This window comes from Orcinus orca, chromosome 6 (assembly GCF_937001465.1).
Source record: "Orcinus orca chromosome 6, mOrcOrc1.1, whole genome shotgun sequence".
NCBI lineage: Eukaryota > Metazoa > Chordata > Mammalia > Artiodactyla > Delphinidae > Orcinus > Orcinus orca.
The window spans coordinates 12177416-12232533 of NC_064564.1; the positions used below are offsets into that span (position 1 = coordinate 12177416).

A 55118-nucleotide genomic window follows, 5' to 3' on the forward strand; every position below is an offset into this window, starting at 1 on the left:
CAGAAGTCCAGGACCATGCACCCCAATATTCACAGCAACACTATTTACAATAGCCAGGACATGGAAGCAACCTAAATGTCCATCGACAGATGAATGGATAAAGAAGATGTGGTACATATATACACAATGGAACACTACTCAGCTATAAAAAAGAATGAAATAATGCCATCTGCAGCTACGTGTCTGGAACTAGAGATTACCATACTAAGTGAAGTCAGAAAGAGAAAGACAAATACCATATTATATCACTTACATGTGGAATCTAAAATGACACAAATGAACTTATTGCAGCTACAAACTACTATATATTAAATAGACAGGGTCCTACTGTATAGCTCAATATATATATATCCAATATCCTGTAATAACCCATAATGAAAAAAAATTTTTTTAATGTATGCATAACTGATTCACTTTGCTGTACACCAGAAACGAACACAACATTGTAAATCAACTATACTTCAATTAAAAAAAAAAAGTCAGGGACCATATGTATAACAAGTGATGTTAGAGTAGTTAATGTCCATATAGAAAAACAAAATATAAGAAAATTAGAATTCCACCTAAGTCATACATAAAATTAATTCCTGGTAGGTTAAAGACTAAAATTTGAGAGACAAAAAAAGACTAAATCTTGGGAGTTTTTTTATTAAAAAAAAAAAAGTGTGTGTGGGGGGAAAATATCTGATCAGTCTTGGAGAAGGGAAGCATTTCTTGAAAAAGATGAAAAAGATAAAGTAAAAAGTATAGATGTATAAATTAGACTACATTAAATTAATGCATGTTCAACTAAAGACACCATAAAATTAAAAGGTTAGTCACGTGGGAAGCTGCCACATAGCACAGAGACATCAACTCAGTGCTTTGTGACCACTAGAGGGGTGGGATATGGAGGGTGGGAGGGAGACCAAGAGGGAGGGGATATGGGGATATATGTATACGTACAGCTGATTCACTTTGTTATACAGCAGCAACTAACACACCATTGTAAAGCAATTATACTCCAATAAAGAAGTTTAAAAAAAAAAAAGCTTACTCACAAAGTAGGACAAAATGTTTGCAAGAATTATGTTATTATTGAGACTACATAGAGCATTCACATACATCAATAAAAAAGACACACAGTCTAATAGAAAATCATCTCCAAGTTTTGGACAGAAATATGCAGAAAGAAAATTCTCATACACTATTCTGAAAGTTTGAACTGATACAACTATTTTGTAGAGTTATTTAGCAATAGCTACTAAAAGTAATGGTTTGCATTCACTTTGGTCTGGCCATTTAAAGTATGTATAGTACATCCGATAAATTGTTGCACATGTGCATATAAAAAAAGAGTATTTATTACAGAATGTTTTAAAAAATTGGAAACGTTTTTAACTGTCCATTACCTGGAAGGGAATATACAACATTTTTGAATACTTATATAATGAAACTTTGGTAAATAAATTAGAGGTGCATGTAGCAGTAAGGTTAAATGTCTGAAATTACAGCATTGTATGGAAACACAAGTTGCCAATAGTTTGTACAGTATTTTGTCATCTATACACAATTTGAAATACACAAAACAAGTCTATACTGTTTCTAAATACATACCAGTGTACCATGGAATAATATGACTCTAAGTCACTATCAAATTCTTAATATTAGTTACTTCTGAAAAGGCAGAACACAGTGTGATGCAGTGAAGTAAGGGAGTGTCAGGGTATAGTACTCTGGAAATTCAACCATCTCTTATATTTGTTTTTAAAAACATGAAGCAATGTGATAAAATGTAGAAACTTCATGGAAATATAGGAGATGCATGTTTTATATACAATCTCTACATTTTCTGATAAATTAAAATAATTTCATCACTTTTTAAAGAAAGTATTCTACTGAGATTTCAAGTAATTATTTGACTCGGGTCAGAAGGAACATAAAATTGTGTTACTGAAAACAACTACAAAAGAAGTAATTATAATTTGGGGTGATATTAAAACAATTTATTTGCATCAGTCCAGCTTCAGTTGTGAAATAGAAAAACTTCTCTACTACATTAAAAGGGAATATTTAATACTAGGAATTGGTTGATTACAAAATTCACAGTAAGGGCTAGAGAAAGAGAGTCTAAGCTTGAGTCTGAAGTGACTCACGGACCATAATCATGAAACCAGGTGTAATAGGCAAGGTCTTTTTGAGAAACAGAACCACGAGGAGATACAAATATGAGTGAACCAGAAAAGAAATTAACATACTCTAGAGCTAGAGAAAATAACAAATGGAATACCTAAACTTTCCGGTTTTTTTGAGGTAGGCCTACCTTTCACAGTGGACGCGAAACAGCCGCTCTCCTCAGAACTCAGCCCACAGGTTTCCCACCGGAAATTACACTTCCCGCTCTCGAGTTCTCGCGCTCCTTCACGGCAGAGCTTGCGGGATTGGTTACGTTCAGTACGGAGAGCGAGAGGTCCCAAAATCTGCAGTTGGCAAACTGGAAAACCGAAGAATGAGCGGGAGAGCCTTGGCTGTGGTAACTTCCGGTTGGGAACTCAGCCTGCTTGAGAACAGAGAAGAGCTGGTGTTTGTTCCACGACGAAGGTAGGACAGCCTCAAAAATAAAAATCAAATATCCGGTCTGCCATTGTTTCTACCTCTGAGTAATGGTTGTTCCTTTTCCGAGTCACTCATAATCTCACCTTGACAACCTGTGTTCTCAGCACCAGATTATAAAGTTCACCACGGCCAATTCGCCGTATCTCAAAGTAGGAGAGAAGAGAAAGGAGGAAAAAAGGAGAATGCTGCTTAATTTATAATATATACAAGGATACCTAACACGGGGAAATATGTATGTGTATCAGGCTGAAAGAAGTTCCTTACGTTTCCATTTCTTGTTCTGCGTTCTCCTTGCCCTCAGCCTACGTCTCTGTTGGCTGGGACCTCTACGTCATGGGGTAACTCACTCAGAATTTTTTAAAAAGCCAGTTTTTGCATGATGAAACAGTAGAATTTATGAATTTTACTGCATATTTATTCTTGAGTACACATCTTTTTATTATTTGGGGTGATAAAATGGGAGGATCATGTAAAGCATTTCTGCTGAACACTGAGGTATGATGGTTATCTTAAACAAACAAAGCACTCGTGTGATTGAATTGCAAGCTGAACTAGCTACTTTTTACAGAATTCAGTTTTTACTCGGAAGAACAACAGACAAACAATCGTTATTCAGTCCCAGTTATCTGGCGGGTATTTTCTTTTTAAAATGAGCAAAGCCTATCACTTCAATGACGGCAACTGACAGTAATTTTTGCTAATGATAACATTTGAGCTTTCAAATAAATATTAAAAGTTGGGAAAATTTGGAACGACCCCATCTTCTAACACAATGGCTTCCCTGATGAGATTAGTTGTGAAATTAAAAAATGATTTTTTTCTCATTTTATTGAAATGTATCAAATATGGAAGTTCGTTACTTAGTGGAATATTTTCCAAAGTGGTAAAATATCCATCCAAAATGTAAGATATGCCAATAAATTTTAATATAACAGGATAAAATGGTTATTGATATGCTTTCAGTTTCATTGACTGCAACTAACATTTAAGAAACTACCACTCGTTGAGTTTTGAAATAGTACTGGAGAAAAATATAATTATCCAAAAATATTAAGATACTCCTCTCTTTTCCAAATGCATATTTCTGTGAGGCTAGATTTTGTTCATATACTTTAACCAATAAATCATATGGCAATAAATTAAATTCAACAGCAGATGCAAGAATCCATCCAGTGTCTCCTCTATTAAGCCAGACATTAAAAATGTTACTTTTCTCATTTCATTTTTGCTTTGGAAAATATAATTGTTCTTCATGAAGTATATTAACATGTAATGGGTTTATTATTGTCATTTAAAATTAGCTAATACATATTTTTAATTCCTTAGTTTTAATTTTAATACAGTAAAGATATATATCTATGTAGCCCAGTGTTCTCAAATACATTAATTTTATATTATTTTTCAATATAACCTAAGAAATCTATCAGTAAGGATTAAATTCAGCTATTATAATAATAGAGAGCTGAAAACAGTGGCTAAAACAAGATATAAGTTAAATTTCTCTTTCATGAAATATTGGGGATGTAAGCAATAGAGAGTTAGTATAGAGGACCCACAGTAGTTTAAGACCGTCCATACCAGGTCAAGCTTATGGTATAGAACTTACTATCATTATGATCCAATATGGAGTTCCAGCTATTAATTTCTATTCCAAGCATCACCTTGAAAAAATGGGGAGAAAAACAGCAAACACATACCAGCTGTCTTTTTTTGTGGTACGCGGGCCTCTCACTGCTGTGGCCTCTCCCGTTGCGGAGCACAGGCTCCGGACGCGCAGGCTCAGTGGCCATGGCTCACGGGCCCAGCCGCTCCGCGGCATGTGGGATCTTCGCGGACCGGGGAACGAACCCGTGCCCCCTGCATAGGCAGGCGGACTGTCAACCACTGCGCCACCAGGGAAGCCCCCAGCTACCTTTTAAGAAAGTCAACCAAAAGCTATCACAGGTCACTTCCTCTTTGGTTTCATTGCCAGGATCTAGTTACACGGCCAGCCATAGGTGACTGCTTGGAGGCTGGAGAACGTAGAGTTCATTCTGGAAAGCCATATGTATACAACCTAGACATTCTGGGGATTAGTAATGGTGTAAAAGAAAAGGATTCAAACTGCAGGTTAAAACCCTGTTCTTTCCCTAATTTGCTACATGACCTTTTTTCTATTACTTAAACTTTCTGAAGCCCCTCCCCTCAGGCCCTCCTCCCAGGCTAATAATAGTACCTACCTACTGGTATTATCAGTATGACAATACCTGTAAACAGCTTAGAAAATTGTATAGCACGTTATATTCACTATTCAAGTATTGTTATACTTGAATATATGCAAGTTTTGTTATTACATACAAATAACATGTTTTAAAATTTTTAAATAGGATAATGTTCTGGGAGTACTGCAGGATAACCTAGATGACTGAATAGGGCATCAGCATCCTACATCTGGGAGTTCGACCTTCTTAAACTCTTAATCTATAACCTATGTTTGAGCTAAGAGAGGAAACATGAGGGATTTAGAGATGCCAGAGTACTGCAGGTTGAGAGCATCTGCAGATCTATCATTAAGTTTTTTACACAGATTATCAGGCATATAGAGCTTAAATTTGTAAGGTTAAACATAATGAAGTGAATAAGTTACTTTTGTTAAATTTCAGTCAGAAAACATCTTTTGGAATGAGGTCACCAACATAAGCTTCGTGAAGAAAATTTTTTTCCAGCTTTATTGAGGTATAATTGATAAATAGAAATTGTATATGTTTAAGGTGTACAATGTGATGATTTGATATATATACGTTGTGAAATGATTAACACAGTCAAGTTAATCAACACATCCATCACCTCACATAGTTATCTTTATGTGTGTTTGTGTGTGTGTGTGTGTGTGTGTGTGTGTGTGTAGAGAACATTTAAAACCTACTCTCAGTGACTTTCAAGTATACAATACATTATTATGAACTAAAGTCACCAAGTCACCATGCTGTACATTAGATCACCAGAGTTTGTTCATCTTATAACTGAAAGTTTATACCATTTGACCAATAACTCCCATTTCTCCTCACCCTGAAGCCCTGGGTAACCACGATTCTGCTTCTGTGAGTTCAGTTTTTTTAGGAACCAGGCTGTGGTTCTTTCTGTGTCTGGCTTATTTCACTTACCATAATGTCCTCCAGTCCATCCATGTTATTGCAAACGACAGGATTTATTAATTCTGAATAATATTCCATTGTGTGTGTGTATAATCACATCATCTTTATCAATTCATCTGTCTGATTATAGTAGTACATTATGAGTAGGATTTAGATAAAAAGAGGAAAAAATTTCATCCCAGAAAATAAATATTATCAAAATCGTAAGAGTAGACAATGTGTAGAATTTGTCTGCAAAGAAAATTTGAGTTGTAGAATAATTTGAAGTGACAAGGTATACAGTTGGGCTTTCAAATCTTGTATGACAAACTAGTGAGTTACGTGTGCCAGTTACAGGCATCAGAATACTGTTAGAATTACTGAATATATGAGCAAGCAAGTTGCATGATGTAAGCCATGTTTTCAGTGTATCATTCTAAAGCAATATGAAGCAGGAAATGGAGAATTTTTTTTTAAAAAGGCTATAAGGACACAGAATAACAAAGTATGATGTGGACATGATCAGAAGTTAAGGGAATATTAATTTCAGGGTAACTGCTACTGTCAGAAAATTCTGGAGACTATCCCTCAGGAGTAACAAAGTTTCCCCTGTCGTTTCAATGTTCTAACAGTGTAGTAGAGAGAATATATCACTAGTTTTAAAACCACTCATAGGGTAAAATTATTTCTTTCTGTATTTATTTTTTAACACAGGTTGTCAGCCTATTCCCTTGGACCACTAAATCCACAATGGAGATCAGAAATCTGTGTTAAATCCTCAGACAATGTTGGGGGTGGAGGGAGGGTTTGTTGTTGTTGTGTCATTTTGTTTGTTTTTTAAACTTAGCCATGTAAGAAATTGGCCTGATTAAATCATCCTTAAGTGTTCTTGCAACTTTTTTTTTTTTTAACATCTTTATTGGGGTATAATTGCTTTACAATGGTGTGTTAGTTTCTGCTTTATAACAAAGTGAATATTATACATATACATATGTTCCCATATCTCTTTCCTCTTGCATCTTCCTCCCTCCCACCCTCCCTATCCCAACCCTCCAGGTGGTCACAAAGCACCGAGCTGATCTCCCTGTGCCATGCGGCTGCTTCCCACTAGCTATCTACCTTACGTTTGGTAGTGTATATATGTCCGTGCCTCTCTCTCGCTTTGTCACAGCTCACCCTTACCCCTCCCCGTATCCTCAAGTCCATTCGCCAGTAGGTCTGTGTCTTTATTCCTGTCTTACCCCTAGGTTCTTCATGACTTTTTTTTTCTTAAATTCCATATATATGTGTTAGCATACGGTATTTGTCTTTCTCTTTCTGACTTACTTCACTCTGTATGACAGACTCTAGGTCTATCCACCTCATTACAAATAGCTCAATTTCGTTTCTTTTTATGGCTGAGTAATATTCCATTGTATATATGTGCCACATCTTCTTTATCCATTCATCCCATGATGGGCACTTAGGTTGTTTCCATCTCCGGGCTATTGTAAATAGAGCTGCAATGGACATTTTGGTACATGACTCTTTTTGAATTATGGTTTTCTCAGGGTATATGCCCAGTAATGGGATTGCTGGGTCATATGGTAGTTCTATTTGTAGTTTTTTAAGGAACCTCCATACTGTTCTCCATAGTGGCTGAACCAATTCACATTCCCACCAGCAGTGCAGGAGTGTTCCCTTTTCTCCACACCCTCTCCAGCATTTATTGTTTCTAGATTTTTTGATGATGGCCATTCTGACTGGTGTGAGATGATATCTCATTGTAGTTTTGATTTGCATTTCCCTAATGATTAATGATGTTGAGCATTCTTTCATGTGTTTGTTGGCAGTCTGTATATCTTCTTTGGAGAAATGTCTATTTCGGTCTTCTGCCCATTTTTGGATTGGGTTGTTTGGTTTTTTTGTTATTGAGCTGCATGAGCTGCTTGTAAATTTTGGAAATTAATCCTTTGTCAGTTGCTTCATTTGCAAATATTTTCTCCCATTCTGAGGGTTGTCTTTTGGTCTTGATTTTAGTAAAAATATAAAGGCACTCTAAAAAATTATCAATTGAAAAATACACTATTTTTCAATTTATTTCCAAGCATGCACTTGTTATCTCCTAAAGCATAAATCACTAGTATCAAAATGTCAATCTTTGTAACTGGGCTCATGGATGTATAAATCAGTGATTAATTATGAATTTGGTTGAAATATCATAACATAAAGTCAATTTGTACACATGTCCTAGGGGTACATCAAATCCTTTGCCAATCGGCTACGATTCATCCATAAGAAATTATGTAACTTGAAGGTTTTTCCCACACTATGTGTATTTAAATAACATATTTTGATTTGAGATTTAGCTTCTACTAAGAGAGCTAATATTATTTATTTCTTCACCTCAGAATCTGTTCTATTTATTGTTAAAAACCACCTGAAACATATTATCGATGTGGTGTCTTAATCTTGTCATGTTCCATACTTAAGTTATAATTAGTTTAAAAATGGACTTTAGTAAATGTAAAGTATTTTTATCTGACCAGCCTTGTTAATTTTGTCTATCCTTAGGTCATCTTGGAGTCTATTATAATTCATTTTTGTATAGGCTCAGTTCAACAAAGTAAATATACCGTTCATAGTTTCAAATAATTTAATATTCAACAATGTGCAAATAGGTTAAACTGCATATAAATAAGGGACAAGATCACTTTTTAAACTGAAACTTGAAAAAAATCTGAAATGAGAATATCACCATCAGTGCAATATGAATAAACATGTTTCATTCACTATTATGACTTCGTTCAATTAACATTTGTTTATTAGAGCCCAGGGTACCAGACAGTGAGTTGTGGTTCAACAACAGACCACAAGAGAAATTAGAATAGAGAAGTTTATTACTCACAGGTCCTGAAGGAGGTACAAGGCACTCCCCAAGAAGCCACCTCCATGGGGAGGTCAGGACAGAGAGCCAGACAGGACCTGGGGCATGTCCTAAGCGGAGCCTAAGGGGAGCACAAAGGGGTGAGGCTGTTGGGGAAGTCCTATTAAGAACTTATATTTGCTTGTGACTCTTCAGGCTGTTATCTGTGGTGTGGGCTTGCATGCACTTGTCAGTTTAAGGCCCCCTCAGACCACGTGGCCAAACAAAATGGATGCTGAGGTGGCAATATTATGGAGTAGCTTAGCTAGACTCTCGACATTCACTAACTACAGTTATTAGACTTCAGTGTGGAGACAGCCGAGCAGCAAGTTCATGAGATCATTTTAACATCTTGTTCAGACGATGTTATGAACATATAGAAGGTAAGAAAATGTTAGATCAGTGGATTCGTTGGCTTATTTTTGTTGACGTCCTTTGTATACATGGCTACAAAGAGTGTGCCAATGAGTTATCTTTGAACATAAAATCTGATATTGGTAGTAGCAGAGACTAAACGTAAAGTTCTTTATGCAGATTGAAATATTATAACTGATAGAAAATATAAACTTCTAATTTTTTATTAAATATCAACCAATTTAATTTAATTTCCTTAAGAGTCAGCAATGTCAAAGATTACAGACACTAAATACTTTACATTCTGTAATAAAATTTTCAATTTTCCCTTGATTCACTCCACCTACAAAGGTAGTTTTCCATGTTCTAACCTTAGTTTGAACAAAACAATTCAGGCTATAAATGATGCCAAGCGAAGGAAAAGTAGTCAAAACGAATCCCTAAGTGTTTAATTAGCATGCTGGCTTACTAACTCAGTAACACACCAAATAACCTATTGGACTTTATTATACAAAGAACTCATTGAAGGAATCACTTCTGTAAGCTACCTGCAGAAGCTTATCCTAATTTTATGTCTGCATACATTGGTGATTGAAGAATAAGTCCTAAATAGCTTCAGATAGTAACTATTAATAGTATTATCAGTCCCCATAAGGGGTGGGGAGGGGTGCTCATAATATTCAGATAACTGGGATCCTATTTCCCAGAGGTTTTCCCTCTAGAGTAATGAACAAATTTCACACAGCTCACACAGCTTACAGCACAAACTGCTTAGCTCAAACAACTTAGCAAGCCAACCTGAGCCAGTATTAAGAAGACAGCTTGGTCCCAGAGGAGCCAGGTCAAAGGCTTGCTTTTAGCCAGTCTCGAGAGGACAGCCCTGCCAAAGGGAAGGCCAAAGGCTGAAAAATTGGCAGCTTGATTTGAAGCAACCCCTTCCTGAAAAAATTGGGTCAAAGGCATTTTCAGCCAGCTTCAGTTGAAACAGTCTAATCTCAAGGTCAGACCCAAGTGCCAAACGAGGACTTGCATACAGAACAAGGCCTTAACCAGACAAACCTGTAAATGGAATCCGAATAAAGGCTGAGAGCTTTAAAAGCAAAGAAGGTGTGAGCTCTCAGACCCAGGAGAAAGATACACCTTCAAACTCCAGGATGGCAGGAAAAGCAGTGAGCAACAGTGGGCTCAAGTTGGGGTAGCACACCTGTTTGTTCACTGTTGGGAGCCTTCTCTGGTTCCCATAAGAGCCACCAGAATGTTTACCTGAAACAAATAAGAGTGCCAGATCTTTCCCCAGCAAACTTGGTTATACTGGGGATCAGCAGAGACTTGCAATTTGGGGTCTACAACCATGGTGTCCCCACATGGAAGTCCCCACACAGCAAGGGAAGGAGAGCACTTTTATAGAAAGGAAAAGGCAGTTGGGAGAGCTATAGTTAACAAAGAGCCCACAGCTTTTTGGTCAGTCTTTGCCAGGAAAGGAGAGAAGTCTGTCTTCTTTCACTTGGGCTTGGGCTATGTTGCAGGGCATGAGAGCTCCCCCTTCTGGTCTCTCAACTCTATTTAATTGAGGTTTCTGTTTATTAATTTTTTTATAGGTCTTTAATTCCAGAATTTTAAAAGTGCATATGCAATAGGTTATTAGACATGTTGCTGGCCAGAAGTAAGGAGATCTTATCTATAAGCCCAGCTATACATAGTCTCTCACAGTGCAGCGTAGGACAAGCCTTCTACTGCTCTGATCTTTCATGCTTTCTACAATAAAATAGAGTTAATGATCTTTACGACACTGTCTTGTTCTTCTTCAGAATGATATAATATGTAATGGGATATGGTAAGTAGGTGTGCCCAATTGTTGTAAAATGGCTGAAAAGGAACAAGTTAGGGAAAAAATAATCTTTAAAGTTTTTAACTATGGTCCCCAAATTGTACTGAATATACTATGAGGTTCTATCAAGATTCTTTCCTCATCAAGAGGCCACACTTTGCCCCACATGGTCCTGCTATCTGGCCATGGGTAACTGGATCAAAATCCAAGGTAAACTCAAATAAAGTGAATCCTCTGAATGTGAAACATATGGAGATTTTTGTAGACAATAAAGAAGCACAGAAGTAGACAGGCACGGAAATTGGAAATAGTAAACAGAGCTGGTAACATTTCAACAAAGAGTCAGTAGTAAAATAAGGTGAATTCTATGATATCAGAGGCTAGACTGGGTTTCAATTCAAATTTTAGGATTCAAAAGGCAACTAAGTGAAATAAAATGGGTTCATTTCAAAAGAAACTTTTTGATTGCCACTGTACTCCAGAGATTAGCGCTCTCATCTTTAGTCACAATGGGTTCATCAGAGTAGCAGAGATTAATCCCTTTTCTATAACAGTGTTTTAGTGCTGGACTGAAAATTCACAAGTATACTCAAATTATGCATTTTCACCAAAACAAGTCAGTAGAAATAGTTTCAAATTAATTATTTAATTGTAATTATTTCTGCCCCCAGTGTTTCCCATTCCTGCAAACATGGGGAACCCATGCAATGGGAGACCTTATCAATTGACCTGGGATACTAAATGAGGACACATTTCTCAGAAATTCAGTTTTAATAACTTGTAAATCAATAAAATAGATTCCAAGTTTCTCTTGACACCAGAAAAAATAATTTAAGAATATAGGCTCATGGTGTGCTTGTAATTTTAAACTAGTTTCTTTCCCAGAGCTAACTCTTAAGAAATAATTACATTCGGTAGCATTTTGTTTTCTTTTTTTGACAAAAGCTGTTGTCAAGGACACTGGCAGCTACTGAAGATCTTATTGTTTACAAACAGCTGGTGGTGCTTAAGTACCTCCGTTGCATAAATATGAAACTGTCTTAACACGCTCGTACTGGAAGAGCACAGACATTTCTCAGTCTTTAAGTCCTCTCCTTCCCTACAATCTGTCTGAAGGAGCTGACTTTCAGTGCAAGAATTCACAGTCTAATCAAAATAATTGGGCTTCTGTTGCAGATGGGTAATTCTGCCTAGTAAAGAGTACACAAAGCAAAAGGCATTACTGAATGTAACACACCCCAAAGATCACAATAAGGAAGAAATAATTGTGATAAAATCATTTTTAAAGTACAATTAACCACATAAACTCAAACTTAGAAATGCTCTGGTTTGTGACGACAAAAAGAAGCCCCCAAATCAAATATTACTCCTGTATGTCCCTGTATATCAAGGATTTCTCATCATTATCAAACATAAAAATTTTCTGTTCTTATTTGCCATCCAGGAAATGTAAGTATGTAGGTAACTTAGAAGCATTTATAAAATACAGAAATATGGAAAGTGTCTTGCCACAGTGTATTTCTTTTGAATAAAGCATGACTTCTATAATAAAATAGTATTGTTTAATCCCTGATAACTTCCTACCTTTATATCATTCTCAATATTTACAAAATCTGGAAAGATGAAGAACAGCTATAAAATACCTCTGCCCCACTAGTGTAATAGATCCAAGGTGGAATTTCCCTCCTAATCAAATCAGAGCACAAATTTTTAATATAATCAACAGGTTTTCTTTTTTCTTCATATTTTTACTACAGATTTGCATTTTGTGAGTCCTTTCCCACTTTATGATTTTTGCCTAAATTTTTAAAATTTATGTATTTATTTTAAAGAAACTAATGCTCTGTTGAAGTAAAAGTTGGTTGGATCTTTTATTCATATAACTAATTGTTAAGCATATGAAGTTATACAATTCTTGTACATCTCTCCTAGAACAGAAATAGTAAGCTACTTCAAAATCTCCATTTCTAATGAGATTCTCACTTTCATGCTGAATACCTTAGGCCTTTTGACGTTTCACTATAAACTTACAAATTAAAATAACAAACAAATAGTCCACAATGGGACTTATATGTAATTTTGTGTTCATACACACGTTTACATCCTTCTAGCGATGACTATTCAATGAATACATGAATGAACAAACTAGATGAATACAAGTTTCCCAATGCCGTATGCTATGTGATGTTCTAGACACAGTAAAGAAAGTTTTCACCCAAAGAGTCTCTGAATTTGAATTTTGCTGTTTTCAGTTTTGGAGATAAGTTCTTTGCCATTCTTGTTTAAACATAGCTTTGACTTTCTAAAAGTATACAAAATATTTCAGAAATAAACTACATTTACTCGTAGCTGTTTCATGCTACAAGAATAGCTCTAATTATTTCTTCTCTGGTAGTTAAAAATCCTTTCAACAGCTGGCTGAGAAAAATAAAGTGCGTCTTGATTTCAATTTTTCACCTTGGTATCCATTTAAGGATTACATTTCAAAAGAATGTGCTTATAATGAAGAAAAACCATGCCAGTGTCAAGATTTATTCTTTCAGCTGATAGTTAATTAAATAAAACAAAGTCAACATTCATGTATTTTCATCAGTGAGGAAGAAAAAACAATTAGAAAGCAGCCCCAGAGGAGAAGGCATGATCCTGTATACATCAGTGTCAGCTCTGCAATACTTAGTTGTTTAACGTCTGGTGAACATACACTTCTTCTGAACTTTAGTTCATCTGTAAAGAAAGTCAGGATGGACTGTATCTTCTCAAAAAACCCTACTGGTTTAATACCGTGTATGTTAAGTCAGAAAATTGAAGAGCATAAACCCAATTTGAACACTCTGAAAACATGTCATATAAAATGAGCCTGAACACCCAATCCACTGCAGATGATTCAATTTACATAATGTGGCAGGGAAACTTCTCCGTAACTCTGCAGGCATGGTCACGCATTGTTTGTTTACACATAGATCAAGGGTTTCCTGCTGCACTTGAAAGAAATGGGAAGAGGCAAGATTGCTGGTTATGAAATTTTGTAAGAACCTTCTATAAACCTTTCCTGATTCAACATGCAGTGTTATACATAGCTAATGTAAAATCTATTTATGAAGTGTATGTTTAGCAATGTCCGGACAGGTAACTTAGGTGTCTGGGCTACAAGAATACATGCCTAACTTAATGTCTTTCTGCTGACTTCTTGATCTCAGAGAAAAGATTTGACTTTCAATGTGTTTTTAAATTGTAGGTCTCTGAGACAGAGACCTCCTTCTCATACTTTGATCTTCCTCCAAGACTTTAGAATGTCAACCTGAAACAAATCATTCTGAGTTTTTAGAGTCAGTTAGCTGTCCACTAAAAATCCCCATGCTCCTTCTGCAGTGTAGAGCTGTGTCTGCAAAATGACTGCTCAGCCCATCTGTATTTCCCAACTCCTCTTCCTGGGGAATTGTATTGTGGCCACATAACTAATTCTGGCCAGTGCGCTGTGAATGGAAGTTACACGTTACACCTCTAGGCTGACATCTCCTTGTCCATCCTCTCTTATTCTATTTGCCAGCTGAGAGCAAAGGACTCCGATGTCCCAGGAGATGGCAAAATCACGAGAGAAAGAAGCTGGCTTTCTGAATTACCAGGTGGAAGGCAAACTTTACACATCCCAGCGGACTGTCACGTGAGTGAGAAATTAATTACTATTGTGTTAAGCCAAGGACAGGCAGGGTACTGGGTCTTTTTTTTTTTTTTTAGCATTTAAGACTTCCTTGATTCAAACACTATAGGCAAAGACACTTGAGGATATACTTTTCATATTCATTAAAAAAAAAACAATTGATATTTATTTTCATTTTGTAGATAAGTTATCCTGTAGAGATCTTCCTTATATCTAACATTGAAGAATTTTAAAATACCAGCCCTATGCCTCATATTGATATGTATTTACTCAATATTATACCTATGGTTGTCTGCATTGCTTAATCTGTTATGTTCAGTGGTAAGCCATGACACTATGGACAGAGATAACATGACACCTTGGACAGGAATAAAAGTAAATGAAAAATTCATGCTCCATTCCTGTTAAGGCTACCCTTTAGGCAGCCACTTTTCTCCCTCTTTTCAGCTCAATTACTTCCCTGATTCTTCTGACGGTGGTAGGAGGTATTCCTCGTGGAGTAGCTCTTGCTGAAGCGATCCTGCAGTATCTCTAGAATATTTTCTGGTGAGGTGTGGGTGGGAAAATCAGTATTTATCAAAATGTGTACTTACTTTTTAAACTTATTCTCACATCTCAAAACAAGATACAAGTATTATATGGCCAAGCACTGCAGAAAATGTTTGTCTAAATTCTGGTGTATATATATTTAAGAGACTTCCTCGGGGGCACTTTCCCGGTCATTACAACAGCAAAATCAACAGCAACAAAAATCTCAGCTTTAAAATGATTTCCTTCAGTAATCTCTCCATTGTGATTCCAACCAGCTTAATGATATGAAGTTATGCTTTTCACTCTTTTACAATGCTAGCATTGCACAGATGCTCCTTTCAGGTGGAAAGCACAGCTGTCTATTAACATTAACATTTCCTCCAAAAGCACAAAGATATACACTACGGGAAAGCCTTTTACAAAATTATAAAAGAAGCTTCTTTTTTCCCCCAACTCTAGGATATATGAAGTTTCAACCTTAGCGACTTTAAAACAGTAATAGCTTTATAATTGTTAGGATTTTCTTGTAAACCAAGAAAGGATCAGATGAAATTTCAAGAATATGCATAAACCATTCCCTATAACAATACTTTAAGAATTGATTTGTATATGTGTTCAGTGACTTCAGTTTTCAAGATGTCCAAGTAGAATACTAAATCCAAAAGCATAAATTTAGTTGCAATTCTTGTGAGGATATTGCCAAAGGAAACAATTCTAAATTTAAATGCACTTGTACATACCATTAGATTGAATGGATCAACTTTAACATTTTCTAAGTACTACTGTGTGTAATTACTGTTTTGTGTTAAGCAGCAGAGACCTGAAAATATGCAGCAACATTTAAGTATTGTATTAGAAGAAATACATACAGGAATAATGTTTGATGGGCCACTGGATATACTATATTTACTGACTATCTATCCTGTAAATTCCATTCTCTCTGCACAAAATGTGTTTCCTTCATTTTCTCCTGCCTTATCAATAGTAGGTTTTGTACCAAAGCCTCTGATACTCATCTGTGAATTAACATTGAGACCCATCTGGTTCCTTCTGTGACAGTATTTCAGTTCCCACAATTTAGATCCACTTGCACACTCGACTCCACCTCATATTCTGGGGAGAACCTCATGGCTAGTCTGGGAAATGTAAAGGGAGGTACAGACTTTAAATTGGCTCAGTACTGTCAGCCCAGCTAGACTCATTCTTTAGTGCTGTGTGTGAGCAAGCCACGACTTCTTCTACCAGATCTCACCGGACAATCTCGGCTTCTCCCCTTCTGTGTGAGTCCTGTCTTCCATGGTTAGCGACGCGGCCTGACTGGGCTTAGGGTCCTACCCTATAAACTCTAGTTTCTACACATGGGACTTTGCCACATAATACCAAAATTTCTTAAATACTTACCAACTACTGGGGTCTCAAACTTAATCTCCCTGGGAGTTAGGTGGCTGAAGCTCAGCAACCTATTTGAAACATGAGAAAAAGTCAGGAGACTTGCAGAGGGCTGGCCCTGACGTTCCTGTCCGGAGAACCAGCACCTTGACTGCCTATCCCCAAACATCTCGCATGTGAGGATTCACCCTCATGTGTTAAGTGGCCATTCTACTGTGTCTGTTACTAACAGCCAGCTATAGCCAGCTATTAGTAACACATACAGTCCAAGAACATCTTGCTTTCCTCTGAGAACTGACATTTTTTTCCCTTTTGATAATCAGAGCAAAGCTCTTAACCTCTTGCTCTGGCTGCCAGAAATCTTAGTGCCAACTTTTGATGGTTTATCATAGCAATTGTGGTGCTCTTTATCATTGTTTCACATGTTCTCTTATGCACTCTTATCTGTTTTTCTCTTCCTATTTCTGTCTCTCTGTAAACTTATTTGAAAAGAGAAAAGACAGGGATTTATTTTTTTTCTTTTTTGCGGTACGCGGGCCTCTCACTGTTGTGGCCTCTCCCATTGCGGAGCACAGGCTCCGTACGCGAAGGCTCAGCGGCCATGGCTCACGGGCGCAGCCACTCCGCGGCATGTGGGATCTTCCCGGACCGGGGCACGAACCCGTGTCCCCTGCCTCGGCAGGCGGACTCTCAACCACTGCGCCACCAGGGAGGCCCGGGGTTTAATTTTTAATGGATTTATTGGCAGCTCTTCATAAGAATTATATAAAATCCCCTGGATATGTAACTTGATCCTTTTTATGGTTGATCCTCTTATTGTTCTGGATATCAGATGTCATTAGTCATCAAACTAAAGAAACATTTTAAGCATGTATGCTTCACCAGGCTCCAGGCTAATGTCAGGGAGAGGGAAGTAAATGACAGTTATGGACCTACTGCTCATACAGTTTATAGGATCAAGTACAGCTTACAAATAATTTGTTTTACTTTTATCAGTTAGAACAATTAAGTGAATATTTAAACCAAGATCGCACTCAAGTTTACTTTAAATTGATACTATTAAATACTTGAAAAATAAAAATGAAAGTTTTTTTTTTTTTTTCTGAAAACATCAGAAGGTCGAGCTCCCACTTGTATCATGATTTCTTCTATCTTGATTTCAACTTTGGTCTCATGAAGGCTAATGATTTGGTGTTAGCTTGCGTGAACTCACATCTTTATTAATATTCAATGCCATAGTATTCCAAAGATAAAACCTGGAAACTGTACTTAACTGAAAGCATTTTAAGAGAACTATCTGAGCTGGTGATCTACACAGGGACAGCATTCCCTGTGCATCTTGTTACTTGAAATGTACCCTGAAGTAGGAAGAATATACATAAAAGGGATGATTTGTTCTCCAGAGTAATGAAATGCTATTGTTTGAAAATACGGCAGTAAATATAAACTGAATGAATGCGCAAATAAAAATGCAGAGTGTTAAAAAAAAAACTGCAGTTAATCCAGAACCCAAATAAACAGATAATGCAAAGAGCCGGAAGTTGGATCTTAACACTGTGTAATGATGATGTTTTCAATACACAGCAGAATACTCAGGTTTCTTTGGAGATACCAAACAAAGATTAAATTGGGCTCATTAAAGAGCTGTAATAGGCATTTCTTATAAAGTTTCAAAAGTCTGTTTTTTGAAAGTTGGTAATTCATGTGATAAATACTTTTCAATAAACCAGAATATCAGTTCTGTAAGCTATCTCTATTTTTAAAGTTTACATTCACTGCAAGAATATTTACCTAAACATATCCTAGAAGAGCCACTGTTTTCTTTTTAATATTAGCCTTCTTTTTAACTGTAGTGAACACAGTCATTTCTAAATGGAGGAGGCAAATACCTTGCAGGAACACTTGTCCCCTTCAAGGGGGATTAAGCAAATGTTCCACCACAGCTTCTCAAAAAGCCGCAGGTCATCTGGCCTTTTTGCCACCTCTGCATTTTGCTCAGAAGAAATAGCATCTGCTCAGTTGTTTCTAGATTGCTGAGGAATGTGCTTACACAAGTTTGGAGAAGAACAAAGCTTCTTGTGCGCTCTCTCAATTGGGGGTGAGCTAGCAGCCCTCAATACTTTCATGCTTGAATAGGAAATTGCATATTAACTGATGGCAGGGGAAATGTTCCATTCCTAGAAAAGGATAGAATATGCAAAACATCCTGTTTAGTGTAGTGTGGTGAAAAGAGCATAGGGCCGTGGAGATGACTGACCTTGTTTTTAGGGCCTGCTGTGTTGCAGAAAATTATGTGACCATCCATCAAATAGAATGTCTCACCTACATTACAAAACTAGTAGGAAAATGAGATGTGGTAAAGAGATAAGGAAAGATCTTAAAGATGCAGATTCCTCTGTAAATACTAACTGACCGCAGGGATCCCATGGAACCTCATCCTTCACACAAGGATGGCTTAGAAAACCCACACTTTCCAAATGAGTTTTCCCACCTTCAGCCTACCTTCCCCTAGATAAATCCTCAAACTGATTTGCCTTGAAGGTTTAGACACATTCATTGTCTGACCCCTTTATCTCAATGTTTCACAAACTCTCCCTTGTCTTTTCACCTGCCACTAATATATCCCAGATACTATAATGACCCAAGACATGACCATTTAGTCAGAAAATTGCAGATGCTGACTTCAATTCAGTTCCAGTTATTTCCCAATAATTTAATCATTGTCTTTTGTCAGTATAAGAACTCTTTAGACTATAAGAACCTTCAGCTCCCAATTACTTACTGCCCTTTTGTGCCTAAATAAGTGGTTGTCAACTAGGTTTCCTTTCTTAGTGATGGTTAAAGTTTTTTAAGATACATGGCCTCATTAAGACTGAAAGGCTGGAAGACATCTATATTTTTCCTAAGTGTCAGTTCATCATTTTTTTTTTTTTTTTTTTTTTGCTTTCAGATACATTTAAGCATTTCAGTGTACAATAGTCCTTTCATTTCACATTTTTAGTAAGATGCTGATGCAGTGCAGCAAATATGCAAAGCATCTTCTTTCACACAGTCTGTGCAGAAGACATCTAATTTAAGTTCTGAGATACAAATGATAAAAAAAAAATCCAGGATGAACAAGTTTCAAAATGCATAGTGTTCTGTGCATGAGTCCATTTTCTTTAAACTCTGAAAGAATAAAGTGGTAAGAAAAAAAGAAAAAAAACTGCTGCTGCACTCTCTGATCTTCTCCATTTTGCTGGTCAGCACTCTATTCTGGCATATAAGGATGGAGGTGATCCTCTATGGTGCCAACTGCCCAGTGGGTAAGCTGCTCCTGGGGCAGGTAGAGGCAGATGCTGCATAACTTGAAGATTGTAGCTTTGTTTTTTGGAGTCTGCAAGTGCTGTCTGTCAATGAAGAGAAACACTGACTGGTTAGGATTGTTGACAACAATTCCAGTCTTGTCCTTTCGGCTCAGTACGTGCAGAAACTGTTTTTCATAGTCACCGTGATGAAACTCAAATTTGGCCTGAACAGGCCTAAAAGGCTCATCAGATTCTTTCCACCGAGAGAACAGGAGACAGACAATTTTTTCAATATCATTCCGAGGCCAAAGAATGAAATCCATCTCCTGAGTACAGCCAATTACATCCCTTCTCATAGACTGGTATCGAGGAGCATGGAGCTGTACCACATCCTTCTGTAAAAGCTCTACGGAACTTTCCAAGGAATAGCTGGAATCTCGCACACCTTTCAGGATATTTTCTTCATAATTATTTGTCATGACTGGTATAACCTCAGACACTTCAAAGAGTGCTGATTTTTTCTTCTTCTCCTTGAATACAAAGGCAATATACATCTTGAAGTCAAACTGGTCAGCTAGAGATTCTTTTTTCTTTCTAAGCTGAGCACGTAGTCTGTTCAGAGCTTGTTTCTTCCGGGAGTTTGGGTCCCCCATTTTGAAATACAGGTGGTACTAAAGCCTTTGGAAATTGTCACTAAACTATGGGCACTTTTTCTTAAGACTCAAGTACAACAGAAACAAGTCATTTTTTTCCTGCTAATATGATTGAATAGCTAAAATCAAGACTGTAACCCAAAAACTGCACCTTCTGGCAATATTAGCAGACTGTCATATTACAGGGTCAAGAAACAAAAGCTGCTGTCCAGTCATGTTTGGACAATAACGTTTGGGGTCAGATGGGAAAAAGGAAGGGAAGGAAGGAAAGAAAGAGGAGAAAATACTTGAACTAACTTTTTGGAAAACACATTTGGCTTAACTGCCAAAATAAAGGTGGGGGAACTGAAAAACCTATTAATAGGATTTAGGTGTGCAATAAAACACAGCTGACATCAGTCCAATCCTTAAAATCCATCCGGATTTTTTTCCCTCTTTTCAGAGAAGGGATAATGAAAAGGAATGGGGAGGGGGACTGTGATCCTTGCTTTCTGAATGTCAAAAAAAAAAAAAAAAAAAGGGGGAAAAAAAAGCCACCAAAATAACCCCCCAAAACAGGGTAGGTGAATGAAACTGAAATACCCAATTGGATTTTACCCAGCCAGATCCATGGCTGTAGTACCTAATTAATTCTTAGTTATTTCAGATTTCACTATTGCTATATATTGTCAGTGCGTGTTATTGATTACACTTGGTGGTGAGCAAAGAGAAAAGTGCAAAATCGGTTGAGAAGGAAGGGGAGAGGTACAGGGCTTCCCTGCAATCAACTACAGTGTATACCGGGGGCGGGCAGCTGTTGCCCAAAGGAGCCATAAGAAAAAACAGCGGAGTCATTACCAACTTCCCCATCACCCACATTTTCACCCTCAGGCGGCTGCTAATGCTGCTGCCAAGGAGAATCATGATGGCACAGGGAAAGGGGGTACAGAATACAGTAATGACTCCGGCTCTGTGGTTAGACCTGATTAACGCCCGGGATCCCAACACCCCAAGTCCTGCAATGAGTCCTACATTCCCCAAGGGAGCCTTCCCTATGAATCTGCCCCCGTGCACGACCGTGGGGAGTGCGACTTATCTTCGTGTGAGCATTGCTGAGGCAAAGGTGGCGGGCTCTTCTCCCAAATCCCAGGCAGTGCCTGGGGACCACCGGCCTTCCACCCCCCAGGTCCCACCCCCACCCTTTGCCTTCAGCGGCAGCGACTCACTCGCACCACGGGAGACACTGGATCACTCGGGTTTTCACTCATTTCATCGTGGAAACAATCCCCGCCCGGGTAGAGGAGGCGGGAGAGGGTAAGTGGGAAGGATCAGTGGGAAGAAAAGAAAATAGTTGCGTTAATATTATTTTTTAAAGTATGCCCACCCCACCCCCCCCCAAGAAAAAAAAATTAAGTTCCCGGATTCCGCTCTCACGTTGAACAGACCATGTTTCCCGAGTTTGAATTGCTTAGGGCGGGGTCGTTAGTTGGTTTCCCAAAGGGGTAGAGGGTGGACTCGAGGCAGCTGGGTCGGGGGTGGGTGACGGGGAAGTCCCCTCCCTGTCCCCGCGGAGACCGGGACTCACTGACCGACTCTCGGGTGGGGTTCGGGCCCTCTAGCCGCAGCCCGCGGGCGGAGCGGTGGCGGCGGCGGAAGAGGAGGCGGCGGCGGGGGCGCTGCTCGCAGCACTGGCAGGAGCCATGTCAAGAGAAAACCACCAGCCAACTGAGCCCCTCCATCCCCGCTGCAGTGCGCACTGTGACCGGGCCGCCCGCGCTGCTGCCGCCGCTCAGCCCCCACCTGGGACCCATAGTCTGGCTCGGCGCCCCGGGCGGCGGCGGACTGGAAGGACGCGGGTACGGCGGCGACGGCGAGAGAAAGAGAGAAGGAGAAACGAGGAGGAAGAGGGGGGTCGGATTTGTACTGGCGGCAGAGGGGGAAGGGAGGAAGGGGAGGGGAGCCCTGCGCTAAGGGGGGGGGGTCTGTCAGCGAAGTAAACCCCCCAAAATAAAGTTATTTCAGTTCAAACATCTGCTCTGGAGTCTTTCTTCTCCGCACGGGTCGAGTTCCGGCTCTCGGAAAGAAGGTCGAGGAGACCAGGAGGGGAGAGATGCTGAAGCGGAGGGTGGGCTTCCGCGGTGGCACAGCTCGGATCCCCCCCACCGGTGGCTGCGGAAGCGACAGCGGCGGCGGCGACCTCGACGCCTCCCGGGTCCGGGGCAGAGTCGCGTTTGAGAGTTCATCATTTTTTAAGCAATATCATAATAGATATAATCAAAGATTTGACATGGAGACTTCCTGCCTGAGTTAATACTAATTAGTTTTCATATTTGAATACCGAGGAATGGGGTCCTCAGGGATTATATTTGGCCAAACACAGAAAAACAAACAATTGTTACTAACATCGCTCCTTTAAACATTTTCACTCATTATCTCTTATTTTTCATTTAAACAAATTATATTGACTATATCTCAAAGTCTCAGAGCCTCAATTAGAAGGGTAGAAAAAATACTGTACAAAGATATCCAGAGTGTAATTGTCACATTGATGACCTCGGAAGAAGCCTACCTTGGGCTTTTCAGGGAACTTAGACCACTGCTTCCTGGGTTAAGGTGTCCTTTTAAAGGCAGACTGAGGCAGAGGAGTTCCTCTATTGCTTTAATTTATTTCTGTCACTGCCTCTCCCATGTGGGAATCATGCTCCGCTCTCCTGACTACTACGATTATATCTTTGAATGCTACGAGGTCTCACTTGAGGAATCAGTATATCCTGGGAGCATTTCTCTACTAGGTACCCTGTTGGGACAGGAGGTAAGAAAAAGAAAAAGGAAAGGAGCTGGTTTACAAGTGGTTCCCTTCACAGGAGATTAAGTTCAGATATAACCTGAAACGTGAAGATTTCAGTTTATTCAAACTGACAGACCTTCCACTGTAGCATTTTTGTATGCTAATAACTGGCCAAATTATCTTTATGAAAAACAAAGGAGTATTTATTTCCACTTAGATAAGTCAAATCCGTTGTGTTTGTGAAATTTCCAGAGAGTTAAATCATGCCTAGATTTAGCTACGCTCTTTTAAATAATGTATGCACAATAACATAAAATTAGCAGAAGGTGACAAATTCAGCCAGCAAATTGATGAACTCTACCCAGATGCTACATTTTGCATTGGAAATTACTTTGAAGAAAACTAGGACAGAAATATTGAACCAGGAAATAATATTTTGCAGAAGATTATGTATGGAATAAAATCCATGTTGGATTACTTAAACCCAAACCATTTGTATTAGTACAATATTTATATTAGTACAATATTCAGTCAGGCAAAAGATTGTTGTATCTAAACTGTCAGCTGTTTTGCAGTGAAGTGCGGCCATATGTAAAAACATTGTTTGAGATTCCAAAACATTATTTCTCTCTTTTGCATCAGGTTCCAAATGCATGCTATCACCTGCACATATGCTTGAGCATTCCTACCTCCCAATATGATCAATATCATCCCATCAAACCAAACTATGCCTTACATCTCATTTGAAGTACATTTGATAAAATATACTTTTATAATTCCAGTCTTCATATTTTTTCATATTAACAACAACAAAAAAAAACAAGAAAAAGAAGTGATCTTTTCAAATGACTTACAGTCAAGAAAACATGCCCCTTTTACCTACTGGAAAGTATAAATACAGAAACCACACCCAATTTCATAACCTGTCAATAGTGCTAATACTTGCACCCATGACTTTCTTTATACCTTGTGAACATTAATGGGTGAGGAATGTATAGAGTGAAGAGCATTAGCTCTCTGAGAACAAAATATATTTTAATAGCTATTGAAAGTAGAACAGGAAAAATGAAGGAAATAGGTTATGCAGAAGAGATTAAATTTCATCAAATTTCTTGGTTATCACATATAAATAACTAAATCCATTTTATGTAAATCAAAGTCCAATCTGAAATATGCTTCTTTATCCATTCATCTGTCGATGGACACTTAGAATAAAGAAGATGTGACACATATATACAATGGAATATTAGCCATAAAAAGAAATGATATTGAGTTATTTGTAGTGAGGTGGATGAACACAGAGTCTGTCATACAGAGTGAAGTAAGTCAGAAAGAGAAAAACAAATACTGTATACTAACATATATATGGAATTTAAAAAAAAATGATTCTGGGACTTCCCTGGTGTGGCACAGTGGTTAGGAATCTGCCTGACAATACAGGGGACGCAGGTTCGATCCCTGGTCTGGGAAGATCCCACATGCCATGGAGCAACTAAGCCTGTTTTAAACGGAGATCCCACATGCCACGGAGTAACTAAGTAACTAAAGGTTTTAAAAATATTCTGAACTTCAGTTACTGTTTCCCAATTCCAAGGTATGAAATGAAGTCCTTGCTTGAGGATCGTGAATTTAATAACTTCAATGTACCCTAGAATGCCATCCAGGAAAAAAATTAAAGTGTGCATTGCATCCTGAAAGCCAAGGAGGGCCTCTCAATGCTCTAGATAAAGCCAAGTTCAATTTCCAAAATCCAAGTTAGTTAGGCTTGGTATAAGCATATCAAACCTCTTAATCTTCACGATCTTTGGGGATTTTTTTTGTTGATAGATAGAGAATTAGTGACACAGTCTGGATTGCTACGAATCCTTCCCACAATTCAAAAAATAGCTAAAAGCAAATAATATCAATGATAAAAGTGGGTCAGTGACACTATTCTTGATCGTGAAGGACTATAAATAAATACTATTTTGCAAACATTTTCTCTCTTTTGTGAAAGAAAATTGAATGTCTGTTTGCTGAAGTTAAAGCAATCTGAAATTCAATTTGTAGGCTATAGATCTGATTTAGTAGCATGTACACAAACATCTTTAGGCCAGGATAAAGATTTACTTCAGTGTGCGTCCAGCTAACTCGTTTTCTTTCCCTTGACAAATTGTAGTTTTGCACTGACTTTCTGAGAATAACTGGGATGCAAAAATTAGTGTTTATTTGGGTAGTGAATTGACTCTATCACTGAAAATAAATGGCCTACTTTTCTTGTTAAAGCCTTCACAGATCTATACAATAAAATATGTTTATAGGTCACTGAGTGGATGGTAGATTCCCTGTGAAATCTCAGAGAGTTAAAAAAAAAAGTGACTTTTCTCAAAATAGGTATTGAAGTTCAAAAGAGATACACATTTTTTTCTTTTCTTGTTTTTAGAGTATATTTGATTTACAATGTTGTGTTACTTTCTGCTGTACAGCAAAGTGAATCAGTTACACATATCCATGTATCCACTCTTTTTTAGATTCTTTTCCCATATGTCATTACAGAGTATTGAGTAGAGTTCCCTGTGCTATATAGCAGGTTCATTCGTTATCTATTTTATATAGAGTAGTGTGTATATGTCAATCCCAATTTCCCAATTTATCCCTCCCTTTCCCTTTCCCTTTCTCCCCTGGTAACTATAAGTTTCTTTTCTACGTCTGTGACTCAACTTCTGTTTTGTAAATAAGTTCATTCGTATCGTTTTTTAGATTCCACATATGAGAGATATCATATGATGTTTGTCTTTCTCTGACTTACTTTATCCAGTATGACAATCTCTAGGTCCATCCATGTTGCTGCAAATGACATTATTTTGTTCTTTTTAATGGCTGAGTAATATTCCATTGTATGTATGTACCATATCTTCTTTATCCATTCATCTGTCATTGGACATTTAGGTTGCTTCCATGTCCTGGCTGTTGTAAATAGTGCTGCAGTGCACATTGGGGTGCATGGCTCTTTTTGAATTACGGTTTTATCTGGATATATGCCCAAGACTTGGATTGCAGGATCATATGGTAGCTCTATTTTTAGATTTTTAAGGAACCTCCATACTGTTCTCCATAATAGTTGTACCAATTTACATTCCCAGCAACAGTGTAGGAGGGTTCCCTTTTTCCCACACCCTCTCCAGCATTTATTACTTGTAAACTGTTTGATGATGGCCATTCTGACTAATGTGAGGTAATACCTCATTGTAGTTTTGATTTGCATTTCTCTAATAATTAATGATGTTGAGAATCTTTTCATGTGCTTTTTGCCCATCTGTATGTCTTCTTTGGAGAAACATCCAAAGATTTAGATCTTCTGCCCATTTTTTGATTGGGTTGTTTGTTTTTTTGACATTGAGCTGCATAAGCTGTTTATATATTTTGGAAATTAATCCCTTGTCGGTCGCTTCATTTGCAAATACTTTCTCCCGTTCTGTGGGTTGTCTTTTCGTTTTGTTTATGGTTTCCTTTGCTGTGCAAAAGCTTTTAAGTTTAATTGGGTTCCATTTGTTTGTTTTTATTTTCATTACTCTAGGAGGTGGATCAAAAAAGATCTTGCTGCAATTTATGTCAGAGAGTGTTCTGCCTATGTTTTCCTCTAAGAGTTTTATAGTATCTGGCCTTACATTTAGGTTTTTAATCCATTTTGAGTTTTTTTTTTTTTTTAATTTATTTATTTATTTTTGGCTGTGTTGGGTCTTCGTTTCTGTGTGAGGGCTTTCTCTAGTTGCAGCGAGTGGGGGCCACTCTTCATCGCGGTGCGCGGGCCTCTCACTGTCGCGGCCTCTCTTGTTGCGGAGCACAAGCTCCAGACGCGCAGGCTCAGTAGTTGTGGCTCACGGGTCTAGCTGCTCCGCGGCATGTGGGATCTTCCCAGACCAGGGCTCGAACCCCGTGTCCTCTGCATTGGCAGGCAGATTCTCAACCACTGCGCCACCAGGGAAGCCCCTTGAGTTTATTTTTGTGTATGGTATTAGGGAGTGTTCTAATTTCCTTCTTTTACATGTAGTTGCCCTGTTTTCCCAGCACCACTTATTGAAGACACTGTCTTTTCTCCATTGTATAGTCTTGCCTCCTTCGTCATAGATTAGGTTGCCATAGGTACTTGGATATATCTCTGGACTTTCTATCCTGTTCCATTGATCTATATTTATTTCTGTGCCAATACTATGCTGTTTTGATTACTGTAGCTTTATTAGTGTAGTCTGAAGTCAGGGAGCCTGATTCCTCCAGCTCTGTTTTTTTTTCTCAAGATTGCTTTGGCTGAGATACATATTTGAATGTCATTTTAAAACCGGGAATAAACAGATATTATCAAAGGCCTCAATTTAGTTTTGTTTTCCATTAGAAATGGACAATCTCCTTTTTTATATATAACATCTTTATTGCAGTATAACTGCTTTTTTTTTTCTTAAATAAATTTATTTATTTTATTTTTGGCTGCATTGGGTCTTCGTTGCTGCGCACGGTGAGGGCGAGCTACTCTTCGTTGCGGTGTGCAGGCTTCTCAGTGCAGTGGCTTTTCTTGTGCGGAGCACAAGCTTTAGGTGCACAGGCTTCACTAGTTGTGGCTCGCGGGCTCTAGGGTGCAGGCTCAGTAGTTGTGGTGCATGGGCTTAGTTGTTCCACGGCATATGGGATCTTCCCAGACCAGGGCTCGAACCCGTGTCCCCTGCACTGGCAGGTGGATTCTTAAACCGCTGAGCCACCAGGGAAGCCTGACAATCTCTCTTTTAAACAAAAAATCAAACTGAGACACTGAAGCTTTATACAATGATAGACTTTAGTATTTTAATTTAGTGTGTGTTTGCTTATTTAATGTGGGAAATTGAAACCTGCTGGTAGGAGAGGTCAGACGAGAAAGTCGATGTCACTGGGAGAGACTGAACAAAAGCTAAAGTAGTGCTACCCCAGCACCAGAGGCTCACAGGAGAAACAAAGGAAGGTAAGGAGAGAGAGAAGGAAAGCAAAGCAAAGTCACTGAAGATGATTCAAATTAAACCTCTAGGTTTCTGATGTATGAGAATTGTTCTAGCTGAAGTACACAGAGAAGGAAGCCAAATGCACTTACTGGTGATCCAGACACAAGGTTGAGTGTATTAAGAAACACATCAGGCAAAGTTGGGGTCTTTTCACTGTAACCTGATTTTTACCTACTGGCTGCGGCAGTTTTGGACAAGTTGCTCAAACTCTCTGAGCCTCAATGGCCTAATTTATAAAAAGGGGTGTATGTGGGTGTAAAATTAGCCATCTGGAGGATGCCAGTAGCATTGTTATTAGGCTTGTGTTAGCAAATGGAAAAAGAGCTAGCCAGTGTTACCGACTCTTATTAATAACATCAGCAGTTAAACTCCTCTCCTCTCTTTTCCCTCTTTGTTGGTGAGAAGCTTCTTCCATTTCCTTTGGTTTCCGTTTGTCAGTTTACACCTCTCATAGGTGTGATGATCTCATGTTGACAGTATTCACTTTCTCTCCATTTTAGCCACCCATACTTAGAACAGTCTTTCTAAAACTGTGGTCATGACTGCTGGCAGCAGAAATCACCCAGATGTGTGCTTTCAGTGGGTATTTATGTGCCCATCCCAAAACGACTGAATCTAAATCTCTGTGGGTGAGACTTAGAAATATGCTTTCATAACAAATCCTCGGATTATTTTAGCTGCAGTTTGGAAACCACGTTTCACTCTCTGACTTGTCCTTTGACCTATCTGACCTAATCCGACCTCATCACTTATCCTTTCTTCACTTTGAATAACTATTCATAATATATATCTTTTTCACCTATTGCTGGCAATTTCAGCACATAGACTGCTCTTCACCCTTTTGTCAACCATCTTATGAGGAATCCGACTCCTGGCCAGAGTAACTGTGTGATTTTTCAGGCCTGAACAGAGGCAATTACAGAGGCTTTCCTGACAGGCCTCACAGGGGAGAGCTGCCCTCTCCCACCAGGCTCCATGCATAGCCTGTGCACTGCAGGCCCTGGAGGGAGTGGCAGGCCTTCCTGGCTGGCCTCGCTCTTCTGCAGATCTGCATTCCTGGCCCAGTGCCTTCGTTTGAGGGCTGCTTTATTTGGGGCCTTCCACAGAGGCCCGTACTTAGACAACTCTGTGAAAACCTCCTTACAGGGGAAAGTGGGAAAAACTTGAAGACACATCTCTGTATTCTAGCTCAGGGCTCAGGACTGCTAACTCTATCCCCTCTCTCTCCTGGGCCCCCAGGTTAAGAAAACCTCTGGAACCTTTTGTTTGAGGCCCCCTCAGCAATGAGATGATCCTTACTTCTGCACTGATCCACCTGCCCTAAACCAGGGGCCCTCAAACATGGGAAGAAGGGAGCAGGGTGGGAGTTGGAGCTTTCTCCGGGTTAGCCTCTTGTGGACGCTATCACAGTAAATGATTAAAGGCTTGACTGTTACTTTCATTTTTGGCTCATTTTTAATTGGCTGCTCTGACACCTGGCAGCTCATCTCTCTCTCCAGTTCAGCTGAGCTCCTGATATCACCATGCTCCAACTCTTTTGCAACTCTTCCCAAATCTGTTATTTAGTATTAGGACATCTGGGGAGAAACAAAACTTTAAAAAAGAATTAATCCTGGTGGAACCTAACTGTTTTCCTTCCCAGGGCCTGCATGGGGCTGCTGACAGCTGCAGGAAAAGTATACCACTGTCCAGACCTTTGAAACTGCAACTTGATCAGCACCACCCTCAACCAGGCCATCAACATGGCCAGCAATCCTGCTACTTCCTCCTTAGTCCTACTATGTCAGCCATCATCACCTGGTTTATATTTTCCACCATATCCAACGTCTAACCTCACTGTTTCCCCTGTGGGTCCCAGAAGATTCTGTGATTCACCAGCTGATAAAGAAAATAGGAACCAAAGGACAAAAACTTCCTGCCACCAATCTTAAAACCCATCTTTCCCACTTTCCCTTGTTTACAGCGAAGTCTCCCTTCTATTTTCAACACACAATATCTTTATCTGTGCTCTACTCATTATTTCCCACCTTCTCAAGGACTTATATTGATATTTCCACCTCTTTCCTGCGTTGACAAACCTTTTGCACTCTGCAGGCTGCTTGACGTTAACCTTTAAACATCCTCAGATTTCTTCCCACTTTAAAAAGAAAAATAAAAAATAAGCAGCCCCACATCTCCCCCTAGCTAGAAGTAATTCTTTCAACTATTTGGAAATTCTAGCCTATAGCTCTACTTTCTTGCTATTTAGTACTTGAAATGTAGCTGGTGCAACTAAGAAAGTGATTTTTTAAATATTATTTAATTTTGATTAATTTCTGTTTCAATTTAAACAGGCATAAGTGGCTAGTGGCTATCATATCAGACAGGCAGACCCAGATAAACACTGGAACTTACATTTCAAAGCTTATCATGACAGCATAACTAGCAATGACAGTAATATCTCAATATAAACAGAAGTTATCTTTTAAGACCTTAGTTATGATATGAAACAGACATAACACAATAATAGTAGGGGACTTTAACACCCCACTTACAACAGTGGGCAGACCATCCAGACAGAATATCAATAAGGAAACACTGGCCTTAAATAATACATTAGACCAAATGGACTTAATTGATTTTTATAGTGCCTTCCACCCAAAAGCAGAAGAATACACGTTCTTTTCAAGTTCACATGAACATTCTCCAGGATAGATCACATGGTAGGCCACAAAACAAGCCTCAGTAAATTTAAGAAAATTTAAGTTATATCAAGCATCTTTTCTAACTACAATGCTATGAGAGTAGAAATCAACTACAAGAAAAAAAAACTGCAAAAAACACAAACATGTGGAGGCTAAACCATATGCTACTATACAATCAATGCATCACTGAAGAAATCAAAGAGGAAATCAAAAAATACCTAGACACAAATGAAAACATAATGATCCAAAACCTATGGGACGCAGCAAAGGCAGTTCTAAGAGGGACGTGTACTGTGATATGAGCTTACCTTAGGAAACAAGAAAAATCTCAAGTAAACTATGTAACCTTACACCTAAAGCAACTAGAGAAGGAATAAACAAAACCCAAAGTCAGTAGAAGTAAAGATCAGAGCAGAGATAAATGAAATAGAGACTAAAAGAACGGCAGTAAAGATCAATGAAACTAAAACCTGGTTCCTTGAAGAGATAAACAAAATTGATAAACCTTTAGCCAGGCTCATCAAGAAAAAAAGAGAGAGGGCCCAACTCAATAAAATCAGAAATGAAAAAGGAGAATTTACAATTGACACCACAGAAACACAAAGGATCATAAGAGACTAATATGAGCAACTCTATGCCAATAAGATGGACAACCTAGAAAAGATGGGCAAATTCTTAGAAAGATACTGTCTCCCAAGACTGAACCAGAAGAAATAGAAAATATGCACAGACCAATTACCAGTACTGAAATTGAATCAGTAATTTAAAAACTCCCAACAAACAAAAGCTGGGACCAGATGGCTTCACAAGTGAAGTCTACCAAGCATTTAGAGAAGAGTTAACGCCTATCCTTCTGAAACTATTCCAGTTTAATTCATTATTATGTCATTGTCTCCCACCTTCCAACTCTTGTCTCAACAATCTGTACAGAAAATAACTCCAGTATTTGCTCAATGACCCTAAGACTAGCAATGGCTATGTGACATTAACAATAAGCATGAAATAATTTTTAAAAATCATAATCAGATATCTTACTAGGAAAATGGAATAAGAATTGCATGAGCAAAGCTGATGCTGTGCTACTCATGAACTCGGGAAGAACAGTAATCCTGAGAAGAGCTGCCTGAGATGCACTCAGCAGTGCAACTATTAACAAACTACACATAAGCATTTTCCCACCATCAGACATGGAGGCCGTTTTGTGAGCAGCACTAAGAAGCTCACTGAGAGTTCAGGGGTATTTTTCAGAACTGAGTTCACGCTATATCACAGCATATACTCTATGAGGACCCTTGGGAAAAATTCCCTTCAGTGTAAGAACCAGACGTACTTCTGAAAAATTAGTTTGCTTTTCTTTTATGGACATTAAGTATTGTGTAAATGATCTTGTTTGCCCAGTTTTTTGTAAGAAATCCTGAAGCCAGTTTCTCAATTCACCATCAGCAGACATAGCTGCCTCGCATGTTTTATTTTTGTTATAAAAGCACATTATGGTTTTATCTTATTTTTTAGCAAAAAAGAAAAATTGATTTTTTTCTTGATTTCCCCATTTCCTTGGTTAATTTTGGATGTCATAGCATCTCACTCTGCATAGTCTCTCAACACACAGTTCAATTTAAACATACATATTTGTCTTCTCTTCTCCTAGAGACCCATAGTTCATAATCTATTTACATTAACTAAATATTTCAGATAAATAAAACAAATCAATGATGCAGTTATTTTAACATTCTGTTGCACCAGGAAATATACAAACAGTAAAATAAATGAGTTCAACCCTGATAAAACTCTTATTGTGTTACTGCTAATGCAAAAGCAAAACAGAAAATGCTACCCACCAGCATTTATGCATAAATATCATCTATTCATTAGGTAATTTATTTCTCCAAATGCTTTGCCTAAATAAGTTAACTGAGCTCAGAAAACCGAATAGTTTGAGAAACAATTCAGGTGTGTCTCTTAGGCATCAAATACCATACAAAACAAAACACGCTTAGGCTAAGCAAACCAAGAGCCAGAGGCAAGCTCTTGTGAATTCATTTCTCTCTGTGCCAAAAGAAGGAGAAGATTTTCTTTTAAGCACTGTGATGAGGGGAAAGGAGGGTAGTAAGACAAGCTTACACGTCCCCAAAGATTGTTCAGCGTCAATGAGAATTATGCCATGCCTAGACAGTAATACTATCTCTATGCCTTCAATGCTTTCAAGTACTACAAAGCTGGAGAAAAATATTTACTAAAATAAAACATGAGAAGTGAAAGACATTTGCTCAGTTGTGTGACAATTAAGTTACTCAACACATTGATGGTGACAATATGTACCCTGAATGTTGCACTTTTCCCACAATATATGGAAAACTTTTAGGGAAGTCAATATTTATATAAATACTCTCTTCTGTGGAGTACCGCAGAGGAAAGATAAGCAGGCATAGCTTTCCATGATCAAATTTTCCTTGTGTCTTCTCTTTTCTTTCTAACAACTGCTGCTACCACCACCACCTTCCTACGAGGGCGATCTTTTTGACTAGATGTATGTAAATTCCATTTTTCCTTGGCTTAGCTAAGGAAGATTTAGCTAAGGAATTCTCTAAAAGATTCTTACTATTAAATTCAAGGAACATAATACAAGATGAAATAAAACAATTACAAAAATAATAAAACAAATAACAACAAACTTCAGAAGTCCAGAAACATAACTGTTGACAAAGAATCTATTTTCATTCCATGATAAATAAAGTTCAAGCAAAAATCAAAAAATGCTCTGGCATACAGAAGTTTACAGGTTGATTTCCCTCCTGAAAATCTCTCCAGGGGTTTCACTCAGTACAGTCAAACTCCTTCATAGGTTTTTCATAAGCTGGCCCCAATACACCTCTCCAGCTTACCTCAACTGTGTCACTTTCCTTGCCTTATCAGCTGTTCCTTCTCTCACGAGAAATCCCGACACCTACTCTCACCAGAAAAAATGTCAAGTCCATAGCACCTTATGTGAGATGATTTCCTTGAAATTCCATGGCAGAGGTAACAGCTTTTTCATGTCACCACTTTTTGTATATAATTTCCATATTTATTTACCCCTCATTATAATGCATTTTCCTCAGTAGTTGCTTTGAAGATTGTCTGCCCTACCAAACTATAAGCTCATTATCCTACAGATGAATTATCTTTCTATTCTCAGGAATTAACAAACTAGCTGATCCACTGTATCATGTCCTAAGTCTTTACTGAATTAGTAAAATTGAAATGTAGGATGCTTCAAATCCCAATACAATTTTTTTAATCTTACTAATATTTTCCTGCTCATCACAATCATGTACTATTGAGTTTTGTTCCTCTTCCACTTCTTTTTACCAATTTTATAAGGAAAATGTGTATTTCAATGATCATTAAAAGATAGGCACTGAATATAGCATATCATGCTATTTCAGAGTAATTCAGGTTAGGTACTCTTCACCTTGAAAATGACGTTACTTTGATCTTAAAAAGCTAAATAAAAGGCCATAATATCTATAAATTGTATTTATTATAGAAAAGCAAAGGAGCAATATTATCTTATTTTTACTGGACACTACTTTTTAAAAAACCAAAAGGAATAATAATTATGCAAATGCTGATCTCACCTTCATTTTATCTGCACGGACTTCCATCAAAGTCATATAAAACTATAAAAATTTACATTTGGGGCTTCCCTGGTGGCGCAGTGGTTGAGAATCTGCCTGCTAATGCAGGGGACACGGGTTCGAGCCCTGGTCTGGGAAGATCACACATGCCGTGGAGCACCTGGGCCCGTGAGCCACAACTACTGAACCTGTGCTCCACAACAGGAGAGGCCACGATAGTGAGAGGCCTGCGCACCACAATGAAGAGTGGCCCCCGCTTGCCACAATTAGAGAAAGCCCTCGCACAGAAACGAAGACCCAACACAGCAAAAATAAATAAATTAATTAATAAACTCCTACCCCCCAACATCTTCTTAAAAAAAAAAAAAAAATTTACATTTAATAATAGTTAAGATGGAAGACAATGTCATAGAAATAATTTTAAAATGTAATCATTGTATCTCTTCAGGGTTTGGGAAGTGAAGTTATAAAAAAGTATATAAAATATCATGTTAAAATGAAAATCATTTTAGATGACAACTACTTTTTTCAGATGAAATAATGAAATGAACTAAAAAATATACATTTTGTTCATCTAGAAATCAAGTTTCTCCCCACGTTCTATTTATTCCATTACTTTCTGAACAGCCTTATCTCAATTTCAGGAATATAATTTATATTTTAAAAAATGAAAATGCCATGAGAGAAAGCATTCATAAATTGTATATGAAACAATAAGAAAATATTTGTACAACATTTTCTACTTTGACAGATATGCAATATTTGAATATTGGCTCTATGCTATCTCTCTTTTTAACATAGTCCAAGGATAACACTTTTAAGGTTAGAGCCATAATGCATCAATTCTGACACTGAGAAAATAGCGAAGATCATATTGTAGTTTTATATTTTAAGTCGGTAGATCCCCCCCCCAGTCCAATTCTCCAAAGCTGAGACTCAGCCAAACCCATGTTTAGATTATCCTTCCATTGCTTTAAGATGTAATAATGATAGCCTTGGACAATTTTTAGGCTGGCATTAAATCTTATAGTTGTCCCTAGTTATACCAATAAAGGTGGAGAGGAAGGTAAAACATAAAAAACTGAGCATCTTTAGCAGAGATGATTCTAGAGTTACTGATCAGTGTAAGTCTAATTACTTGCTGTGATACAAAACCACATGCAGTTTTCCATCTACTTGGGACAACTGGATATCAATGACATCATCATGGATGGCTTTACCTTCCCACATAAATACTGTAAAATTTTAGGCATTCCAAAAATATTCAGTAGTTGCACCTTCCTCAATTCACACATTATTGACCTCGTAAACCTTTTTAGACAAGAGAAACTGTTTGTGTGCTCATTAACTATATATTCAGGCTGCACAGTTGAGTTAAGGGATACATTAACTATGAAGTAAACACTTTTGATCTTGCCCTTAAGGTATCACTATAACTTTGCTGTACTAAATACGTAACCAGTTGTTTGCTCCCGCTTTATAATTTTGTCAATTGGCAGTACTGACCAGCATTGTTGCTGCACTTTTTTTCTGATACGTTTTCAGCATAAAACTTTGTTCGGAATGAACATATTTCTACCAAGAAACCTGAAAATGTCTTGATCCACAACTTCCTAAATGTCCAAAATGTGCATTGAAATCTTGATACACAAAGTTTCCCCCTCCATCCCCTAAAGCTTAAAAAATTAAATCACAAGGGGAAAAGATGAGGGATGATCCATTTTTTCATGTCAGGAGTCTCGTATTTATTCTATTTGCATGTTTGTTCATTTATTCAGTAAATATTTATTGAGTTCCTGTTATGTACCAAACACTGGACTAGGTATCAGGGATATGGTGCTGAACTAAATGCAAATGCCCGCCCCCCCCCCACCCCCGTCCAGCTGAAGTTGCCATCTGATTAGATAGAGGTACTAAATCACTAATTTGTCAAACCAAATATACAATTTAAAATGATGCATATATTCTAAGAAGAAAAATAAATTAACAAAATAAAGAGGTATGGTTTAAATTTAGGGCTCAGGGAAAGCGTCACACATACAGGTAATTCCTACTCTTGTTGAAGGTCTCTATGTATACACATGCTGTGCACACACACATATTTGTGTGTGTGTTTTAAAATGTGTAGAGATCATATAAATATGTATATATATATAATATTTATGTACACACATAGATATTTTAACATAAGTAGGAGTTAGATGAGCAAAGGTGGAGAGAAGAGGGTGGAAGGAAGATACAGAATATGCAAGAGGCCTCGGGTCAGAAAGAATTGACAGAAGGCAGGTGTGGCTGCAGCACAGAAAGAGCCCACAGGAGGTAAGCCCAGGATGGAGTACAAGGCCAAATTATGCAGAGCCTTATTGGCTGTATTAGTGATTTTAAATTTTATACTAATACAATGGGAAGGTTCTGAAGGATCTTAAAATAGTAGAGCAGCAGGTTTCCTTTCACTGTAATGTATTAAATTATTAGGGTGGGCCTGGGAGGTAATTATGCAGGTGGGGAAACCAAGTATAACATAGTAGAGACAAAACCTGCCGGTAGATGGCCAAGTTTTTTATACAGAAAGAGTGAATAGAAACCAGAACTTTTTGAGGTAAAGACAGGAAATTGTTATGGATTGGTGAGAGGTGAAAGAAAAGTTTCTGGCAAGAGCAAGTGGATGGGTGGATTTTTGAGGAAACACAATGGAGAAGGGAAAGATTTGTAGGGACACCGTGACAAGTTGAGTACATCCCTGTTTATTAATTTGAGATGCCTGTGAGCCGTCTGGTAGAGATGTCGAGGAGGAATTAAATGTCTAAGTCGAAAGTGCAAAAGAGAGGCTTGAGATTTACATGTGGGTACTTCTGATTATGTTTAAAGTCAGGGAATAGATAAGATTGCCAAAGCTGAGAGTACTGATTGCAAGAGAAGACCCAGCATCAACTATAAAGGAACTAACATATAGAATAAGCGTTCTCATGCAAATCAAAACTACAATGAGATATCATCTCACACCAGTCAGAATGGCCATTATCAAAAAATCTACAAATAATAAATGCAGGAGAGGGTGTGGAGAAAACGGAACCCTCTTGCACTGTTGGTGGGAATGTAAATTGATATAGCCACTATGGAGAACAGTATGGAGGTTCCTTAAAAAACTACGAATAGAACTACCATATGACCCAGAAATCCCACTACTGGGCATATACCCTGAGAAAACCATAATTCAAAAGAGTCATGTACCAAAATGTTCACTGCAGCTCTATTTCCAATAGCCAGCACATGGAAGCAACCTAAGTATCCATTGACAGATGAATGGATAAAGAAGATGTGGCACATATATACAATGGAGTATTACTCAGCCATAAAAAGAAACGAAATTGAGTTATTTGTAGTGAGGTGGATGGACCTAGAGTCTGTCATACAGAGTGAAGTAAGTCAGAAAGAGAAAAACAAATACCGTATGCTAACACATATATATGGAATCTAAAAAAAAAAAAAAAAGGTCATGAAGAACCTAGGGGCAAGATGGGAATAAAGACGCAGACCTACTAGAGAATGGACTTGAGGACACGGGGAGGGGGAAGCGTAAGCCGGGACGAAGTAAGAGATTGGCATGGACATATATACACTACCAAACGTAAAATAGATAGCTAGTGGGAAGCAGCTGCATAGCACAGGGAGATCAGCTCTGTGCTTTGTGACCCCTAGAGGGGTGGGATAGGGAAAGTGGGAGGGAGGGAAGAGATATGGGGACATATGTATATGTATAACTGATTCACTTTGTTATAAAGCAGAAACTAACACACCATTGTAAAGCAATTATACTCCAATAAAGATGTTAAAAAAAAAATAAGGGCTCTCAGTTTTTTTGTGTATAAAATTTCCCTGGGTATATGATAAAATACAATCCATTCACAGAAAGTCTGGTCCAGTAGTTTTGGAATGGAACTCAGAAATATGCATTTTAAAAATATTCCTTATAATTCTGAGGTGGTTGTTTCATTTTAACAATTCTGTGGTAGTTGCTGCATTGTTTTCAGCTTGAAAAAAACAGGAGGTTAAAAAAAAAAAAAAGGATCCTGCACAGTTCTATGTGGAATCTCTTATTTTCAAAAAATGAAAAACTAGGGCTTCCCTGGTGGCACAGGGGTTGAGAGTCCGCCTGCCGATGCAGGGGACGCGGGTTCGTGCCCCGGTCCGCGAAGATCCCACATGCCGCGGAGCGGCTGGGCCCGTGAGCCATGGCCGCTGAGCCTGCGCGTCCGGAGCCTGTGCTCCGCAGCGGGAGAGGCCGCGGCAGTGAGAGGCCCGCGTACCGCAAAAAAAAGAAGAAAAAAAAAAGAAAAACTAAAAGTCAATATGCCTGAAGCATGGAGAAAAGTGACAAAAAAAATAAGGTTGGAGAAACATGCAAGGACCAAATCGTGTTGGGTCTTGTAGGCTATAAAAAGAATTTGGGACTTTAGGATCAGGGGTAGGCATAAAAGGCTTCAAACATAATTGATATGAGCAGATATATGTTTTAGAAAAAAATAACTGGTTGTAGAGATTGGTTTTCATGAAGACTGAATGGAGGGTCCAGCTAATAGTTGCAATTGTCTTGGTAATTAGAACTAGGATGGTGATGGTGTAAATGGAAAGAATATATAGGTTTGAGGAAAATGTGGAAAGAAAAATGGCCAGCATTTACTGATGTATATGATATGAAAAGGGGTAAGAGTGAGGGAAATGTCAGGGTCAGCTCAACAAACCCAGTTTTGGCTTATCTACGTGTTTGGAAGATGGAACCCATCATGGTCACAGAAAATGCTGGAGGAAAAACTGGCTTTGGGGATGTCAGGTGGAGGACAGAGGATCATGTGTGTTGTTTCTCATATGATGAGCTTGAATGAGACACCAAAAGAAGGATGTTAAAGGGGCCCTACAGTAGGGATGCATAAATATGTGAATGTGCAGATAGTAACTGAAGCTGTGAGTGTGTATATGACCATCTGTGAAGAAGAAATGGCAAAATAGGAACCACTCTCTGAAAAAGAAAGGGATTCCTATGGTGTCGCCGTCAAGAAGAGCATTGCTTCCCTGATAAATACCTATTATAATAGACTTATTTGTTTAGGAAACAGGAAAGCATTAAAAAGGACAGCCATAGAAATCCTCAATTATAACATGTATATGACAGTGATGTGAATTAATACTAGGAATTTTATCAGAACCATTCAAATCCAGCTACCTTTTTCTCAAGTAACATTAATTGACAAGGGTAAAGTTACAGTTAAAAAACTTTATTATTTTTCATCTATTTTAATGTCTATTTATCTGAAGTGCAAAACTTTATAATCAGGTTTATATTGACTTCCCCCAAAATTACCATAAAACATTCTAAGTATATACTACATTTTATTACAGTTTGTCAACCCCTTAATGGTGGCTTGTGTGTCAGCGTATCTCCACAACTTGAATATAAATCTATTGTACCAAGAGCCAGATTATTTGGTTCTTTGAATCTTTTTAAACACTTGGCTCAATTCCGATTATATAATTAATATTCAGTAATTTTTATTAGTTTCTAAATAAAAACTATTAGAATTTTTAGTGCACTAAATGGAAAATGATGTGAGCTTCTCTTTTGACTTAATTTTATAAATTTAAGGAACCAACAGCCAAATTATCCCCTACTGTTAAAGAGAGATATCTCTACTGAAAAAGGGAGAAGCATTTTATTGATATAAATACATTTAATTTTTATTAAATTTAATACATGACAGGCACCATGAATAATTACTAAGGACTTATACTCTTTAAGAAAAATGGAAAAATACTCTTTAAGAAAAAATTCCTAACCTCTAGTTAGGAAAAAAAGAAAGTTAATCTGTCACAGCACACACACAAACGCAACCATACACACTATTTTAGGTTATGTGTTTTCTATTTGGGTTTTAAAAATATTGAGCAAATCACTGTATCTCTCAAGACACCAAGACAATAACCAAATTATGGTGTTTTTCAAGATCCTAGAACAGCTCACTCTTAATTCAATTTATTATTTGGAGCCTGTGAAGAATAAAGTGAAAATGCACAAATCAGAAATGCAGAATTTTCGACCTCATAGGAATTCCAAGAACAAATGGCCATGGAAGAAAGGAAATAATTTTTTTTTTTTTTTGCGGTACGCGGGTCTCTCACTGTTGTGGCGTCTCCCATTGCGGAGCACAGGCTCTGGACGCACAGGCTCAGCGGCCATGGCTCACGGGCCCAGCCGCTCTGCGGTATGTGGGATCTTCCCAGACCGGGGCATGAACCCGTGTCCCCTGCATTGGCAGGCGGACTCTCAACCACTGCGCCACCAGGGAAGCCCAGGAAATAATAATTTTTTAAGAAAGAAAGCTGGAAGAAAAAGGGGAAGGTAGATAGGAAAGAAGGATGGAATGAAGGAAGAATTGGAAGAGAAAGGGAAGGAGGGAGGGAAGGAAGAGAGGGGAAAGAGAAGAAGGAAAGAAGGAAGGAAGCTGGACCCCTGTACCCCTCCCATAGTTCTCACCCTTCACAGAGAAGGTCACATCTACCACTGGTGCTGGTGCTTTGTAAACTCCAGCTGAAGAACGCAGTTCACATGTTTCTTTTGGCTCGCTCCTTCCTGATAATTTCACTATCCCTACTTCCTCAACCACTCTCTCCCATTTCAATGCTGAGTATTCAGAAGAGACAAGGAAAACAGAACTTCCAGGAAGCTATAGCTATGTCCGAGTCCCTTACTGCTGACGAAAGGGACAGAACATAGTAACCAGGGGAGAGCTAACCTTTGTAAAGAAAACATGATAGAAAAATCCAGCCCCACAGTGTACGTGAAATGGTCCTTTTTATGTTCCCTCCACATTAGTTCTCTCCTAGAGCTGTAAAGTAGTATCTGGTGGCTCAGACTAGTTGAGAATTTCTAAGCACACCAGCTGCTCCTTAAATTCTTCTAAGAAACCCCTAGGGTAACATTAAGTTTAAAGCTCACAATTCCCTTGTGTGCAGTAGCCAACAGTGCAGAGTTTCATCGTCAGAGCCTGTTTGAACCTGTAGGAAAATCCATTGACGTGTGGAAAGAGCCATATATATTGACTACAAATTGACAGGGCAGCGACCAAAGTTACAGCTTACAGAGATCAAGGGGAAAAAGTCAGGTTTTTTTTTCAGAAGGCTGGTGCCAGTAAAAAAAAAAACTAGGGGCTTCCCTGGTGGCGCAGTGGTTGAGAGTCTGCCTGCCGATGCAGGGGACAGGGGTTCGTGCCCCGGTCCGGGAAGATCCCACATGCCGCGGAGCGGCTGGGCCCGTGAGCCATGGCCCCTGAGCCTGCGCGTCCGGAGCCTGTGCTCCGCAATGGGAGAGGCCACAACAGTGAGAGGCCTGCGTACCGCAAAAAAAAAAAAACAACTAAAGAACATGTGTCTCCACATTCTCTTTTTAAAGATAAGGAAAAGTATCAGCGAGATTAAGTGCCCGAGCTGAGTTGACAAGTTGAGACCGCAACAGTGAAGAGCCTCCTGTGACTCTCAAGTTAATATGCTTTCGACTGTATCACACTTCTCCAAACCTAATAATTTTTTACACATTATCACTGAGGAACTGCAGAAAAGACTATTGTCCTCTATCATCATCATTACTGTGTTAAATACGGGTTGAGAAAAAATATTACAGAAAATATTTGTTAATTGCCTACTAGTTGCTAGATGCTGGGTTAGGCTTTTAGAGGTGGGATGGGTAGGAAGAGCATTAAAATCATCAGGTAACAGCTTATTTGGGAGATGAGAAACTGATAGCTAGAGGATAAATAATAATTCCAGAAGGTAAAGGGAAATCCCTAAGTGACCACTGTCTGTAGTTCCCTCAACTAAAGTCCAGAGAGGACAGAAATCACTGCGGTTGGAATTGTCTTGAAGGACTTCCTGGGCAAGTTGAGATCTCTGTACTCTGGAAGGCTGGGGAAGATTTGGATAAGCAGTGGTATTTACATAAACATGGCTTAATGAGTAAGGATGATATATGCAGAGACTTTTTTATTAAGCCTTCTAAAACCCTGACACTTGTGGATTTGTCCACGTATGTCAAATGACAATGTAGAAGTGAAACTTTTTAAATGTTATAGTTCTTATCTATATAAAAAACAAAAAACAACAAAAGAGAGCAGAGGACATTTTTAGACTGGATAATGTAAGAACTTGGTAGAATATTGCCTCAGAGAAAGAGAGAACCTTTTATGCAAAGGCATTGAGAAGCTTCTACACAGTCACTGGGTATTCGTATCAACTTGAGAAAGGATGTGTAGAGAAGAGGCCCTTCTATCTATTTAAGCAAATGACAGAGGAATTCTTTTGTACACTAGGAGAAAGGGCATTCTGGTGGCTTCAGAAATATGTGGGAAATAAGGGTTTTTTTCTCAAAATGACTGAAAACATTGCCTAAAGCAAAATAAAAATAAAAGTCAACTGGCTGCCCTGGTTTTACCTTTTGAAAGCAAATGAGCTCACATTCTCTCTCTTGATCTCACTCCCTAGCTTCTCCTTTGTTCCTTCGCATTTCCCTTTCATTCTTTCTTCTTTTCTCATAAATTTATGTATCATGTAATAATGGAAATTACATATTTAGAATGGTGCTACCATCAAGATAAATGCATCCAAATGCCAAAAAGAAAAAGAAACAAGAGAGAAGGAGAGAGTGTAACACAATACGGCAGCGACAGCAGAGGCAGATAAATTTTTATATGCAGATTTATATGCAGATAAATCTAAATACATATTCCCATTCACCTACATTCCATTTGTATGACTTGAAGATAGTTAATTAATCTCTTGAGTTTTCTACTCAACCCAGGACGGTTACAAGAGGCCTCATGCAGTTCTGGGCTAGTACAGTAACAAAAAATTTTAATTCTTACTCTTGCCTCCTCACTAGAAATCAATAAATATTTCACATTTTTTCCTCTATAATAAAAAAGTAGATCCTTGTGAAATTTTGCTACATATTAGGTGCCACTGAAAAGTTGTATTTTTAAACTAATCCACTGATATCAAAAGAAGGCATTTTCCCAGTGGATGAAACACGGTTAATTCTTTTCAATGTGTGTAAGTTAGTTTTGAATCAATGACACTATTTTCTGGGATCCTTATTTATTTTTAGAGAAGAATGAAAGCATGCAGCTATTTTAACATATGCACATAGGCACTTGAACTAAACTCACACATCTCATTGAATGTTAATGTGAATGTGAATATAAATATTACAGAAAGCCGAGTTTAATTTTCCAAACATGCTTTGCCCAAGATACTCCTAAATTCAAAACAATGTCTATGTCATATAACTTCACTCTGAGTAAAAATAAAACCCAGGGTAATAGTGTCAATATCACACAAAAATTTTTGAATAGTCTTGTGAACAATTTCAGTTTTGGAAGAGTGAGTCCTCAGTATTATCTTTCATATGACAAACGTTCCGTTTTTGTGAGCTTTTAGAAAGTTTAGATTATCATGGAATTTCATCACCAATAAGAAATATAAAGTGTCAATATCTCAGAGCTTTGTAGCCACTGGTATACTTTATATTCAGGATGATGGTCAAACCAGAAAGACCTGGGAAAAATTAAGTAGAAAGGAAAATATGAAAAAGAAATGAGTCAAATATATCTATCTATCTATCTATATATATCTAGATATTTAGATATATAGATGTATCTCCATTTACTTTATCCAGGCAACCAAAAATAAATAAAACAGTAATAGTTTCTAATTGAACTATATTTTAGAGGAAACAAAGAAATTAACATTAAAATGGGAAACAACGATGCTGTAGGTTTGCTGTTCTTTATCTGGATTCAGAGCTCCGTGAAATTTTCTGATGAAATTAAATCAACCACATTTCTTGTTCGTCCTTAAACAAATTCTGCCACAAAATTTAAAAATCTCATTATGCTAACCCAAATCATACTTTGCTTTAAGCTCTAAGGTATTACATATCTTTCTAAAGTATTAACGACTGAATTTACAACTACATGAGAATAAAAACCAAATGACTCAATAAAATACAATATGTCAGAATAATACTGTTTTTACAAAGTCCTTATTTCATTGTACTTGTATACGCCCCAGAGGTAACATGCACAGAAGTGGCCTGTAATATAAAAAGCAATGTAATGATATTAACCATCATTTAGCCTATGTGTTCTTTCTTTTTTATACTCCTTATTTTTCTTCTCTTTTTTTTCTCTCTCTCTCCCTTTTCTTATTCATTCAGCACATATTGAATACCTACCTCCAGGCAGAGAACAGGTGAGAAAGCTGTGCATTTTACCTTTAGAGATTTATTTCATCACTATACATATTTTCTACTACTGCAAGGCCTCTTTTGGACTTGTTTTCAAAGGTAGTTTATGAGCCTTACAAGGAAATGACACTGATAACTTGAGTTTGATCAAAATCTTATCCTCTAACATGATTCTATGTGTTTTTTGGATATTTCAAAAATTAAGATACATCATTAAAGATCAGGCATTTTCCAACTTAGAAAATATGAAAGGTAATGTACAACAGATTCTGAATACTGTTCTACGTGAGTGATTCATGAAAACAGAAGTATAAATGTGTTGTTCAAATGACTGATGTTCTGCACTGAATAATTATACCTCAATGAATTATATCTTATGCCTTTGAGGATCTATGCCTTTCTCAAAATGGAAGAAAATATTAGCAGTAATTATGTTGGGATTTATTACCATGTTTCTTTTTTAATTAAGTATCTTCAAATTCACCCAAACTCCGCTCATTCAAGCCGGTGGCCACAGAAACTCACCATTTTTCTTTGCTCTTCTTGACCTCGTCATCCTTCTTTTTACATATACTGTTCCTTGTTCCTAGACTGTATCTTTCCTGCCTTTCACTCAGAAGCAGTCCAGACAACGTGGGTCAGGGCAGGAGAAAGAGAAAAAGAGTAAAGCTTCAGAGCTGCTGCTTTTCTACTTTCTAACACCTGGTTCATTTCTCCAGGTATCTGAACATATCCATCGCATAGACCTTTTCTTGTTATTCCACTCAGAATCGTCACCTCAGCCTTACAAACCATAACCTAGGCTGTGAAGACTCTTGAGTTGTGGTCCCCTCACTACGCTACAACTTTGCTATCTGCCTCATTCCCCCTCCTCCTAAAGCATTTATTGCTCTACTTGCCACACCTTAAACCACGGACTTGAAGGGTTTCAGGACTACATTTTTGTTGTTATTTATCATTGTTGTTATTTTATCATTAAAAAAAAATTATTTTTCAGTTTTAACCTACAAACTTCTTTTAACAGTCACTCCTTCAAAAATGTCATTGAAATGACAAGGGTTTTTATAAAAATAAAATTAAGTCCAAACCAACATTGGAAGACCTGGAAAGCTGCAGTGCAGTTACAATACCACAAGGTTAGAAGCAGAGCTGAGAAAGAAGTGGGTCAAGGGGAGTCAAGTGGGCAAATAGACAGACTGTCATCAGCTACACTCCACATGCCCAAAGCCACACCCCCAGGGGATGACTGGCTCTTTCAGTTAGAATCGGGAGAAAAACTCTCTTGAGTGGGGTTTCTGCTGTAGAAGACTAGTAAGTTGGCTTTGTGGAAAGATGGCCAAGTGACCAGAAAACCTATGATGACAATAAGAAACGGAAGATCCCTGCATGCCCTAAAGAAAGCCTTACCTCTTCTGCAACACCTCAGATCAGTAAGAAGATTTATGCTGTATAAAAGCAGAGAGGTAAAGGATATGAAAAAAAAACTCTACCAAAAAGTTGCCAATAAAAATAAGAGGGATACTTCAACAAGTAAACAGGAACATAATACTGCTATTACTACGACTACTCTTTAGCTTAAATTTACATATAGAATTTATTAGTGCCAGACATGGTACTAAGCATATTATAAGCATGAATTCATATAATTATCACAACAATCATAGGTATTATCCCCATTTTATAGATAGGGAAAATGAGGTCTAGAAAATCCTAATACCTTCACCAATTTCTTATAACAAATACATGAAAGAGCCAGTTTGAGCCACAGTTTAGTTGGCCTCTAGCATATTTGTTTTTCATGAATAAGTCATTTCTACATTAATATCTGCAACTCAGCAGTTTCTAGACTCTAGAAGCTTATATAAGCAAACAACTCCCTTGCTAGATCTCGTTTTAAAAAACATTTCTGCTAGCTATCCAGAATTCTCATATGTGATCTAAGTCAGTGCCTGAGCCTGAACTTTATAAACTTCCTCCAATGACTCTCCTAATGGGGGCCCTGAAACCCAGCCTCAGGGATTGAACTCTCCCATCCTAAGGCAACCTACCATACTTGACAATATATGTGTATGCAACTTGATTTTTGAATAGGGTTTGATATTTTAATTTCCAGGTTGCCTTTGTCTGCTCAGGCTGTCATAACAAAATACCATAGACTGGGTAGCTTAAACAACAGACATTTATTTTCTTGAAGTTCTGGAAGCTGGTAGGTTCAAGATCAAGATGTTGACCAATGCAGTTCCTGGTGAGAGCTCCTTTGCTACCTTGAGGACAGCCATCTATCTCCCTAGTGTGCCCTCATATGGCAGTGGATTAGAGCACACCCTATGACCTCATTTAAATTTATCACCTCCTCACAAGCCCTATCTCCAAACACAGTCACATTGGGCTTTACAGCTTCAACATACGAATTTGGGGGGAACACATTCTGTCTATAACACAGACCCTATACAAATTAGAACAGGCGAACAGAAATTCTCAAGAATAGCTATTAGCGTCAGCTCTAGCCTTGTTGACACTCCTGACTTTGGAGAAACACACCCGTAGGTTCAGTATCATGGCCATGACTGTGCTGCAGATTTGACTCTGCTTCCCTGTCTCCCAATTCAAAATGGGAGGAAAGATCAAAAATATTTCAAGATAGAGTATACTCAAAATGTTCTTTTTTTTGAGATTCAGTGGAGTTCCTTTTCTTTTTTTTACTTTCCCAAATAAACATAAATCCTTGGATCACAGGAAGTCATTGTTTTTAGATATTTCTTAGAACTTTTTGACATTTTTCTTGCTCAATTAGTGATCCAATATGCATAATTATTTTTATACAAAAATGACTAAAACTTGCCCAAAAGTTTGAATTTAAGCAGTCAATACATAATTTTTTATCCATTTGTTAACTTGTTTACAAAATAATCTGCTGTTTTACTAAATTCAACTAGTTCTGTTTTCTTTGTTTTATTTTTTAATTTGCCTGCCTGTTTAACCACTGTGTGTGTGCACATATAAAGACAGAAAAATCAAAAAGGGTAGAATAAAATCCATTTTAAATGCCCTAGAATTTTTCCAGAGCCTCTAAAGGATTTGAGTATAAGAGAGAAAAATTGTATTTGTATTGCTTGGAAGTAGCTGCAATGGCAAATTTAAACAAAATAAGCCATTCTCTGTCTCTTCTCATTATGTGAAAGCAAAAGGAGTTGGGGGAAAAAAAAGATGTATCTCATGGAGAAGAGTCTTCTCTTTTCTCCTCATTATTTTAACAAGAATATCATTTTCTCATGGTGACTGTGAGAGCATGACAATGTGTTACCTACCACTTCTCATTATATATATATATATATATTTTTTTAATTTATTTCTGGCCACGTTGGGTCTTCGTTGCTGCGTGTGGGCTTTCTCTAGTTGCGGCGAGAGGGGGCTTAGTTGCTCTGCAGCATGTGGGATTTTCCTGGACCAGGGCTTGAACCCATGGTTCAAAAAAAAACTATACAATGAAGCAGTATTTTATTTTTACATAAAGCATTTTTTCTTGCTCTCTACCTGCTCTTTTGCCAAAAAAACATTTTCCCTCACTGAACACTCACTTACAGTATAGTGTTCATCCAGGAAAACAGCCTCAGCTACTCTTATACTTTATGACTGTGAATTCTATTTCACGAGGTTTGTTTGTTTTTCGTTTTTTTTTTTTTTTTTTGGCTGGGTTGTGTCTTCATTGCTACGCACGGGTTTTGCTCTAGTTGCAGCGAGCGGGGGCTACTCTTTGCTGCAGTGCTCGGGCTTCTCATTGTGGTGGCTTCTCTTGTTGTGGAGCACGGGCTCTAGGCACGTGGGCTTCAGTAGTTGTGGCTCGCGGGCTCTAGAGCACAGGCTCAGTAGTTGTGGCACCCGGGCTTAGTTGCTTCGCGGCATGTGGGATCTTCCCGGACCAGGGCTCGAACCCGTGTCCCCTGCATTGGCAGGCGGATTCCTAACCACTGCGTCACCAGGGAAGCCCTCACCAGGTTTGTTTTAATCTATTCAGACAATATACATATTATTGTATAGGAATGACAGGGAGGCCACCCAGAATAAAAACCATGTCACGTGGAAGCTTCAGCTTTGTCTTTAAACAACAAGCCATTTCACTGCCTTGGCTCTGAACTCATTGGTTTGTGGTCTGTATTCATGTTTGGTTTACTGCTTTGTTTCCCACTTCATTCACTGCCCAGTCACTTGTTCTATGCCTCAAAGTCTCAGTCCATTTATATGAGTGAATTGAAGGCCCACAAATCTACTGTCGATTCCTTCTTGTGTATTTTCCATTTCAGTTATTGCATGTGTCAGCTCTGATTGGTTCTTTTGTGTGTGTGTGTGTGTGCGGTATGCGGACCTCTCACTGCTGTGGCCTCTTCCGTTGTGGAGCACAGGCTCCGGACGCGCAGGCTCAGCGGCCATGGCTCACGGGCCCAGCCGCTCCGCCGCATGTGGGATCTTCCCGGACCGGGGCACGAACCCGTGCCCCCTGCATCGGCAGGCAGACTCTCAACCACTGCGCCACCAAGGAAGCCCTTGGTTCTTTTTAATAGTTACTCTTTGTTGATGTTCTCACGGTGTTCCTCCATTGTTCTCCCAAGTTCAGTGAGCATCTTCATGACCATTGCTTTTAACTCTTTATCAGATAATTACTTATCTCCATTTTCTTAAGGTTTTTCCCTGGGGTTTTATTGTTCTTTCTTTGGCACAGATTCCTTTGTCTTCTCATTTTGTTTGACTTTCTGTGTCTGCTTCTATGAATTAGGCAATACAGTTGCCTCTGCCAGTCTTGAAGTTATGGCCTTGTGCAGGTGCACCCGTATGTAGACTGCATATGCCCAGTGGTTTGGGCAACAGGGCTGGAGCTGGATCCTGACATGGGCCAAGGCTTTTCCTGGGGCCCGCCAGGGGCCGCCACCTTGGCAGAAGGGCTGGAGCTAGAGCCAGCTGTGGGCCTGGGGGCATGCTAGGATAGTCCTGGCAGGCTGGCTAGAATGCCAGGTTCTTTTCCATCTTCTGCCTCTGAGCTGGGACTCAGAGCAAGTGAGTTTGTGCATGAGCCCATACACGTAAAGTCTCAATTTCCTATAGCTCTCTGGCTCTCTCCCTAAGCCCCACTTGTTTTCAAGGCTCATAATCCGCTGCTCCTGAAGCTGCTGGGAGAGATTTCCCTTTCTCTTCTTTGTTTGCACAGCTCCTGGGGTTTAGCTTTGGATTTGGCCCCGCCTCTGCTTGTAGGTCACCTGCGGGCATCTGTTCCCCGCCCAGACAGGACATGGTTAAAGTAGCAGCTGATTCGGGGGCTCTGGCTCACTCAGGCCAGGGGGAGGGAGGGGTATGGTAGTTATAATTGAAATGTGGGGAGAGCCTGCGGTGGCAGAGGCTGGCATGAAGTTGCACCAGCCTGAGGCGCGCCGTGCGTTCTCCCGGGGAAGTTGTCCCTGGATCCCGGACCCTGGCAGTGGCGGGCTGCACAGGCTCCCGGGAGCGGAGGCGTGGATAGCGACCTGTGCTCGCACACAGGCTTCTTGGTGGCTGCAGTAGCAGCCTTAGCGTCTCACGCCCGTCTCTGGGGTCCGCGCTGATAGCCGCGGCTCACGCCCGTCTCTACAGCTCATTTGGGCGGTGCTCTGAATCCCCTCTCCTCGCACACCCCGAAATAATGGTCTCTTGCCTCTTCGGCTGGTCCAGACTTTTCCCCGGACTCCCTCCCGGCCAGCCGTGGCGCACTAACCCCCTTCAGGCTGTGTTCACGCCACCAACCCCAGTCCTCTCCCAGCGCTCCGACCGAAGCCCGAGCCACAGCTCCCAGCCCCGCCCACCCCGGCGGGTGAGCAGACAAGCCTCTCGGGCTGGTGAGTGCCGGTCGGCACCCATCCTCTGTGCAGGAATCTCTCCGCTTTGCCCTCCGCACCCCTGTTGCTGTGCTCTCCTCCGTGGCTCTGAAGCTTCCCCCGCTGCCCCCCCCCGCCCCCGTCCCCGTCCCCGCCAGTGAAGGGGCTTCCTAGTGTGTGGAAACATTTCCTCCTTCAGAGCTCCCTCCCACTCGTGCAGGTACCGTCCCTATTCTTTTGTCTCTGTTTATTCTTGTTTCTTTTGCCCTACCCAGGTACGTGGGGAGTTTCTTGCCTTTTGGGAGGTCTGAGGTCTTCTGCCAGCGCTCAGTAGGTGTTCTGTAGGAGTTGTTCCACATGTAGCTGTATTTCTGATGTATTTGTGGGGAGGAAGGTGTTCTCCACGTCTTACTCTTCCGCCATCTTGAAGGTCTCCCTTCTGGGAATATTCTTTTTTTTGTTGCTTTTTTTTTGTTTGTTTATTTTTGCGGTACTCGGGCCTCTCACTGTTGTGGCCTCTCCCGTTGCGGAGCACAGACTCCGGAAGCGCAGGCTCAGCGGCCATGGTTCACGGGCCCAGCCGCTCCGCGGCATGTGGGATCTTCCCGGACCGGGGCACGAACCCGTATCCCCTGCATCGGCAGGCGGATTCTCAACCACTGCGCCACCAGGGAAGCCCTGGGAATATTCTTAATTTATTATTCTTACATCTTCTTTTACTCCTAGAGATACAAGTATCATAGTGAAATTTTTTGCTGACAGCTAAAATTCTTGCTTAGTATTCTATTTCCTGTAAAAAGGGATTAGATTATATAAATGTGACGTGTCAAAAGGTAATTTCAAACATTAAAAGTATCATCTTAACTGGAGGCTACCACCTACCTGAGTTTAAAGAATAAAGTTTTTAATCATTTAATAATATTAAACATATTTTCAATTTCAATCACTTTAAATTTTATATCAAAAGCCATCTTTTCAATGTTTGATATAAGATACAGTTGTGTGAATGCTGTTTTTCAGCATGTTACCAGACGCCAAATCACATTTTGTCCTTTCTGGGTTTGGATGTTCATGGCACATAGTTTTTATCAGAATTAGAACTCCAAGTCTGTGTTGCACATAGTACCAAATCTGCAGAACAAACCATTCCAACACATAAAATGCACTGATGACCTGTCTATCCCTGACAGCGATGATTTTGACAGAGCAGAAATGAAGACAGCTAGGGCTGTATGCCCTTTAAAAGCAGTCAAAATTGTTCAACATCAAGAGAAAAAAAAAACAGAAACTGTCACAATGCAAATGTTTATTTCAACTTAAACAGTCTACTGTAACCAAATACACAAATAACTGACTTCGTTTTGTGTATATAGAAAGGTAGGCAGTCTTTAGAAAACACAAAGAATTGATAGTGTTAACTTACTGTAGAAAATCAGAATTGATGAGATAAAGGAAAATAAATAAATAATGTTAAACCAGTTTCCTTACCAACTAGCCAACTGACATTAAAAAGAAAAGGATTTTTTTTTGGTCTGCTCTGAACTATATGCTGCTCCATAAGTTACTTTTATAGACTCCATACAGAGTAGTATCTGATTTAGGATTTTTTCATTACCTCAATGACCAAAAGTCATGGGATTTTATCAGCATGTAAAAATCATTTAAATACAAATGTCTCTGCATCCATTATTTAGAGTAAGTCTATAAGAAACATAAACAAAACCAGAGAATTTCACTGGATGTTCAACATTATACTGAAATACATGATTTATTTTTGTATTCTTTATTGTGTGGAATTGCATTAATATAAGAAAAGTCATGCTTGAGGATATGGGGAGGGGAAAGGGTAAGCTGTGACAAAGTGAGAGAGTGGCATGGACATATATACACTACCAAACGTAAAATAGATAGCTAGTGGGAAGCAGCCGCATAGCACAGGGAGATCAGCTCAGTGCTTTGTGACCACCTAGAGGGGTGGGATAGGGAGGGTGGGAGAGAGGGAGACGCAAGAAGGAAGAGATATGGGAACATATGTATATGTATAGCTGATTCACTTTGTTATAAAGCAGAAACTAGCACACCAATGTAAAGCAATTATACTCCAATAAAGATGTAAAAAAAAAAAAAGACAAGAAAAGTCATGGAGAGAATGTCTGGAATTGTATTTGTATGAGAAAGGCGGTGGGCAGATGATTCTGCAAATTGATAAAAATAAAATATCTTAGCGACAAAGCAGCGAGCCAGAATCTGTTTGGAAGTGCAGAGTGAGAAGTTTCTCCATGCTACATGGAGACTAACAGTGGACATCCAGAAGGACATTCAACCCCCAAAGCAACAGACAATGATATACATCTGTAGAAAATATGTCACAGAAAATAAAATCCAGGGATGCAATCAGATGCAGAGCATGTAGATACAGAATAATGTAAAGAGAAGGACTAAAAGATTGGTGGTTTTTGATGCTGGATGAAACATGGAATTCAGAGGAACATCATTGGTATTTTGATTTGCTGTCAATGTTTTTTTGCTGTATGGCTTTTTTATTAGCATCCTTAAGAATACAACTACCAACATGATTTCATTTTAAGAGCCATATTATATTTAAGTATCAATTAATAGCTTATATAAGAAAATTACTTTTTGTTCAACTACATGATTTGTAATTTAATTTTATTATATATGTAATCTAACACACAATGAAGGTTAAAAGTGAATTGCCAAACCACACTTTTGATCGAAACCTACAATCATCTGGGGCCCTTGTTAAAAATAAAGGTTTCTGGGGCTTCCCTGGTGGCGCAGTGGTTGAGAGTCCACCTGCCGATGCAGGGGACGCGGGTTCATGCCCCGGTCCGGGAAGATCCCACATGCCGCGGAGCGGCTGGGCCCGTGAGCCATGGCCGCTGAGCCTGCGCGTCCGGAGCCTGTGCTCCGCAATGGAAGAGGCCACAGCAGTGAGAGGCCCGCGTACCGCAAAAAAAAAAAAAAAAAAAAAAGGTTTCTAGGGCCTCTAAAGGTCTGATCAAGTTCCTTGGAAACCACTGACATCAACTGTTTGTAAGCCCTCTAGCATCATTCTGTGTAGAATATACCACTGCACCTACTGTCAGTGTGCATACATAATTTCGAGTTACATTTTTCATTTGTTACTTGGTGTAGGCCGTTGTATATCTGTATACAGTGCTTGACTTTTTTTTTTTAATATTGGGAGACGAAAAAGAAAATGTAGGACCTCCCTGGCGGTCCAGTGGTTAAGACTCCATGCTTCCAATGTTGGGGGCAGGGGTTTGACCCCTGGTTGGGGAGCTAAGATCCCAAAAGCTGCGTGGAGTGGCCAAAAATAAATTAAAAAAAATTTTTTTTAAAGCCAAAGAAACAAAAAAAGCAACATTATAAAAAAAAAAAAAGAAACTGTAATGGTGGCTTTCTGTGAGGCAAAATCAACCATAAGAGGATGAAGCTGACTGTTAAGGCAGGTGTAGTCTGCCAGGCGTAATCTTTGACTCAGGTGAAAAATTTCTGCTTTCAGTATACAAAAATAATAGGGACTGGTTTACACTGAATTACTGGATAAAGGTTTAAAATTTTGCCTTGATCCTAGGGATATGGAATTGATGGTCACACCTATACTCCATTTGTTTCGGGACTCCATCACTGTGGAAATGTCATGTTGGCCTCCTTAACATTCATTTTGAAGATTAGATACATTCTAACTTAAAAAATTATCTATGCCTATTTTTGAAAACACCTGTGTTTTCAAACACTAAGCTCTATAAATTTATTCCATACTATACAAAGTACTATCATGCTCCAAGAGCTCTAGTATAATGACATCACCATATATTGGGTATTATTATTTAAAACAGCCTTTGAAGCCCTGTAAGATTACTGTCCCAAAGGTTTTGGGAAACACTTTTACACAATTACTTCTTTAGGTTGAATGGCAAGAGAAATTCCTGCAGAATCATACTTCATGTTTCATCTTGTGAAATTGCTTGCATTTATTTTCTTATACTGTGATTTGGTTACTAGCCATAATTCCTTATCTCATCATTGCTAGGCACCTTAGAGCCAAACTTGTACCCCTCTCATAGTAAGTAAAGAGGTTATAACAGTGGGGGGGCGGGGGGGACCTCATTCTTAAATACTCTGTTGTACTCACCCTTATTCTACTGTCTCCTTTTGTCTCACCTCAAATAATGAATTGAGGCACTAATTGGTAACACTAGTTATAGTAATACAGAGTAATAAACATGCTGCAAAATCTCACCAATCTCACGCTGACATGAACAGTCTAGGAAAGGTGTTTCTGGCAGTCTGAGTTTACCTCCATGTGGTCATTCCATAAGCCAGCTGACAGAGACTTTGCCGTCTTTAACACGTGGCTTCCAATGTAACAGAGGTCATCTTTATCCCACTAAATAGAAGGAACAAAGAACATGGAGGAATATACACAGAAGCTTCTTATGGGCCAGCCCTGGAAGGGATACCCATCACTTCTGTTCTCATTCCCTGTCTGGAACTCAGTGGCATGGCCTTGCCGCCCTGCATGGAAGGGGTGGGATTATAGTCTAATTATGAGCCCCAAGCAAAATTCAATGGC

At 38.8% G+C, this 55118-nt stretch overlaps 1 protein-coding gene and 1 pseudogene across 1 annotated transcript; one reads left to right on the forward strand and one right to left on the reverse strand.

The window, feature by feature from the left end:
* Positions 1 to 19328: 19328 nt before the first annotated feature.
* On the reverse strand, positions 19329 to 22523 carry LOC125964755 (uncharacterized protein C6orf62 homolog). Its single transcript, XM_049711262.1, has 2 exons — positions 21519 to 22523; positions 19329 to 20184 (listed from the first exon to the last, which is right to left on the reverse strand). Exons 1-2 carry the CDS (start codon positions 21558 to 21560, stop codon positions 19624 to 19626), a joined length of 603 nt encoding a protein of 200 aa, XP_049567219.1. The 5' UTR covers positions 21561 to 22523; the 3' UTR covers positions 19329 to 19623.
* Positions 22524 to 49675: 27152 nt separating this feature from the next.
* LOC125964760 (DNA-directed RNA polymerases I, II, and III subunit RPABC4-like) lies at positions 49676 to 52985 on the forward strand (annotated as a pseudogene).
* Positions 52986 to 55118: the final 2133 nt, after the last annotated feature.

Excerpts from the sequence above, each read along its gene's own strand:
- LOC125964755 (XM_049711262.1), bottom strand. The coding sequence starts at position 21,560 with ATGAGTGAAAACCCGAGTGATCCAGTGTCTCCCGTGGTGCGA. Across the intron at positions 20,185-21,518 it reads CAGTGTCTCCCGTGGTGCGA|AAGAAAAAATCAGCACTCTT; the intron begins GTGAGTCGCTGC and ends TTCAAGGAGAAG.